General features: G+C 43.4%; 1 protein-coding gene and 1 pseudogene across 1 annotated transcript; one reads left to right on the top strand and one right to left on the bottom strand.

Moving 5' to 3' along the window:
- Positions 1-6,263: 6,263 nt before the first annotated feature.
- Anxa5 (annexin A5) lies at positions 6,264-37,749 on the top strand. Its single transcript, XM_034500267.1, has 13 exons — positions 6,264-6,632; positions 6,750-6,780; positions 20,754-20,838; positions 22,042-22,136; positions 24,101-24,214; positions 25,687-25,777; positions 28,628-28,707; positions 29,117-29,173; positions 32,849-32,942; positions 34,130-34,225; positions 35,953-36,011; positions 36,214-36,336; positions 37,253-37,749. The coding sequence occupies exons 2-13, from the start codon at positions 6,778-6,780 to the stop codon at positions 37,313-37,315; spliced, it is 960 nt and encodes a 319-aa protein (XP_034356158.1). The 5' UTR covers positions 6,264-6,632; positions 6,750-6,777; the 3' UTR covers positions 37,316-37,749.
- Positions 37,750-46,109: 8,360 nt separating this feature from the next.
- On the bottom strand, positions 46,110-46,898 carry LOC117707746 (ribosome biogenesis protein NSA2 homolog pseudogene; annotated as a pseudogene).
- Positions 46,899-57,548: the final 10,650 nt, after the last annotated feature.

The following is a 57,548-nucleotide window of genomic DNA, read 5'->3' as shown; positions in this document are numbered from 1 at the left end:
ATCCACAAACCTCCCATCACTTCAAAAACTGTTCTCTCTTGTGCTTTTAGTCAACTAAAAAGTCCTCCCCTAAAACAAGCCAAGGAGCAGCCCTCTGACTTATTACTAGAACACAGGCCCCTAAACTTCATCTAGATGGAAACAGAATAGATTCGTCCTTCCTAAGTCTCATTCCTTCATTCAACAGTCTTTTCCTTTCTTTCTTCCTTCTTTCCTTTCTTCCTTCCCTCCTTCCTTCCTCTCTCCCTCCCTCCCTCCTCCCTCCCTTCCTTCCTTCCTTCCTTCTCTCCCTACTGAGTAAGAATCAGCTACATAGTATTCACCCACTCACCCTACCTTCTTCCAGTGCAGAAGATCAAAACCAGTGCCTGACAGCTTATAAAAATGTGACTCAGATTTCTTGAATCGTTTCCTAGGGACTCTGACAGGATGCACATGGGTGTATTCTAGAAGGGGGGGGGGGGGGCTCAGGCGAAGAGACTGTCTGTTTCCCTCCCAGAGTTCTTTAAAGCCATGTAAGTGGTGAAAGAAATTTGGAACTGTTCTTTGCATATCATCCTATTAGACACTGATGAGACAACCCACTCAAGCTGTTCCTCAGATAACCCACTCAGTCTATCCCCAGATACCCAACTCCAGCTATCCCCAGATAACCCACTGTAGCTGTCCCCAGATAACCACTCTAGCTATTCCCCAGATAGCTCATTGAAGGTGTTCCCCAGATAACCCACGCAAGCTGTTCCCATATAGCCCATTCAAGCTACCCCCAGATAACCCCCTGTTTCCTAGATAGCTCCTCAGGTAAGCCATTGGAACTCTTCTTCAGCATAATATTTTTAAACCATGTCTGAAAGTGAAGAAGTGGGAAAATAAAAGTAGGTCACAGATATCATTCAAAATCCACAAAGAATGGATGCGATGACCTTGGCAGGTGGCCCTGGAATTTCAGTCTCACTGACCTCCAACACAGACTGTTTGAACATTAACTATCCCTTCGTAATAGCTTACCCTCAAGGCCAGAGAATCTCACCATGTCTGTAGGTCAGGAATCCAGAGCAGGCTTAATAGGTTGTGTGACACTTAGGGCTTGTCATGTGGTGCAGTCAAAGCGCTGAGATAGGATTGCCCTGCTGAGGGGGCTCCTTGAGGTGATGGTGAGTCCTTCTCCATGGGAGCCAGGTGTCCTGCTTGAGGTACCAGGAACAGCAGGGAGAGGTTAAGCCTTTAACTGCTCACCCAAAGTGCAGGTTCTAAAGGCCCCCCTTTCAGGGGATGGCCCAACACACACATCTTGCTCATACATGTACAGTATGTTTCTATAGTGGAAAGAAACATCAGAATGGTTGCCCCTGCAGCCACACTCCCTGTTATAGGTTGCCAGAACACAAAGTAGGGTGGAGCTGAGGTCTCAGTGCCTGCCCCATATCCCCTTTCATCTGTATCTTTTGTAATAGCTTTTATAATGAATTAATAAGTAGATGTAAATCTCTTACTGAGTCTTGTGACTCATTATTCAGTTCTATATGAAACCTAAGGAAGAGGCTGTGGGAAACCCGATATATAGACATTGTTCAAAAATGTGCATGAGGGGGTTGGAAATTTGGCTCAGCACTCGCTGCTTTTGCAGATGATCTGGTTTGATTCCCAGTACCCATAGAGTGACTCACGATTGTAACTAGCTCCCAGGGGACCTGACATCCTCTTCTGACCTCCTTTGGCACCCAACATGCACATGACATACATATGATACATAAAATAGACATACTTATGTCCATAAAGTAAATCTATTTTTTTCTTTTTAAATCTATTTTTTTTCTTTTTCAACCCAGGAATCACAATGGGTGTCTGAAATGAAGGTGGTATTGTGAGACTATATCAGGTAGAGTAAAAATTCAATTGGAGTTTATACAGTTATCTGAGGAGTTGGAGAATTGCTTACTGTGAATGGAACCCCCCACAAATTAACTAGTATCAGAAGTGTTCCCCCTTTTGAATTACTTTGAAAAATAAGACCAATGAAATACATATGTCACAGACATACACCAAGAGACTGATAAGAAATTGTTCATGTGCACAAAGAAGCTGCGTTCCAGAGATAGCCAAGGTTGTACCTCGTGCTGCAGCTGGATAATGTGTGAGGATCATCCCAGTGGCACTGGTTTTGAAGCTGAGGCTTGGCACTGTGAGAGGCCAGGAAAGGTGACACTGGTGAAGGTACAGCCTCAGTGGCCACGGAAAGCCCAAAACTAAATGGGTCATGCAAAGAAGTTGAGGCTTGGCACCAGGAAGAGAGCCTCCTCCTGGCTGCCTGCAGATCAAGAACTCTCAGCTCCTCCAGCACCATGTCTGCCTGCATGCTGCCATGTTTTCCGCTGTGATAATAGACTGAACCTCTGAACCTATCCAGCTTGCTGATTGGCTGGTGAAAAATAATCCCAACAAATCTAAACTTTGTCATTTCCCAGTAACAGAAGAGCCTTCGTCTACTCCTTAGAGCGAGTGCCAAGTTACCTTACTGTAAGAAGCTGTGCACCAAGTTCTTTACATTAAGAACCATATATATATATATATATATATATATATATATCAAAAAAAGAAAAGAAATTGCTCATGTGATTGGAAAAACAAAGAGTTATGTCATCTGCCATGTGTACACAGGAGACCGAGAGGCTGGTGGGAGAGCACAAAAGAGAATTATGGGTAGGACGTAATTCCAGTCTGAAGGCCTGAACCTGAAGCACAATGGGAGGAAGACCATCATCCCAGCTGTTGGGCAGAAGTGGATCAGGTCCTCCTGGTCTTTTGTTCTATCCCAGCCTTTAACAAAGGGGTTAGGCCTACCATAGAGGAGTCTGCTTTACAGAGTTTACCAATCCACTGCTACTCTATTTCAGGAATGCCCTCATAGACATAGTGAGAGGCAACCTCTAACCAGACATCTGGGTACCCTGGAGCCCAGCTAAGTTGACACATAATCCTTCTTAATACCAATAGGAGCTTTCCCTGACTGACTCCCTTACTACCCAGCAGCTTACTTAACCTGTCAGGTTGAGTGCTAGTCAGACAGATTCTGTGGATCTTTCTTCCCACCCCTGTGCTCTCAGTGTCAACGGCAAGGCATAAATAAATTTATGAATGAATGAACAGTGAGAGGGAGATGCTAATGTTAGGACTGGAGTCTGAAATAAGTCTGAAATGGGGTGGGGGCATGTGGTAGCTGATAGCTAGGCTCACAGCTGTGGAGCTGTGAATGGTTTAGAGAGATGTATTTTCACTTCTGAGTGGGATGGGTAGGGACTGAATCATCGACATGAGAAATGAGGGTTCGGTTTGGTGGCAACAGTTTTTGGAAGGAGAAAGAGGCATGAGGAATTGAAATCAGTTGTTCTGTTATTTCAGGAATTGAACAAGGCAGCTCCTGTAATTCTAGCCAGCACCCCAAACAAGGAAAAATCAAATCACCATCCAAGGTCATATACTAATAAGATCACAAGACACAATTTTAATTGAATCAGGAATGGGTCTTCTCCAGAATTCAGAGTCTGTCTGAGAATACGTCTATTTGTCTAGGACAATTCTCTCAAGGTTTATTTTGATTTCTCTTAATAATTCTGAATACTAGGATTTTGTGGTAAGTGGTAGCATTTGTTGAAAAACAATAAACCCAAAGCCCATTTTATACTGCATTCGCCCACTGATGTACTCCTGTGATTTAAATATGAAATGTCTCCTGTAGGCTTCTGTGTTTAATAGTTCTCAGGTGGTGGTGCCATTTTTGGGAGATTACTGAAACTTGAGGAGATGGGGGCCTCACTGGGTGCATGCAACCTTGAAGACTACATCTGGTCTGCTTCCCCACTCTGCCCTGTCCATCATGAGGTGAAGAAGTTCCTTCACCACACACTCCTGCCGAGATGACAGTCTATCCAGGAGTGTGGTCCAAGCAACCATGAAACAGACCCCCTAAAGCTGTAAGCCAAGAGCAGTTGTCCTTTTGTTAAGTCACTTCTTACAGATAGTCAGTCACAGCCATGCTAGAGTGACCACCATAGATGCCTGGGCTGTGGGAGGGGCTCACGGCCCAGCAGAAATAAGACACAGGCTACCTGTCCTTTCCTGTGTATTTTGGAGAGCCTCTTACACATTTTCATTGCTTGCTTTTTGTTTGTTTATGGCAGCGCCATGGATCAACACCAGGAAAGCACTGTGCTACGGAGCTACACTCCCATTGTTAACTTTACTTTGGATCTTAAGACAGAATCCCACTCAATTCCCCAGGCTGGCTTTGAACTCCTGTAGACCAAACTGACTGAAAGTTTCATTTCTCTGCCTTAGATTCCTAAGCAGCTATGTCAACAGGCCTCCACCCTTAGGCCTGGCTAGCCCTTTAAAGACCAAAAACATTCTTTCTGAAAGAGTCCTATGACATATTGTAATTATTTATCTAAGATCCACAGTCTAGTCTCCTGTTGGGAAGCTGATTGATTTAAAAAAAAAAATAAATACAAATGTTTTGAATAAAACTAGTGGAAGGGCATCTAATTTTATGAATCTCCAGAGTCTCAGCTTTTAAGTTCTGGGACAACACATACACAGCTGTTAGTGCGGTGGCTCCAGACAACATTCTGAAGATGTCATCTGATGACTCGCTCCCAGATTGATATGTTGAAAACCCAGCTTCCAAGGTCATAGGATTACCTTTAAAAAGCATTAAATTATGGACATTTCACTTTGTGATTGAGATTAATGCTCTGATAAAGGAGGCTCCAGAGGGCCCATGAACATCCTGCGCCATGTGATGCTTTGAGGTTCTCTGAGGAAGCGGACCCTCACCACTCTGAATGTGCAGACCTTTGATCTTGAATTTTCCAGCTTCCAGAAAGCTAAGGAATAAAATTCTGTTGCCTGTAAGAAACCACGTTACAGCGTCTCATGCATTCTTTTACAGTGTGCCCTGTCCTCTGTGTTTGTATGTGTGCTATATTTAGAATATTAAGGTAGGCCTTTTTATGCATGTTTTCCTAGATGCTCAGCACACTCAATTGCGTTTAACCAGACTTTCTTCTAGTCGGAAAATCTTCTGAAAGCCTCCTTTGGGATAGTGATTCTTTGCCCTCTCATCCACGAGTCTGCCTTTCCACATAGACCTCAGATTGATACAGGAAGACAGCTTGCTCCTCCAGAATGATGGCTGGGGTCCAGGTGAATAAGCTAATTGTAATAGGATGTCAACAAAACCTTTGCTGGGGAAGATCAAGGGTCTGCGTCTAATAATTTATGTTACTACTGGGCTGCAGGGTGGATCACTACTCACTGCCAGCCAGCTGTAAGGCATGGTTTTTCTACAGCATTGTTAAACATACTTCTGCGATCCTAACTCCAGAGAAGGAGGAAACGGAGTTGAGTAGATGTGGGTGAGGAAAAAAAAAAAAAAAACAAAAAAACCTTAGGTCAGATTGAAGGAGATGCTATTAGAAAGAAAGTAGACAAGTATGAGCTACTGAGAGAGACGTGGGTCTTAAAGGAATGCGGGGAGGGGCCGGGAAATAGGTGCATCGAAGTGGGAACAGTACTTGAAGGGTCAAGTGGGAGGATCCCTTAGTGTAGGAAACAAAACAAAACAAAACAAAACAAAAACCAAAGTAGTCTAGGAAAAGGTAGGTGCTGGAATGTCTGAGGCTATGAGAGTGGCTAGGTCCCTGGAGAAGGGATTCCACAGAGCGCATGAGCAGGAAAAGTAATGGGGCAAGAGTACACTCTGGGAAAGTTGGCAGGCTTCCCTCAGAAAACCATCAATCTACCTAGTCACTGCCAGACTAAGCATGTGGCACGCCCCCCCTTCCCAACCCCCTCCCCCCCGCCCCCCCCTTGGCTTCTTCCGCTCAAAGACCTGATCCTGACACTGCCTTCTAGAACATCCGCACCCTTTTGCAAATTTAGTAAGCCTCGCGGGGGCCTCCACCTTAGTCACCTTGCACCTGGGCACCTGGGGTCTTTCAAGTTACAGGCTGAGTTTGGAAATCAAACTGTTTCCTTCCACTCTGAGGCTTTGACACAGCCAGGCACTCTACATAAAAGGGCTGTCCATCTGCTACACGGACATCCAGAAGCAAACTCTAGCACGAAACACTTGGAAAGCAATCTAGGTAAGATCCTTACTACCCCGTGTGACAATCCTCAGCTGCCCAGGCACACCCAGACCCCTTGGCCTGCAGCGCCTCCAGCACAGTGGAGAGTAGGCGTGGAACAGCCGCGCCCCACGCAGGCGCAGGAGTTTGGAGACTAGGACGTGGCAGGGCGTGCCCTGATCTGGTCTGGGCTGGGATTTAAGTTAGGGAGGTGACAGTAGTAGGGGCGTGGCCTTGTCTGAGGACCTAGTCCCGCCAGGAAAGTGTGGTAGTCAGGGTTGTAGCGGGCGTCTGAGACAAGGCGGGGCTTATAGTGCAGCGGCGTTGGGGGCGGGGCCCTGGTGGGTGTATGATCTTGGCAGGGGCGTGGCAGGGCGGGGCCAGGTCGCTCTAGGCTGGGTTGGCCAGGGCGTATCCGTTGCACGGAGCTGCAGAGAGTACTGCCCTGTCTCTCGGAGTGTGCATCTGTCCTGTTCTCACCCGCAGCCTGCGCTCTACGGTCTGGTGAGTGGCCCGTAGTCCCGGGAGCGACTCCTCTACGGAGGGCGCAGGGCCCTTTTGGGTCGGGGATCAGAGCTTCAGTGACCGTCTCTCTCTCTCTCTTTTTCCCTCTCCTTGCAGCCCCAGCCCACCCCTAACTGACGGCATCATGGTAAGTAAGCTGTGTGATCGGGACCCTCTCTGAAGGCAGCTGCCTTCGGAGTCTCTTGGTCTTCGATTTTCCATCTTTGTCCTGTTCTGTGTCCTCTCTGTGACCTCTTGGGTGTCCCACTCCGTGTGCGCTGTCCTGTTTCCTCCCTCGCCCCGGAGTGTCTGGAACCAGCCGGTGTTTCTCCCCGGTGCATGTGAATCGGGCCGCCCCAAATCAGAGTTGCCAAAATTAGATCCGGAGCAGGAACAGTTCTCTTGGTCATGTGAGGAGAACGCCCTTTCTGCTTCCCTTATTTTTTTTTATTTTTCCCGCAGTTTCCTGTGTTTGAATACTGGGTGTGCGTGGGCGATTTCCATGGTGCTTCAGGGGAGCTTTTTCCAGCGCAAGGCACAATTTATGTAAAAGGAACCGATTGTCGTTTTTCTTTCTTTCTTTTTTCTGTTAAAGGCACTGAACCAAAAAGCTGGGTTTCCAAAGTAATGAACTCGCAAAACGAGTTCTGAATTGAATTTTGCCTTGGGACTCTTTCATAAGTTGATTACCTAATAGGTTTTTGTTGTTGTTATTGTTTTAAAAGATCTAATATTTGTCAAGAGTGTAGCAAAGAAAAGTTAGTTTTTGTTTTGTTTTGTTTTCCAAGTCAGGGTTCCTCTGTGTTGCCTTGGTTGTCCTCGAACTCACAGAATGCCGAGTGCCAGCACTCTACTGAGTGCCGGAACTAAAGGTCTTTGCTACCACCGCCCAGCTTATGTAGTAAATTTTCAAAGTTGGTCATGTGAATAAGTTATCATACCTAAAATATTCCGCCCTGAGGCAGGGTGGTTATACCTGGAGTCCCACGTCTTGGGAGATAGACGCAGGAGGATCGGGAGTTAAAGGTCATCTTTGGTCCTCAAGGGCCTTGGCTTTAACAGACTGTCTCAACAACAAAACAACAAAGCTTTTCACCCCGAACGAAACTAATTTCACACATCTTGCCAATCTAACTGGCCTGTTGAGAGTCTGGACAATCTTTTAAATTAGTGTTTCAGCCTACTCAGTGTGCCTGAACACACACACACACACACACACACACACACACACACACACACACACAATCTCTCTCCCCCTCCCTCCTTCTTTTTTTTTCTCTCTCCCCTCCCTCTCTCTCCCTCTCTCTCCCTTTCTCCCTCCCTACTCCTCTCCCTCCTCCTCCCTCTCTCCCACTCCTCCCCATCCCCGTCCCCCTCCCCTCCTTCTCTCCCTCCCTCTCTCACCAGTTCACTAGCTAGGTTACTTTAGTACCATTGGATAAACTTTCATGGCTCTTCCCAAGAGTCCGTGGAGGGATTAAGATGATTTGGTAACTCTAGCTATTAAGTTTATAGTGTTACAGTGTTGCCATTCTTCTGGATTTGCACATAGGTAGTTCCCTCATATTACCTCAAGGGGACCTTGGGTTTAGGTTCTTCAGCAATACAGTGCATTTTTTTTGGTGGGATTAGCCCTACTCCTCTGAGGAGTATATATCTTCATATGTTGGTGTGGTAATAGACATGGTGATTAGCAAGCCTCACAGAACAATCCCCTCCATCCTTGCCCATTTGACTTACTCTCAAATATCTTGTAAATTTCCCAGGATATCTCCAGTGTTTTGGTTTTGACAAGGTCCTGATGTGTAGCCCAGGCTGGTTTGGAAGGGTAGGCTTCCTCTTTCTCTGAGATCCCCTTGCCTCAGCCTCCCAAGTACAGAGATGACAAATGTGTGCCACTGCAGCCAGCTTGCAGTTTCACAATCAGTTATTTCCCATTATATCCACTCTTTATCCAAGATAGTATTGGAAACACTGTAGCATGCTAAGCTTTTCTGCAGCTTTGTCAGTAATCTTTGGAAAGCACAAAAGTAAACCGTTTGGTTAAAATATCTCAGATTAGGATAGTGTTTTGTATCTTGCATTTGGTGATGCAGAATGTCCATCCCCATTTTATAAGTGCTGTCCCTCCCTCTCCCTAGTGGTTTTGGGGACCAGGTCTCAAAGAGCTCAGCCTGGCTTTGAACTCAATATGTAGCTGAGGATGACTTTGAACTTTGATCCTCTTGCCTCACCCTCCCAAGTGTTGGGATTACAGATGTGCACTCCCAAGTCTGGCTATAATGGCATTTTGCTGTCTAATGCCCCCTTTGGATTCAGGTGGCATCTAAAAAAACTGGAGCTTTGTTTAGGTTTCACAGAGTTTCTTTTGTTGACCCAAGGAAATAGGAACCAGAGACTTCCATTCCATGACATTTGGAGATGAATGGTATCAGATTTCTATCTCAGAGGTGTGTGCTTCAGTAATTAAAAATGCATTGTCTAAATACTAATGTCTCTTGCTTATTGAAATAGTTTCCCACTACAGCAATTCTTCATATTTATGAACTTTGATTAGGTATCTATATTAATAATTTACTTTACTTGTTGGAACTGCACCATTTATACAAGTACAAAAATACAGAGGCAGATGTTAGGCAGAACATGACTATGACTGTCTTGCTAAGAATTTAGCTAGAAATAATTGGTTGAGATAGGTGGTGGCACACTCCTTTATGTCCAGCACTCAGGAGACAGAGGCAGCAAGTTCCAGGACAGCCAGGGCTACACCACAGAGAAAACATGTCTTGAAAAAAACAAAAGACCTAGGTCAGTCCCATGGATGGTCTATGCTTTCTGTGTGGTTCAATCTCTGTGTACTCACATGGGCCCAGGTTAGCTGATTCTGTGGGTTTTCTCATAGTGTCCCTCACCTACAATCTTCCCTCCCTTTCTTCTGCAAGATTCCCCAAGTTGCACCTAGTTCCACAGGATTCCCCAGTTTGTCTGTGGGTTTCTACATCAGTTTCCATCAGTTGCTGGGTGAAGCCTCTCGGAGGACAGTCATGCTAGGCTCCTGTCTGCAAATATAGCAGACTATCATGAATAGTGTCAGGGGTTGGCTCTCTCTCATGGCATGGATTTCAAGCTGGGCCAGTTGGTTGGCCATTTCCTCAAAATTTCTGCTCCATCTTTACCCCTGCACATCTTGTAGGCAGGGCAAATTGTACGTTGAAGGTTTCGTGGCTGGATGGGTGTCCCAATCCCTCCAGTGGAAGTTTTGCCTGGTTACAGGAGATGGTTAGTTCAGGCCCCATATTCCCCACTGCTAGGAGTCTTAGCTAGGGTCACCCTCATAGATTCCTGGGAGTTCCCACAGATCTAGGTTTCTAGCCTGTCTCAGAGATCCCCCAAGCCATCTGCACATATATAACAGCTGTGTAACTTGGTCTTCATGTGGGACTCCCTAACAGTAGGAGCCTCTCTGACTCTTATAGCCTGCCTTTGGGATCCTTTTCCCTAACTGGGCTGACAGGTAATAGGAGAAGATGTGCCTAGTCTTACTGCAACTTGATATGCTGAGGCTGGTGGGTAACCATGGGAGGCCTGCCCTTTTCTAAAGAGAAAGGGAGGAGGAGCAGGTGGGCAGGAGGAGGAAGAGGGTAGGGAAACTGTGGTTGGGATGTTAAATAAATAAATAAGTAAATAACAAGAAAAGAAAAATACCCAACAAAAGAAAAAAGTAGATACCTTGGACCCTCAGATATATATATATATATATATATATATATATATATATATATATCTGACAAATACATGTTTTTCAGTTACATATTTCTATGATTAAATTTCTTTCATAATTTCATGAATGCATATAATACACTCTGATTACTCTTACTCCTTTTTTGTATCTCCCTCCCAGCCCTCCACCCTTGCCTCCTGGCTGCAGGTCCCTTCCCCACATTCATGTCTCTTTTTATCGTTTATGTGACCCATCAAGTTAAACTAGGGCTGCCTGTGTGGTCACAACTGTAACAGTCCATTGGAGCCTGGTGGACTCATCATGTGGTCATGACTGTAACAACTCAATGCAGCTTGGTTGGCTTACCAGTGTATTTTCTTTTTCAATAAAACTTTCCCTCAGTCCTGCCAGAGTAGGGAATAACACTGTGGCAAAGGATCATACCGAGAGCCATGTGACTTCATAGCATCACGTTTGCCAAAATATACAGAACCATAAGAATCCATAGACTAACACTGTGAGATCTGATCGTTTCTCAGTCCTAATCCTGGTCCGTTAGCATCGACAGATTGGCTGTGTGATAAAGAAAATATTTTAATGATAGCTTTCTCAAATAAAACATAGTGGTTAACTTTATTTTCTATGATATCTATAAACATACCTATAAACCGTTAGTAGGCAGTAGCTATTTTTAAATGTATGCTTGAAAATATTAATTTGAATGAATTATATGATTTTAAATCATAATGCCTCTGCTATTTTAGCATAACAAGGCAGCTGTGTAACAAATGACTATGATTATTGGATTAGTACATTTTCCATCATAGTGAATTTGAGTGCAAACTAATTCGACTTACTTTTTAAGCATTAACAAAGCTGTTAAAGACGCCTGGATTATCTCTATATAGTAAAACATGCACGAATCATTTTATATTTTTCTTTTTATATCCAATTCTTTTTTTCCTATATCCAACTTCTTATATAAATGTAATTTTTTTCTTTACATCTTAGTAAAGTTTCTTTAGTTAGACTTATCATATTTTGGGTTAGATTTTAAAAATTGAGTTCTGAAGCTTTTTTTTTAAAATTTCTTAGATGTTATGCAATTATCTTAGTTATGGTTACTATTGCTGTGATGAAATACCGTGACCAAAAGCCTCCTGGGGTGGGGTATTTCACTTACATTTTATATCATAGCTCATCATCAGAAGCAGTGAGGGCAGGAACTCACGCAGGGTAAGAACCTGAAGGCAGGAGCTGATCCAGAGGCCATGGAGGGGTGCCATGCACTGGCTTCCTCATTCCCCATGGCTTACTGGACTGGTTGGTTTTGTGTCAACTTGACACAAGCTGAAGTTATCACAGAGAAAGGAGCTTCAGTTGAGGAAATGCCTCCATGAGATCCAGCTGTAATTTTCTCAATTAGTGATCAAGGGGGAGGGCCCATTGTGGGTGGTGCCATCCCTGGGCTGGTAGTCCTGGGTTCTATAAGAAAGCAGGCTGAGCAAGCCAGGGGAAGCTGTCCAGTAAGCAGCACTCCTCCATGGCCTCTGCAGCAGCTCCTGCCTCCAGGTTCCTGACCTGTGTGAGTTCCAGTCCTGACTTCCTTTGGTGATGAGCAGCAATGTGGAAGTGTAAGCTGAATGAACCCTTTCCTCCCCAACTTGCTTCTTGGTCATGATGTTTGTGCAGGAATAGAAACCCTGACTAAAAAGACACTTACTGTGATTTCTTCTACTACCCAGGACCACCTGCCCAGGGATGATCTCACCCACAAAGGTCCAGGTCCTATCCATCAACACTAATTAAGAAAATGCCTTCCAGCCAGATCTTATGGAGGCATTTTATCAATTGCAGATAACTCTAGCATGTGTCAAATTGACATAAGATTAGCCAGCACAACTGACCCCTTGTCAGACTGACATACACACACACACACACACACACCACTGTTAAGCCACATTTCCTTTCTTGCTCTTCCGCAAGCTCACACATAATTATCAACATTATACGCATTACAAATTCTAAGAGTTTCATGGCCTTTAAAAATTCAAACAAAATTCATTCTCCTTAAACATACTCAGTCTCTATAAAAAGCCAGAGTCTGCAAAATTGTAAAATCTCTTTAAAAGTTAAAATTCTCTCAATTGTAGGACCCTGTAAAAATAAAAAAAAATAAGTTAAATACTTTCTTACTTCAAGAAGGAAGAACCAGGGCATAGTCACAATCTGAAAGAACCAAAACCAAATTCCAAAAGTGTAAGTAATTTGATGTCCAATGTCTGGGATCCACTCAGGATCTTCTAGACTCCTCCACAGGGCCTGGGTCCCTTCTCCAACTCTGCCCTCAGCACCACACGCAGCTTGTCTTCTAGGCTCTGGCTGGTTCCACTCCACTGCTGCTGCTGTTCTTGATGGTCTTCCCATTGTCCTGGCATCTCCAGAAATGCTGGGATCTTCTGCTGTTACTGGGCTATACTTCACCAGTCGCCTTTCCTGAGCTCCCTCGGGACTCCGGCCTGGCACAGTGCCAAGCCTTTAAAACCAGTACCACTTGGCTGAATTACATTACCACGTTCTGCTGCCAGCATACGATACAACCTTGGCCACCTCTGGAGCACAGCTTTTGTGTTCTAACCCTGGAAAAACACTTCCTAGAAGACTTGCCCTCAGTGATGCTGGTCTCTTCTTAATCACAACTGAGTGAGTCTTCGTCCCCAGTCTGTCAGAACCACAGATTCTTAACTCAGATGGACTGGTAGAGTCTTTGCTTCCCTGTGAAATTTGACAACCCCAGCCTTCATTGTCTGCACTGCATCCAACATTCTTATCTCCCAAGCTCCCCGAGAAGAGCTCACCAAGCTTTGCACACTCAGTGGGTGTTTATGTATGTGTATATTTATCTTATGTAGATGATTACACTGTCTTCGTGCCCTCCAGAAGAGGGCATCAGATCCCATTACAGATGGTTGTGGTTGCTGGGAGTTGAACTCAGGACTTCTGGAAAAGCAGCCAGTGCTCTTATCCGCTGAGCCATCTTTCCAGCCTCAGTGATTTTTTTTCCTAGCCCAAAGTTTTAAAATTCATCTGTAATCCTCCCCTCAAAACAACATGCTCAGGTCTGCCACAGCAGTACCCCACCATCCTGGTACCAACTTGTCCTAGTTAGGGTCACTACTGCTGTGATAAAACACCATGATAACAAAGCAACTTGGGAGGAAAGGGTTTATTTCACTCACAGCTCCATATAACAGCGTTGTTAGTTTTTCATTTCACTGTCTAGACACAGCCAAATTAATAGGTATTTCAATTTACTCTAAATACTTAAAAGCTCATGGGCTTTTGGTGGGGGGGGGGTTGGAAAAAAGTTGTCTGTATTTCGTAGACAAATGAACCATTTCATAAATTTTAATTCAGTTTAAAGGTAATCAAATTTTAAGAATTTAATTTTGAGCAATCTGAATTTAATTTTATTAGTTTTGCTGCTATTTTTTTCTTTTTTTGAGTTGGGGGGGGGATGCTTTTTGAGACTGTTTCTCTGTGTAGCCTTGGCTGTCCTGGAACTCACTCTGTAGACCAGGCTGGCCTCAACCTCACTGAGATCCACCTGCTTCTGCCTTCCAAGTTCTGGGATCAAAGGCATGCACCCAGCTGGTTTTGCTGTTCTTAAAGAGTTAATATATTCACTACAGTAGGAATATCATGAAGGCAAAAATTGGGCTGTATAAATGTTCAGTAAAAACTCCAAGAGTAGCAGTTACCTCTGTGATGTGTATTTAAACTGTTTAAGAGTTGGTTGGAAAATTTGGGAGTTGGTTTAGAATTACGGGCACTCATAACAGTAATTTACCAAGGTCCTTTGCAGAGCTGGCAGGATCAGAGTAAACAAGAACATTTTCTCTGAGCTCATTGCAGAGGAATCTCTGGACATTGACTTCCATCTCTGGGAGGTTGATTATCTCTGTTGCTCATTGTGGGATCCTGGGTCAAGGTTGCCTGTTACCCAGGGCCTCTGCTGCCCCCGCTCAGTATGGTACAAATCCTGATCCCTTTAACTCTGGCTTCATGTGGGTTCTGAGAAAGCAACTTGGCTGCTTTGCAAGCCACTGAACCCTTCACTGGCACCAGCAAGGCCTGGTTTCCTTATCGCTTACCCAGGCTCCTTGGAGGACCTCTTCTGGTGCTTAAGTGGTGACCTAGAGATGTGTGGACTGTGACTTTCTTCTTATGATGACTTCAGAGTTCAAAACAGAAAACATATTTCTAATTGTAGATCCATTTCTGAAACACACCTTAGTTGCATAACTGTCTACTATTCTACAATTGCACAAATGTATTAGTTGAGTTAGAATTAGTGTTTCTAAGGCCTTTGCTTCAAATGTTTTGGATCCATCCTTTCCTCCTGTTAGTGGCTCACACAGTATGCAAACATGCAAGCCATCGGTTGGAAGGAATGTGTACTGCAGTTGCCTTCATTTCTTGGGATGCTTGTTTCCATTGTCCTTACTTCCCATTTGTGTGTGAACACTGACTGTTTGGGTATTTGCTTTCCCGCTCCATCCTGGGTCTGTGAGACTGGAAACTATAATGGAGCCATGACTAAGAGTTGCTGCTAGAATGGATGCATTGCCAAGCCCTTCAGATGCATCGGCTAGTACTTGGGATACATTTTGGAAATAGGAGTTACTCTACTTTGAAGTGGCTTTGCTGGCACTCTTTGAGTAGGATAAAGGAGGGGAAGCATCGTAAACAAGTGCAAATGCTTAGGGCGAGGCTGAGAATCTGGCCAGATGAAACTGGAGGTAGTACTGCCAGAGTGACCATAGTAAGGGAGGTGAAAGTTTCCCTGACTAGGAAAGGGATACCAGGGAGATAGGCAGAGCCAAGTAATAGGAATTGTTTTCTAGGTGGTGGAGAGAACCCTTCTTGGGCCATTAAAGGTGAGTATGCCCAGACCAGGCTTGTGTTTAAAACAGAGTGTTCTGTTGCTAGCATGGTGGCTACATTTCTAGGGGTTGTAGAAGGGGGATAGCCTTGTTGGAGTTAGAAGGGAAACTGATCACTTGGGAACTTGTTCCAGTAATCCCAGGTAGTGCCCCACCACCAGAGAACTAAACTAGGCAGTGACAAAGACTTTATTTTTATTATTTTATTTTTTTTAGATAAGATCTCACTCAGGCACAGGCTTGCCTTGAGTTTACAACAATCCTCCTGTATCAGCCTCCAGAGTCCTAAGAATACAGGTATTAGTCACCATGTAGGGCACAGTTGGGCCTAGATAGGAGGGACCTATGGGAGAAGGGGTCCATTTTGATACGTGACTGAGGAGGCGGCTCATGAGGGGCTAGGTGCAGGCCAGGATGGAGTTTAGGTTTGGACAGATGAGACAACTGGATTTATTGAATTTTGGTTCTTATCAAATATTAAGGTTATTAGCACCCACATTAGGCAGGCAGTTCACAACTACCTGTCACTCTAATTCCAGGGAATCAAATGTCTAATTGTGGCCTCTGTGGGTTCCCATACTCTGGTGCACATAGGCTCACATAGGTCCACATGCATACACATAAATCAAAAACAAAAAAAGCTTTACTGGGGCCTGGAGAGATGGTTAAGGGTACTTGCTCTTGCTGAGGATCCAGGTTTACTTACCAGCATCCATAACTACTTATAACCATCTGTAGGTAGCCCTGAGTCAAAGGAATCTGATGCCCTGCTCTGGTGTCTGTGGGCACTAGGCACTTGTGTGGTGCACATGCGTACAAACGGTCAAACACCCACATACAGAATTTTTGAAGAGTGGCTAGGCTGCACTTCCCACTGGACAGCAAGGTACTCACACTCCCCAAGTCTTCCCACGTCTCAGCTGATATTATGTATCAGCTGATTATGTATCTCTCTTTGTAACTAAACAGCCTTGAAAAGTTTCTACCTTAGCATAGTTGAAGTCATAGTCATTAAATTTGTACTTCTGAAATATACGAGGAAATAAAGCCTCGAATCTGTTGACTCTTCTATAAACCTGGTTGGTTTCTGATCATCTTGCAAATGGATGGGTTGGCTGCTTTCCAAGTAGGGTTTACAGAATGGCCCTCAGGACAGTTCGGTGAAGCAGTGGGCGGTCCCCTACCTGGAGAGCTCCTGGGGGGTTGAAGCTCTTGTACACATCAGCAGTGGAGACACCTCCCTTAACTGGGGCAGCTTCTAAGAGTACACCGGGTGTCTTTCATTGACTGATGTTTGCCAATGGAAGACATTCTGCACCTGCAGGGAAGGTTAAAATCAAACCATACAACAGCAAAGAAATACATACCAAAGGTGTGTGTGGGGGTGTGTGGGAGACTGGCACTGGGGACAGAACTAGGCCTCACAGACAATAGTCAAATGCCCTGCTACTGAGCTGCATCAGCAGCCGTTTTCTTTGTAGTTTTTTGAGGCCTGGGCTGTCCTTGAAGTCACTCTGTTTCTTTGAACTGTTGTTCCTCCTGCTCAGACTCCTGAGTAGCTAGGATTATAGGCATGCCCCAAAAGCCCGACTAACAGAATTTAAGTCATTGTCTTAGGGTTTCTATTGCTGTGATGAAACACCATGACCAAACAGCAAGATGGGGAGAAAAGGGTTTATTTAGCTTACACTTCCAATCTGTTGATTATTGAGGGAAGTTAGGGCAGGAATGCAGACAGAGCAGCATTCTGGAGGCAGGAGCTGATGCAGAGGCCATTGAAGGCCATTGAAGGACAGTGCTTACTGGCTTGCTTCTGATGGCTTACTTTGCCTCCTTTTGTATAGAACTCTGGATGCCAGCCTAGGGATGGCACCACCCACCATGAGCTAGGCCCTCCCCCCTTGATCACTAATTGAGAAAGTGCCTTACAGCTGGATCTCATGGAGGCATTTCCTCAATGGAGGCTTCTTCCTCTCTGATTACTCTAGCTTGAACAGGGTCAGAGAAGGATTGGGGTCAGGGCTGACCTAGATGTGTGTGACCTAGATGTGTGTGACCTAGATGTGTCTGACCTAGATGTGTTGCACCTCTGGGTCCTGTTAAAGAGTCTAACCTTTTCCCTGTGTTTATTTCCTTTTGTGATGCTCAAATGTGTCAGGCTCACTTTGCCAGCTGTTCTTGACCATCCAATATCTTTTCCTTTTCTTCTCCTTTCCTCCCTCCCTCCTTACCTCCCTCCCTCCCTCCTTACCTCCCTCCCTCCCTCCCTCCCTCCCTCCCTTCCTCCCTCCCTCCCTCCCTTCCTCTCTCCCTCCCTCCCTTCCTCTCTTTTTATTTTTGCTGTTGTTTTATTTTCAAGACAGATTTTCTCTACATAGCCCTGGCTATCCTAGAACTACCTCACTCTGTAGACCAGGCTGGCCTCGGACTCACAGAGACTCACTGCTTGCCTTTGCCTCATCTTAATTCAGTGATAAGGATGTCTTGTTCCTCATCAGTTGGTTGCCTTATCACAGGAAGTATTAGTGGGCCTTTAGTTTGTTCATCCAGCCAGACCTTCCTGTTTCACTGGGAGGGGGTGCAGAACTCTGTTTTCCTGTCTCCCCACCTTTCCAGGCAACACAATTTTCAAGCTAAAGACTAGATAAGAGTTAAAAAGTGAATTTTATATTGTGAACAGATGTTGTGTATCCAAGTATCATAATTTTTTTTTTTTTTTTTTTTTTTTTTTTGGTGAGAGATGAAATTACATCTCTCAAAGAGGATAAGCTGAGACTATCTGAGGAACCAGAACCTGCTAAGCTGAGGCTGCTTGAGGGACCAGAACCTGCTATGGATGAGGCTTCTTTTGGTAGACTATGGGGATTTCAGGAAATGGGGGCCTCCCAATGAGTCACTCAGAATCAGATTGCATTTTGTGTTGGTAGCAAGGGGCAGGCAGAGCCCTGACTCGGGTTCTGTCCACATTACTCACACATATGACTCATGTCTGATCTAGTACTGCCACGTGGCCTCGCTAGCCCCGTACGGAATATAGCACAACTGTGTCTCAATCTCTAGAAAGTTCTTAAGTATGTGGCTGGAAGTTATTTCTTCTAGCTGAAACCTTTAAGGATGTTTTCTTTCCTTACACCTGTCAGTTTCCTTCAGTCCCTAGGATCAGATGTATGTTTTGAGACAAATGACTTCTGTTTTTTTGTTTAATCTTGCCCACATTTAGCTCTGTCTGCAGTTTCTTCCTAACTCACAGATCAGATCAATATTTCCTTTTAAAGTGCATTTACAATCTGTTGTTTGTGAGATGTGATTTCCCCGAGGAGGCAAACCATCTCAGTGTCTTGCAGCATAGTTTGTCTACCACAGGGACACATCTGCCGCACCCTCCTGTCCCATCTCTGGGCAGCCCTGTGTTCTGTCCCCTCCATCCCTCTCTTCTGTGTGCTGGATAGTTTTATGTCAACTTGCTACAAGGAAAGTCATCTGAGAGCAGGGAACCCCAGTTAAGAAAATGCCTCCATTAATATGGGCTGTGGGCAAGCTGGTAGGACATTTTCTTAACTAGTGATGGATGGGGAAGGAAGGGCCCAGCCCATTGTAGCTGGTCTCATCTCTGGGCTGGCGGTCCTGAGTTAAAGCAAACTGAGCAAGCCAGGGGAAGCAGTGGCTGGTGAGCAGCACCCCTCTATGGCTGCCTGCATCAGCTCCTACCTCCAGGTTCCCGCCCTGCTTGAGTTCCTGCCCCTCTTGCTTACGATGATAAACGGTTGTATGGAGCTGTGCGTGAACTAAACACTTTCCTTCCCAAGTTGCTTTGGTCATGGTGTTCCACCACAGCAGTAGTGACCCTAAGTAGGACATTCTGGGAGCCTCTTTCTCCCTGTCTTCTTCTGTGGCAGGCAGTTCATCGCCCCATGATTAAGGAGCCAGAGGTCCTTGGCTTGAGTCAAGTCTTAACTCCTACTTAGTTGCTCATGAAGGATTTGCTAAACTGTTAAGCTGGTGTCATTTGTCAAGTCTCACTGAGACACCCACAGGGCACCCACACAGCACCTGGGCCAGTGTTGCAGCAGGTAGCTGTTGTCATTCTGATCGTAATCACCCCTCTTTCCTTCCTTCCACCCACTTCTTCCCACCTTTTCAATGTGACTTGGTGTGCTGGCTCCCTCCAACAGCATTGCTGTCACCTGTATGACCTTGTCACTGCAGCCTGCCCCTTTCCCCAAGCGCCTGCTATGGACTGTCCAGGTCTAAATTCCAAACCAGCACCATCAGCTCCGACTCCCATTCCTGCTGGTTTCCGCTCTCAGAGAGCCTGTTCCTCTGTCCCACCACTGTCAGTCAGTGCTGAGCAGAGGCAACGCTGTTCCTGGCCCCACTGCCTGCATGATCAGACCTTTACTATTTATTCGTGTGGCATTTGTAGAATTTTCCTGTGTTGATTTGTCTATCCAATGTAATGCTTTTTTCGTTCCACTGCAGCACTTTGCCTGGAGTAATAGGTCATCTTAGGTTTGTGTGCTTTTATGTGTGCTGAGAGGTGACACGCTGCAACTCTGCAGTTGTCCATTTTATGATCTTGGCCACTTTACAGGCAACTTTTAAGTCTTGGGGTATCCTCCCCCCACCTCAGTTTCTTCTCTTCCCACTTCTGCGCTTTCCCTCTCAAGTGTATTTCATGTGTGTGTGTGTGTGTGTGTATGAGTGTGTGTGCGTGTGTGTGTGCATGTGTGAGTGTGTGTGTGTGTGAGTGTGTGTGTGTGTGTGTGTGTGTGTGTGTGCGTGTGCATGTGTGAGTGTGTGTGTGTGTGTGTGTGCGTGTGAGTGTGCATGTGTGAGTGTGTGAGTGTGTGTGTGTGTTGAGTATGTGTGTGTGTTCATATGTGCAGTCCTGATGAGTGTGTGCACCTGCCTGCTCTTCTGCACTCGGTTACTTATGTGCCTGTCACTTTCCTGCTGTAGGAATCATGGGAGCTTAGAGTATCTTTCAAGGTACTTGCCACACACATTACCAAATATTTTCAGAAACTGCTGAATCAGGACCACTAGATCCACAGGACCTGGACTCAGTATGAGGGCCGTGGAAATCAAGAGCTGGTTTTGCAACTGAGTGCTTAGGGTGGGGCTTCACATTTTAATACACGCTCGATGTGCTTCAAGATGGAATGGAGACAGACTTATCTTCATAAGTCAATGAAGCCTGCAGGCATGTCAGCTTTGGTTGGGTGGGATCACAGTGAGGAGGAGGGGGGAGCTGCCCCCTGACAATGTTACTGTCAGTGGGTCTTGGTGTCTTCTCTCCTTGGCTAGTCTTGTCACTTTTCCTGAAGCAGTTGCTTCCCCTTTCCGTGGGTCACAGATCTTATCAGATGGCAAATTTACATTGAGACCAAGCACAGCAGTGGGCAAGGTCAGATATTGGTCACGGGGTGAATAATATTGTCCTTCCTGTCTCAGGCTCTTAGAGGCACCGTGACTGACTTCCCTGGATTTGATGGCAGGGCTGATGCAGAAGTTCTTCGGAAGGCCATGAAAGGCTTGGGTAACATAAACCTTTTAATTCTAAAAAGCCAAATAATGGGATGGGGGGGGGGGGTCAGGGACAAATACATTCAGATAATGAAGGAATATCTTAGACCATCCTGAAGATTTATTCTCTAGAATTGATTTGCAAGTATCATCAGCTCTGTACTGTGGGGGTCACCTGTCCAGCCTGCACACAGCATGAGGCAAGCTGCTAGCTCTGTGGCTCTGCCCATCCAGTGTTCACTTCTGCTTAAGAAGCTCTTACAGACCACCTCCCCCTGCTCCCACTGGTGTCTTTCTAACCAGTTGCCAGCCTCTTGAGGGTTCTCCTGTGTAACTGTCTTATCTACTCTCAGACTCCCACACCTGAGCCTTGAAGGGGGTTGCCTACGGCATCCCCAGGCCCCCTTTTAACAGACTAATCTCACATTACTGTTTGGTATCCCTGATCTAACCAGGCCTGGGTGTCTGCTGTGCATGCAAGCTCTGTATTTCTCTATATGACTGCCTTTCAAGACACTGTTGGGTGTCTCCTTTCCCCAAATTCCTTTCTACCCTTGTTAACCGGAAGACCTTCCTTTGACCGTGTAACACTTGGATTTTCCCTAAGGCACTTGCGAGTCTGTTCTAATGTTTTCTATGTTAAATATCTATAACTTGAGGCCAGAGACTATGGTTTTTCTTTTCTTAATCTCCTGCAATAACCAGCATGTTATGCTTTGTGAATAGCCATTATTGGGGTAACTGTAACTATACGTGAAAGGCAGGCATGCCAAGGTTTTACAACTTCGGGAGTGTTTGTCCACTTACTTTAAGTCCAATTGAGAATAGAAGGTGTGTGTGTGTGTGTGTGTGTGTGTGTGTGTGTGTATTATATATAATCTATCATATATTCTATATAATACTTTGTAATATATTGTACAAAGTATTACATATACATGTTTTACATATATAGGTTTGTATATATATGTTTTACATATATGGGTTATATATATGTTTATATATAGTTATATGTTTTTTCATGTATGTATCTTTTCATATGTATATGAAATATAATAGTTTATATATTCTTAATTTTATATTTCATTTTGTATATGCTGTGCTATGTATTTTCATAGAGGGTATTAGGAGCACAGAGTAACTTCTGGGATAATTAGAAAGATTGTTTAGAAAATAGGCGTGTGGGAGGCAAGCTTTCATTGCTAACCATCCATTTCAGGCACCGATGAGGACAGCATCCTGACCCTGTTGACATCTCGGAGCAATGCTCAGCGCCAGGAAATTGCTCAGGAGTTTAAGACTCTGTTTGGCAGGGTAAGAGCTCATCCGAGAGGGAGCGAGTCCAGCTATGAGTTCTAAAAGAGTTTGAGAAATAAAACAGGCCCTGAGTATGTGCAGGAATGTTTTGGGACCCTTCCTCTCTACCTCAAGGATACTGCGCTCCTCAGATGTCCTCAAGAATAGCACGGTGCTCTCATTCAAGTTGCTCACCTGTCTCCAACCACTTTAAACCATCCCTGGACTATTAAACAGTCAGCAATTGCAATAAAAGTACATGCGCTGTACCAAAAAAAAAAGTCAAACCACATCATTTAGAAGATAATGAAAAACTTAGCCGCACACAGTTGTTTTTCCTTGCATGATGCTTTTGGGGGTTGGTGTCAAGGTGTCAGTGGTCCCATGTTGATAACTGCTCCTCGTCTTTCCTGTCTGCCTCCATTAGCTATTTTTTTTAGGTATATAGCTATACTGCAATTATTTAAATTATTTGATTTCTTGATTAATAATTTATAGTAAAGATTGCAATCTTACTGAGAGCATATGTGACACACCATAATGTAGTCTTGTTATTCTGACAGTTTACATTTGTTATTTTACTGAGAAACAAATGCGGTATGAGAGCAGAAAGTGTCCCCTAGTGTTGCTGGGGCTAGACCTCACGACCAGGTGCTCTCCGCAGAGTGCAGTGCAGCCCATTGGAAGATATCCAATCCCAATCCTGCCGCCTGGCATGCTGGGGAAGGAAACACTGTTCCTTTTCATAAATTTTCAAACATTACCACGTTAAAGGTGCCACTTAGCCAGTCAAAAGCATAACAGTGATTGTCAACTATTATTAGAATGTTAATATTATATATGAGAATTGGATAGTAAAAGAGAAGAGATTAAGAGATTATTTAGATATTATAAAATAAATCTTGCTCTTAAAAATATATTTGTGAGTTTTGAGAAAATTTCTCTCTTTCTTTTTTATCTTTTTTCATTTTGGTGGTGGGGGTTTGACCAAAAGCCCTGTAAACTGTGACACAGTGCTCTGCCAGTGAGATACAACCAAGCCTTTGGGGGGGGGGGGACTTTTATAAGGATACTTCTGCAAGGATGCTGGGAAAAATATATGTGCTGAATATATGCTTTACGTGGCCCAGGTGCTCTGCCACAGAGAGACATTTCTAGTTAAACTTTGTGGGGAGGTGGGTGGATGAGTGGGGCTTGGGATTTTGAGGTAGAATCTTACTATATAAAGTTGAACATAGTGTTGCAGGCCTGTAATTTTAGATATTTCAGAGGTTGAGATGAGACCACATGTTCAGATCCTACCCAGAGGCCAGGTGTGGTAGGTCATGCTTTTAATTCCAGTATTCAGGAGGCAGAGAGGCACGTGGGTCTCTGTGAGTTTAAGGTCAGCTTGATTTACATAGTGAGTTCCAGGACAGCCAGAGGTACATAATACAGAGACCCCATCTCAAAAAAAAAAAAAAAAAAAAAAGAGGAAGAAGAAGGAGGAAGGAGGGATGGAAGGAGGGTAGAAGAAGAGGGGAAAGAAGAGGAAGAAGGAGAAGGGGAGGAAGAGGAATAAATCCTATCTGGGGTACAGAGTGAGTTTAAGGTTAGCCTGGACAGCTGCCTGAACATTTATAAAGGGCTGAGAATGTAGGTCTTTTCCTGGCATGAGGAGACCCTGGGTTTTATCCTGTCACATGTTACCAAGCTGGCCTCCTTCTGCAGTCTTTCATATACTGGAATTGCAGGCATATGTTACCACACCTAATAGCCTGCCTTGTAAAGATTTTGGTGCGCAAAGCTAATGGGAACATCTTTAAATACCTTGGTAGATAGATATCAGTGTTTGAGGTTTAGGGCACATTCCTTAGGGCTTTGTTTAGCACAGATATCTTCTCTAATACTCAGAGAAGCAACATACAGAATTGACTAGAGCAAAGGGTATTCATTTCTGTTTGGGAAGACTGTGGTCACTAAGTTTATGTCTTCTGAGGTAGGATCTTCTGGATGACCTGAAGTCTGAACTGACTGGAAAGTTTGAGAAGTTAATTGTGGCTATGATGAAGCCCTCAAGGCTCTACGATGCCTACGAGCTGAAGCATGCTCTTAAGGTAAAGGGATGTGACAAGGGGATAAAGGAGTTTCTGTCCTAAATCATGCTGCTTTATTTTGGTAATTGTCCCGTGTCTCTTCCCCCCCCCATCCCCCCATGAGTCTCGCTGAGAGTCACAGGGGAGCGGGATTTGAACTCGGAAAGTCGGGCACAGTCCGCCCTTTGGCGGCAGTGGGCGCCAAAGCCGTGCGCCACTGCGTGCTCGCTTTGTCCCTGTGTTTTATTTGACTCATTTTGGCGAAGGCTGCTCAGACAAAACAGTGGAGTCAGTAGGAAGGAAAGTGGGATCAAGCTTACTCTTTCTCTGTAGTCAAAAATACTGTCTGTAAAATTTTAGTGCGCTGGATTTTTATATCTTTATTTTATATCTCTAGGCCTTGAAAATGTTACAGATGAAATGGTTTAGTTTTTGAGATAGAAAAGGTGGAAGTTGACTGTGTTGAAACATTTGCTGGAACAGTGACATGGAATGGCTTGTCCTTAGTAGGTTGGTTCTGAACGGGCAGACGAAATAAGCAGCTCAGGAGTTGTGATCACACCACGGAAAAATGGGAATCACCCAGTCAAGAGTCTGCACTTGCTGAGTCTCTATGCTGTTCTGCAACTGCAGTTTGTAGTAAATGGGATTTTGGACCCTGAGGAAACGGCCTTTTAACAGAATACATCTCAAGAACTATTAGCGGCAGAGATCTTCCCATAGGGATGGACTTAGGTGTTTTAGTGCTTGAGTTTTTGCAAAGAAGCAGAAATAGAACCTACGCTATCTTAGCCAGACCACACTAAGTTTTAGCCATATTTCTAGTTATATGTTGTGATGTAGCAGTGTAGACATGACTTTTACAAGCACAGAAAGGAACCAGCTACAATTATTTTTCAGAAACACAGAAAAAGTGTTCTAGCAAGTGGTCTCTGTTTGTTAGCCATGTTTCTATGCTGGTACCCGTCTTTGATGATCTCTTTAAGCATAAAGGTTTATTTGGCTCATGCTCATAAATAACTGGCCCCAAGGCTTTGGAGCCTGTAGCTAGACAGGAAGCCGGGCACAGAGAAGAGTCAGTGGTGGGCCACCACCTTCTTTAAAGACATCCCCCAAGGACCTAAAAGGTTTTGGTTAGCGCCCTCTAGTGCCACTCTGGACACAAAACTTCATGTTTGGGCTTTTAGGGGACAGAATTAAAGCCTCAATTATAATGGTATGTTTGATGGACTTAGAAAAGTCAACTACATTTTTCATTAGGCAAAATAAAAAAAGAAAGACAAATTAGAAAAGAAAACAGACAAAAGAAAGACAGAATTAGACTGCTGAATTTTTAAGCTCTCATAATAGAACAAGTATATGAAGAGATCTATGTTGTCTTGGATATTTTTATGATCATATAATTTGGATAACATCCAGGGAAGTAGCTTTCTTCTCTTTTCTTTTTTATCTTATTGACATGTTTTCTCTGTTAAAAACAAACCTTCTAACAGGGAGCTGGGACAGATGAGAAAGTGCTGACTGAAATCATTGCTTCAAGAACACCTGAAGAACTCAGCGCCATAAAACAAGTTTATGAAGAAGGTAAACAGTTGGAGTTTATGATCTGTCCTTTCTGTCATGTGGATGTGGTCTTGAGTAGGTACAGGGCCCAGGCAGTACATGATTGCTGGGTGGAAGAGCTGTAAGTCAGGCTGTTCTTCTTCAGTAAAAACCAAACAACAACATAATAACAAAGGAACAAACTCCCAACTTTTTAGTTGCAGCAGTTACAGTGACTGACAATGCTGAAGGGAAACGTAGGTTATTTTTGCACAGGATTTGCAGACACTATAAGAATAGCCTTTAATTTAAGTTTCTTTGAATAAATTCAGTTTTGTGGAAGATGTTAAGAACTAGGTAGAAGATATTTTGGGGAACAGGAAGAGAGACTAAAACCCTTTCTGGATTGGAGTTGATAAAACATTGATAAAGTATACTGTTCAGCTGGTGGGTGTACTTGGTTAAAGTGTTCTGTTTTCTGGTTGTTATTTTTAGTGTGACCGATTGTGTGTATGTGCATGTGTTCGTGTGCGTGTGTAAAAGCAAAGTCTGTGTTTCAGTCTAGTTCATATTTCAATGGTTTGAATGTATTCAAGTCCATGAAATGAGAGTGAAGGAAGACTTTTTGATCTGTCAGGTTTTTCTGTCATCAGACCCAACCTGGAATCTTAGCCAGAGATTGTGGCTCTCTCATAGGAATGATGTATAGAATTTAGATGTGATGCTTGTAGCCCACTGGATCAGAACAGTATGGAATTTATTGCAACTAAATAATTACCCAGGTCTCTTTCCAGCTTCTTTTTGTAATCAATATGGTTGCTACCACTGTGGCAGAGATGGTACACATATCTCATCGAGGCAATTTATTTGATGTGGTCTTTGGAGTGTTCCATCTTGGTATGCCAATACTGAGGACTGGGCATCTGTGCTACAGTAACTGTGTGTAAATGTGCATGCTGCATTCTGCTCAGTGTGTAACTGGGTATGGCTCTGTGTCCATTGCTGCCCTGGCTGTCATGAGGAGCATAAAAGACATGTGTACCACAACTCTTGTCTTCAATGATGTTATATTCAATAGTTAAAGGATGGTTAAAAATGTAAAAGTTGTGCATGAAAAGTATTGATTCAGAATGCAGACAGGAGAGAGAGGGCATCATGGCTTTTGGTCTTAGGGGAGGCTTCATGATACAAATTAGATAGTGGAATTTCAAGAGTAGGTGACTTACTAAGTATCCATTGGAAAATGCATGAGGAAAAAGAGTGGGGTTTATACATATGCACACACAATGCTACATCACTTAGCCTTAAACATGAAACTTGTGATATTTGCAATAGCACAGGTCAACAGAGAAGGTATTATGTTATGTGGAGTGAGCTGGGTGCAGAAAGACAAACACTGTGTTACCTTACTTTGGTAGAGTCCAAATGAATGATAAAACAACTATAACTGTTGATACTAACATGCTGTTTGCCAAGGCTGGACAAGAGGGGCGGTGAAGGGAGGAGATGGTGTCCACAGGACAGTGTGATAGGGTGGAGAAGTTGTGGTGATCTGGATTGTAGTATGGTGACTACTCATAGTACTCTATTGAGTAGCTGAAATTTTCTAAGAAACTAGATCTTAAGTGTTTCACCATTCACAGAAAGCTACATGGCGGAACCAGTTAGTTTGTGGTAACCATTTCACAGTGTATCAAGCACAATGTATGCCTTAAATAATGCTCCTTGTAACTTAGCAAACTGAAGAGGAAAAGACAATATGGGTTTCAGTAGGTAAAGGTGACTTAGATCATCGGTGGCTTGGACCCTGAAGACAGTAGGCAGAGAGATCTGACGGACCCTCGCTCTAGGGAAGGGCACGTGTGTGTCTGCATGGAGACACACCGCACTCAGTAGGTGGGCAGTTTAGGGATTTTGCATGCCTGGATGATGAACTCGGCTGCTGGAATGTTGAATGAACAGTTGAAAGAAGGAAGGAGATTGGAGTCTAGAGGTGTCTTAGGTGGACAGCCCTTTAGGGAGGCAACGAGGACGCTCTGTAGTAATTATGGCACCACTGAGGCTACTGGGAGGTGGGGAGCTCGGAGAGTACTAAGCAGGGGGGCAAATGTTTGGAGGGGTGGATTTGATAACCAGTTACAGGTATTGGAGCAGAGGAAGGAGTCAGAGATGCCTACAAGGTTTTGTATTTGGCTGACTGGTTCTAATGCACATAAAACAGAAGCTCCGGGCTTTAAAACTATCCCAGGCATATTCGAACAGTGATTAAACACTGTAATACCTTATAATAGCAAGAACACTTTAAGATGCAGTTTGAGAGTTAGTGAAAGGGTGTGGGTAGCTCTCAATTCTCTGCTTTCCTGTGACCTTGGGCTGTGGAGTTGGAAGCCAAGGTGAAGGGGTTATACTTCAAAATGACATTGCTGTCTGCCAGAGGTGACTTAACTGGTGCAAAGGAACACTGCACCAGTAATTACGGGGAGATACCACCATGCGAAGGCAAAAATTCATAGGATGAAAAACATCTGGCCAAAAAAATCATATAACACATTTGCACGAAGCATAGTTTCAGTTTAGGACTATCATGCTTTTGTGCTTTACACTGCTATCCTGTGTCTTCATATTACTAACTACATACGGGGAGAGCATTTTGGAGTGGCTGCCATAATTTAGGCTCGAGTGAATGCTTTTGGCAGATGTTGGCAGAGCCTATTTTCACCTGGCACTCATTGTGGAATTTGCCATTCATCTCTGGAATACTGAGAGATGGGGCGGAGAAAGGATTTTTACTAATCAAATATGTCCTCCTTTGTGCCTCACTCACCTGATTAATGGGGCAGGGCTTTCTGATTCAGAGATGCTATGAACAACTATGAAGTCATTGTTTTTCAGAATATGGTTCCAACCTAGAAGATGATGTGGTCGGGGATACCTCAGGGTACTACCAGAGGATGTTGGTGGTCCTCCTTCAGGTACTGGTAGAGACTTAACATAATTTGACTAAGGAATTATTGGAATGACCTGCCTGTATTAAGTTAAGGCCACTTAAAAGTCGTTCAATGACTTCTGGTTTTTGCAGATTCCCACTGTAATGGCTACATGCTCTCAGAATATCTGATTCAGACTGCAAATAGCCAACTTGTTCATTCATCCCAGGCAGCTGTATGCATCCCATTCATCCATAGTACTTAGAATCAGCAGGGCTGGACTGGTTTGGACACTGCTGTGTGGTGGTGGTATACCATGCTGTAGGGTTGCTGTGATTTTAGCACAAGAGTAGTTTCTCTGGGACAGACAGTGCCTTATGCATAGGCATCAGGTGCATCTTTCCATCAGAATGCAGAGGCTCTAAAATCCAGGCTGTGATGTTGTTTCTTACAGGCAAATAGAGACCCTGATTCTGCAATTGACGATGCTCAAGTTGAACTGGACGCTCAGGTGGGTGAATATTCTATGACAACTTTGTTATGACTTAGAAGTTAAAAAGAATTTATAGTAGTGAAAATGTGTGTTTTCAGAACCTTTAAAAGATGGATTTAACAGCTCCCTACAAAACATATGACCTATGTAGGTAGGTACATTTTCCTTATTATGATCTGGCCAACAAAATCGTGTCATCCTAAAGCTGAGGTAAAAATATACAAATTTTATTGCAAGTTACATCTAGATATGTTCTTTTTTTTTTTTTATCATTCACAAAATGGAGAACTAAAAAAAATAAAAAGCCTTACTTTGCCATTCCAGTGCCAAGATGGAATAGATTTTCTTAGTAGGATAGAATAAGGAAAAATAACGTGTTTATGGTTTAAGTGGAATTTTATTATAAAAGAAATGACAAGCTGGTTTGTTTTAGGAAGTTCTCTGTGTTTCCTGTGACAGCGTTCTAAACAGGCTGGTCAACTCCCAAATGAACATTTTCACTTCAGGGACTTCTGAATCCCAGTGCAATTTCAGCGTGGTTTATAAACAGTCAAACATAAGAAATAAACATTAGGAAATATGAATCAGGACAATTGAAACCTGGGAATTGGCCCTAGAGTACTTGGGTTCCTAGAATCACCTGCAGTAGCCCCATCCCTGGTCATGTTTTAGTTAATGTGCCACTGAAAATGAGAGATCTGGTCGACTACTCTATGCAGTTGCTGGCAATATGTCATCTGACTTTGCTATTTTGGGTGGTTGATCACTTAACTGCTTTAATCATTGTGGTCCCTGCCTCACTGGAGGAAAACAACAGAAACATTTACTGAGGGCTCACTGTACAGGATTTCACGTGTGTTCTGCCTCACATATGTCAGCTTATTGTGTCCCATTCCTGTCTACTTAGTGTTTCACTGTTCTCAAGATAAAGTCCAAGCCCCTGAATGTGGTTCTTAAACCTCCTCATAATCCATGTCGTAGGATTCAAAGGTCAGTTCCACCTTAGATGCTTTCTATTTGGCCCTTTCAGACCTTCAGGACATGAGTCAGGTGGCCCTCATGCAAAACAGTAGCATCCCAGGCTTACTGCTCCTGTCTCCCTGCTTCCCACTGAAGCTGCCTGCCTGGCTGCCTGCCTTTCCAGGGCACAGTGTCAGGTTAGTTCCACCCTCTCATCTGCAATAGTGCTTGCTGCCAGTCAGTCAGTAAGTGATGCATGAGGAGGTGCTGCACTCAGCTCCAGGAGGCCTCCTCCAACTGTGAATAAGGCAGCAGGCCCAGGGCCTCTGAGCGATTGTGGAGCTCCATCCCCAGCCTGGCTCTGTGACTCCAGCACCCTTCCACTACAAAAGCTTCATATTCAGTGTTAGCTCCCCATTTTGATTTTCTATAGCCTATGAAGTGCTTACTAAATATAGGTTAAAAGCACGTCAGATCCAACATAACTCTGCTTTCTTATAGACAAAGGGGAAGAACAGACCTCTCAAGTCTTGCCCCCTGGGGGGCGGCTTTGCTTAGTTGCAGAAGACAGCCTTGCTTTTTAGCCTTTGATTCCTCTGGGCTTTCATGCGAGACAATACAGTTCTCATGTTCCTGCTCTCAGAACTAGGAGCTCTGGAAGCTTTTCAGTGCTTACAGCATGGGAAGCCAACTCTAGTCCCTGGTGACAGTGCTGAGACCTACATTAGAGTCCTGTGGGCAGACTTCCCAGCACAGCTGATGTAATCAGCACCGTGCTACGTGAGAAGCTTCTGGAAAGCAGGTCCCTTGAGCCTTCTCACTGATTTTTCTCCCTACCATTTGTTGCACAATTTGTTGCCTCTCACGTTCATGGGCCTGTGGGTCACCTGCAGATCCTGGGCTTCAGCTCCAGTCCTACAGGCCTGGTTCTCATACCATCCCACCCACTCATTATCTGGGGACTGTGTTGATTACCTAGGTTGTGAGCATGTCATCTACCTGTCACACAGCAGATATTCAGAACACTTTTATTTTTAATAAATATTTATTTATTTAGATATTTAGAATACTTTTTTTTTAGCAGACTATTTAGAACACTTTGTATGTGTGAGTACTATTATGGGGGGACTTCTTTAAAATCTCCTGATGGAACTCCGGCTCTCTGCCCTTTGTCATGGCCAGGAGCAGCAGAGAACAAGCCACATGAGCCATGTGCTCATGACTGTTCTTATCAGCAGGTCAGCCTCTTGCAGACTGCTTCTCTAGGGTCTGGGAGGAACCATGCCCTTTGTACCTTGTAGCAAGGCCCCGAGGTTGTCTTCACCAGGAGGGATCTGTGATTTGATATAATGTAAGCCAAGATGGTGGAAGGGCTTCTGCATAAACGTCTGAGGTGTTCACTACTGACACTTGGCACTGAGGAAGGCCTGTTATACCAGGAATCTGATAAGCCACAGTAGGTCACTCACTTGGGAACTGAACATATGCACAGTATACTTTACTTGTTTTTAATTTTAAGTTTGTTAAATCAATTTGCACTTTTTAAAATGTATTAAACTGACAATATTTTAAGAGTGTTAAAACTGATATTTATCAGGCTGGAGAGATGGCTCAGCGGTTAAGAGCACTGACTGCTCTTCCAGAGGTCCTGAGTTCAATTCCTAGCAACCACATGGTGGCTCACAACCATCTGTAGTGGGATCTGGTGCCCTTTTCTGGTGTGTCTGAAGAAAGCAATGGTGTACTCATATACATAAAATAAATAAATAAATATTAAAAAAACCTGATATTTATCATCTTCCTTGCCAAATGCTTTCTCTAGACAGAGGATTGAACTCTTACAGAAAGGAGAGAGAAGAAAAATGGAATCTGTTTATTTGGTGCAAAGATATAGGAAAGGGTCTTTTAATTCTCTGGAGATAAAACAAAAAAAAAAAAATAGTTCTAGACCACTATAATGCACTTGCATGTGCCTACCAAGATCAAAAGTCTTATATCCACAGGCAAGCCACTGTCATGTCTTATCTACATTTGGAGTGTCCCTATGGGCAGAAGGCCATCACCAGGTGAATTGTATCCCTTTTGGCCCAACAGGGATCTGTCTGTTAATGAAAAACAGTAACTAAACAGGTATAACTGTATGTCGTTGTGAAGACTGGCCACATGTCCAGTGACCTCAGATCTCAGAATGCTTACTTAGAAGTTTCGTAAGCTTGTGCATAAACTTAGGTGAGCATTTATATTTTTTCATGTCACAAGTGAGTATGGTACTCAAGTGGTCTCAAGAGTATTTATCAAGTTCTCTGTAGATGCCGATTCCCGAAACGTTTTAGCTTATTGTGGTGTGTGCAGCTGGGTACAAGGTCTTCTACAACGGAGTTTGCTTAAATCACAGATGTAAAGAGGAAATATGGAGCTTACTTTTATGTCATGGGCAACAAACATGACAGCAGCTGTAGGATGAGCAAAGCCAAACACAAGACAATTTCTCACTGAGTTAGTTTCCAGTCTGTAAATCAGTCTTAGACCGTGAGATGACGGGAACTTTCCCAGCACACAGCATCTCCCCGGGAAGATGGGATATCCCAGTCAACATTTGGAAAGATGAACTCCTGTGACATTTCTGCGCTTTGTATGTAACCCATTAACCTGGTCCACAGGCAGGCAGATCCACTGTTCAGGAAGGGGCAGGGTGCTGAAAGCTAAGTGATTCATCAGGGTGGTTTGTTGCAGGCATTGTTCCAGGCCGGAGAGCTGAAGTGGGGGACAGATGAAGAAAAGTTCATCACCATCTTTGGAACACGCAGTGTGTCTCATTTAAGAAAAGGTAAGTAAAACTGTTTGAGGCAAATGCTTTGGGAGATCTGGAAAGTGCACGGGCAAGTCTGACTAGATGCCTGCCTCGGAGAAAAAGCAGTTTTCACAGTTGAATCTGGAGAAATCTCAGACATCCTTGACATTGCTACTGTAGTTTTTTTTGCAAAACTAGATGTCCTTAGCAATCCATTCACTGTCAGGGGTAGTGAGGGGGCATCAGGTGCGATCAGACTCCAAGGAGTGTCTCACTGTAAGAATTACCCTCAGGAGACTAAGAAGTCTCCGAAGACTTCCTTTGCGTCTGTCCAGTTCATATAGATGAACCCTGTCAGTTTAGAATACGTTCGGTAGCAATCGACAACCCACATCGTGGCTTTAAGAGTTGTGCCTCATTTCCGTGGCTGCAGTGTGGTCGCTTTGGCAGGACCACATGTCTTTCTGCCTCCCTGCCAACTGCTCTGTGCCCTCCTGTTCCTTCTTGGCTTGTTACCTCATCTTCACAAAATGGTTCACGGCAAGAAGAGGAAAGCAAGTTAAATTAGTCACATTTGTAGGTCACTTATTAGAAGGAAGGAGAAGGGCTTTTCAGAATCTCTCACGGCAGACTTACCTGTTGGTCTTATTGATTGCAACTAGCTAGGGGCCAGGAAATCAGCATTGATGAGATACCGTTTAGAAGCCATGGTTGCTTATGCAAGAGTATTGTCTCTTTGCTTATGCCCATCAAGGTCCACAGGCAAGCCACTGTCAGTGTCTTCTTATTTGGAGTGTCCTTGTGGGTGGAAGGCCATCCTAGGCAAATTGTATATCTCTTGGCCTATCTGGGATCTGACTGTTAACTCAAGACAGTAGCCAAACAGGTACAACAGTATGACATCGTAAAGACCGAGCTTTGGGGAAGCAGAGATAGGAAGACCAAATTTGAGGTCCGTCTGTAGGAGATCACAAAGTCGTGTCACAACATTCATAGCTAAACCGAATTTTAAAACGTCCTAATTAATGATGATGTTACAACAGAAGTAAATCATTGCTTAGAGCTTAACTCATTGAGGCTCTGAGCACAGAGCTCTGACAGCAAGGAGGATGGGGTTGGGGCCTCTGCTTGGACAGATAACACCTGGTGAAAGTTAAAGCTTCTTTTCAGAGGGAGTTATCTCTTCAGTAAGAAAGCACATTCTGTTCTATTTTTTTTTCTAGTGTTTGACAAGTACATGACAATATCAGGATTTCAGATTGAGGAAACCATTGACCGAGAGACCTCGGGGAACTTGGAACGATTGCTCCTGGCTGTCGGTAGGTGAATTCACATGTGCAATATTTATTCTTACATGAATTATTTTCATCCACTTGAGGCTAAACCAGAAAACTAACATGTTTCTTCATGGAATGTAGGGGAATAACATAGCATTGGATGAAGCAAACTCCCAAGTTTTCCTTTGGGAAGTCTGTGTTAGTGTTCTGAATACATGGCTCTCTGGTTATTTACTTGATTATATGGAAGCCCTAAGGGCATTAGTAGGAATTGTCTTAAAGCCACATTAAAAATAGTACTACAGCCTTTTGATGTCTTGGACACCATCGCAGAGGCATGCAAACATGGCTTGTCCTTGATACCCACAGGGTTTTAGAATGCTTTGAGTACTCTCCACACTGAGAAGTTATCATCTGGATGGAGATAAATCCGGGTCTTTGATGTGACAGAATATGGGAAGGTGTTTTTGTTTGTTTGGTTTTTTTTCAGGTTAAATAATTTGGAGTTTTAATTAAGTGCTCAGAACGACTGGAGAAGTGAATTTGCAGGTGGCTGTGGTTTTTAGATGCTCTTCAGATCCTGCAGGCCCAGGTTCTGGGCTCACATGGCCTGAAGGCAGCCTTTGTCTATTCTGAGCATTTGTGTAAGAACCAACTTTTAAAAGTAGCCTTTCTTCTGAGCACATGGCCAGTGAGTTAAGAACTTGGCTCTTTCATGATGAAGACACACCAGAAAGACAAAGTTGTTATAAGTACTTAATTAAAACTCCAAACTATTTAACCTGAAAACAACCACCTTCTATCACATCAAACACACACACTCTTTTCTAGCCAGATGATAATTTCTCAATCTGCCTGAGAAGCTGCTTTTTGGGTTGGAGAGATGGCTCAGTGGTTAAGAGTAACGACTGCTCTTCCAGAGGTCATGAGTTCAATTCCCAGCAACCACATGGTGGCTCACAACCATCTGTAATGGGGTCTGGTGCCCTCTTCTGGTGTGTCTGAAGAGAGCAACAGTGTACTCATATACATAAAATAAGTAAATAAAAAGATTTAAAAAAGAGAGAGAGAAGCTGCTTTTCTTAATCTTTGAAAAGGAAGAATTGAGATGTTTCAGAGCTGAAGGATTGTTGTTTTTGTAGCCTGTAGAGGTTTTGTGTGCTAGGTGTCCTTTGCTGAGTGACTCCTGTCTGCACACCCTTAACTTATGTCAGCTGTGATGCGGTGGGGTGAGCTGCCTCTTTGGCAGCCTGGCCCAGTGTCTGAACTGCAGTGGATATATCCAGGTTGCTTGTGTGAATTGTGAGATTTAGCTCGGAGAATTTGGAGAGAGTACAGAAAGTCAGTCCAAGTTTTTCCAGATATTAGAGTAGTATTCTTGTATCATTTGATCTGATATTTTGGAACAGAAACTTCCAAGACACTTATATAACTAATCGGTGATGAAGGCTGTGGCATTATAACCACCCAGGTGCCAACAAAGACCACAGAGAACAAAGGGGCACAGAGAGAGACTCTTTTCCTGCACAGACCTCTGCAGAGAGCAGAGCTAGAGAGTAAGAAGGCAGCTGAGGCGGGAACCCCAGCAGCTTGCAGATGTCCCTCTGCTGCTGAGGAGGGAACCCCAGCAGCTCACAGATGCCCTCTGCAGGGCACCTCACTTTTACACTTAGAAGCAGAGCCAAAAACAGGAGACAGTGTTTGCATTTTGATTATGTCATTTTCCATGTCCAAATAGCTTTTGACAGTTGTATTATGTGTTTCCTTAGTGAAGTCTATTCGGAGCATACCTGCCTACCTTGCAGAGACCCTCTACTATGCTATGAAGGTGAGTAGACACCCTGCATCTAATAAATGCAGTCTTCTCCAGCTCTGGTTATGCTTCAGATGACAGCCTGGAAATGCAGGTCTCCTTCAGACTGTAGCCTGTTTCTCCTACACTCTGAGATTCCAATGGTTTACCTCAAACCAGGGGCATTTGGTGCTGTATGTGAAGACTTTTAACACCTACCCTCTTTTCTCCTTTAAAGGGTGCTGGGACGGACGATCACACCCTCATCAGAATCGTGGTGTCCAGGAGTGAGATTGACCTGTTTAACATCAGGAAGGAGTTTAGGAAGAACTTTGCCACCTCCCTGTATTCTATGATCAAGGTAGAACTTTGGCGTACGTTAGAAACGCAGAGCCAGACTGGGCAGCATGAAGGAAATAGATGAAAGAATCCAGTTCCTATGCTGAGTGAAAGATTTTAGTCATAGGATTAGAGCAAGGGGTTCTAAAGAAGGACAAAGGGGGAGTTGAGTTACGGCCCTGGCCAAGGCTCAACAGACCCAAGCCTTTGGCCATTTTTTAGAATGTGTGCTTGTATATCCATCAGTACCAGCTGTCTTTGTTAGCTCCTCCCTCTCGTCAGCGTTCTTTGTTGTCTGCCTTTCCTGTGCCTGGTGTCAGGTCACAGCTGCAGTAAGGGGCTGAGGCAACACGGCTGTCACCCTCAAAGAGAAGCACCCTGTGACCTTGAAGTGTGGCTGCGGGTGTCTTGACATCTTTCCTTGTAGACCATGTATGAAGTGGAGTATTAGTTGAGCAAAAAGCTTTGGATTTAATGAGTGTGGAGCTTGGTCGCCAGCGAGTCTGTGCACTTAAGACACTAGTATTTCACACAGAAGTGTTATGAGGCAAGCCTGAGGAAAGCATGTGCTGTGCCCGTGTCCAAGGCAAAGCCAGGGTACCCGGGAGGCCCTGCATGCCTTTGTTAGCCTGAGAGAAACTGGGCGTCTGTTGGGAAAGTGTGATGATTTAACACACTTGGAAAGGTTTCCTTGCCCTCTCTGCTTTCGACCGAGGAACATACTCCACTCCCTTGAGGGGTAAAATTAGAAAGTTAAACTGAATGGCATTGGTAGGGATTTCCCCGTGTAACATTCCTGTCGTGAGAGTCACGCAGAGAAGTTGCCCAGTCGGGAGAACAGTCAGAGGAACACAGTCACGCTCAGCTATTTCCTGATCTTTTATTTCCTGGGGCTTTTGTGAGTCATGGAGTTGACAGTGTGTGTGTTTGGCTTCCAGGGTGACACATCTGGAGACTATAAGAAGGCCCTGCTGCTGCTCTGCGGAGGGGAGGATGACTGAGGAGCTCCCTGGAGGGCCCTGTGCCTGCTGCCCTCCATCAGCCTCCTTCAGCACCCTGCCCGCTTGCACTCCGTGCCGCCCGCCCGCCACACCGCCTTACTCATGCTAGTATGCTAATGACCAAAGGTGTCTTAAATGAAATCAGGGTCCTGCCCTTCTGATGTTCTGTCTGATCTAGGTAATGACCTTCCCTTGTCTCTCAGTCTAATGTCTGAGTTATTAATCTTGTCTACAAATTGCTTTTTATATCCTTTTTAAAAGCTTCATTTATATTAAGTTAATAAACCCTATTGCCTTGATTGGAACCTTAGCCATGAAATTGTGAACTCTTGGAAATGCTGTCAATCAAGCTCACTGCTCTAGCGGACCTGCAAAATTATGATGGTTGTATCCAAAACATTGACGACAAATAAAAACATTCCCTTCCCTCCGAACCCTGTGTAGGTTTGTGTTTAGAAAGCTTATTTAACCGTGATATCCCTTTGAAAGCAGGCACTTGACAGTAGTATTAGTAAAAGCTACAACTATCATTGGTCTTCAGGTACTAAAAATGTAGTACCACAGACCAAATTTCCTAATGCAGTGAGATGAATGAAGGATGGTGAGAGAGTGGGGGATGGGCTGCACGTGTTCCTCTGTGGGTGTGTGTAAGAGTTTCCTGATGGGATGAAGGGGGGTCTCCTGAGGGGGGGGGGAGGGTGCCCTGGGAGAGAGGGGGAGGGTCTCCTGGGAGAGAGGGGGAGGGTCCCCTGGGAGAGAGGGGGAGGGTCTCCTGGGAGAGAGGGGGAGGGTCCCCTGGGAGAGAGGGGGAGGGTCCCCTGGTGGCATGAGGGAAGGTGGAGAGGTTTACTTCTTCATCAGCTAAGGCAACACTATGGAGCTTCTAGTAGCAGAAAAAGTAGTCTTTTCACAACGTAAAATTTCAGAGTGTTTGCCTTCGCCTTCTCCCCCTTGAGATAATTGTAAAATTAGTGCTGCTTCTTCCTCCCAGCCCCATGCTCCCAGAACTAAGACCCAGACTCCATATATGCTTACAAATACCTTGGCCGTATATCTAGGCTCCTCTCTGACTAGAGCATAACTTAAAATAACTCATTTGTTCTGATCTGCATTCTGCCACGTGGCTGGTTACCTGTGCTCAGGTATCAAGCATCTGTCTCGTTACAGATAACACAGATGGTATTTTTCAGAAAGTCATTTCTTCTAAAAAACAAAACAAAAAAAAAAGAAAGGAAGGAAGGAAGGAAGAAAGAAAGAAAGAAAGAAAGAAAGAAAGCCATTTCTTCAGCCTTGTCTTCCTGTTTCCTGCTATTGGGTGCCTCACGGTGGAGTTACTTTGCCATTTGTACATAAGCTATATACTCATGGTTACTTTTTTCCTAGGTAAAACGTTAATTTCCCTTTTAAATAATAACAGTGATATTTTCACAGACCTTCCTGTTCTACAAAACAACCAAGGAAACTGTAAAAATTTTGTGTGTGATAATGTGAAGTTGAACACACACACACATGCACACGCACACACACACGCACACGCACACTCCTGCCCAAGTTCCGTACATGCAGAACTGAGGTTTGTCACATAAGCTGTGCAACTAAAGCTTGCTGGTTCATGAGCTCTGAGCTTGGTGTGGTGGCTCACACTTGTAATCAACACTGAGAAGGCTGAGGCAAGATGATTTCTGGGAGTTCGAGGCTAGCCTGGGCTACAACAGGAAACACTATCAGAAAAAGAAAAACACTTTACCATGTGCTGTATTTTCCCAGTTTGTAGCCTCCTCTGGATCATGCTGTGAACCTGCTGTGACAACAGTAGTTCTTTTCAGAAACTAGATCACATTGAAAGAGACTCATGAGTTAATCTAAATGAGAGCAGTGAAGGTATAGAGTTCTTTGGAGAGACAGGCTCATACCATGTAGTCTAAGCAAACCTTCATCTCCAGATACCATTCTTTGTATGTCTATACGTCTCTCCCTCCCTCCCTCCCTCCCTCCCTCCCTCCCTCCTTTCCTTCCTTCTTTCCTTCCTTCCTTCCTTCCTTCCTTCCTTTCTTCTTTCTTTTCTTTTTTTCTCCCTTCCTTCCTTTTTGGGGAGGGGGAGGTGGGTCTGGAAATTGCCCCTAGCAGATCACGAGATCTACCACGGAGCTACACCCATGCCAGAGTCATTAAAACTATGCAGAATTAGTGCCTTCATAGGAGTGAGTAAAAAACAAGCTGAGATATTGAAACCAATATGGATGGACACGTAGGTTCTTTCCAATCTTTTGCTTAAAATGGTCTCACAATTAAGAGCCTTGTCTTTCATAAAGTAGGTAGGTCTTAATTTGCTGTACAGCAATACAGTTCCTTTGACAAATAACTTGTGTGAAGATAACTGGGCAGTCACTGAGGGGGAAGAGAAGATTAGTGCTGAACCCCCTCTGTTCAGTTAAGTCTCAGAATGATAGACTTAGTCTTTGCATCATGATTAAGACGTTTCCTCCTGTTGTCTGTTAAGGGTCTCTGGAAGTAGGTGCTGGGATCGAGTTAGGGATGCAGAGGCAGGAAGCAAAGCTGGTCAGTTATACTGCTTTTCAGACCTCACAAGTGCCTGCTGCCTGGAGTGTAGCCAGAGGCACCTTCCCAGGGAGAGAGGTCTGTGGTAGAAGTGTCCCCCAGTCTGGACCTTCCTGCCTAGGACTCTGCTGCTAAGGAATGGCTTGACCCAGAAGCTGAAGATGCTGAAGGAGACATTGGGATTTGTCAGCAGCTGCTTCAGAGTGTAGGCCTGGAGCTTTCCTCAAAACACAGGGTAGTCCCAACAAAGAGCTTACTGTGCGGGGGGCATAGAAAGCCAACTGGTAAAGCCAAGAAAGGTGGCGAACACTTGTAAGCTCAGCTCTTGGGGCGCTGAGGAAGAACTGCTATGAATTCAGAGGTCAGACTGGGCTACAGAGCAGGCCCCTGCCTCAGAAAAAAGCCACCACAGTAGGAACTCTCACATGACGGAATGGATGTGAGCCAACACAACACACACTGGCAGCACTTAGCAAAGCCATGAGAGCATTTACCGTCTACTCTCCAACAGCACCCTGGGCACTTGTCCGCTACCCAGTTATGCATGATGCACACACAAGGCTCTTATCATGATAGTCTGTTTTAACAAAAGATTGGAGATAACCTATACATCCATTCATATAGCAGACTACTCAAAGTAGTGCGTGGAACTTATAATAGTTTCCTATGGATGGTTTGGCAGAGTCTCCGATAGCCTTACTGGGGAATCAGGGTTGAGAAGAGTGTCTGTAACTTTTCCTAACTCATGTCTGAACAGTAGGAGGTAAGGACAGAACTAAAAATATACATTAGCTTATATCTGTATGAAGAGATGCTAAAAAGGTACTTGAGGCATTAAATTGTTTGGCTATAGACAATGAGAGCATTAATCTTATTTGAACAGATGGACTCTGTTCATGTCCATGGTCCTAAGTAGTTGTAAGCAGCGCCACCTAACACTCATCAAGGTTTTGATGAACACTGTGTGGAGTGGATCTGGAGGAAGTGGTATCAGTCACATGGTGACATGTCTTAATATGTTCAATTATTAAACTGATGTGTGAATACAGCTTGCACCAATAGGCATGCTTAAAAGAAAACCACCTATAAAATAGTTATAACTCAAAGGTATAATGATTTCATATATTATATATAATATATATATATAATTAAGGCATATTATATATGTACAGATTACATATGTATATATATATTTAAAAAGCAGTTCTTTTTAAAAAAATAACTTGTGTTAAGATAATTAGGCAAACCATTGACACCCCTCCCCGACCCTGTGACCATTAACTGCTGATCTATAACCCTTTCATATTGAAAGCAAAATGACTCCTTAGAAAGAAAGGGCAAGGACATGAAAAAAATCACTCATGACAGCAATGTAAAATAAAATTATGGTGAGTGCAGTTTTTCACTTAACTAAGCAAAGATGAGGCAGGTGTGGATAAAGGCCTGGCATGCCACACCCTGCACAGCTCCAGGACGTGACAGGTGGTGAGGGAACAAAGAGAAGACAGACACACAGATACACAGAAAACTGGGATCAAATGGGCCTGGGCTCTCTAATGCAGACACTGTGCCACCCCAGAGACTCAGTTTATTACACAGAGTTGAACAGACAGGTGGGCCGTTACAGACATATAAACTAGGAGGCAGGGTTTATGACATACAGCTGTATCAAAAAGACATGTTTGGCTAATCTCCATCCCTGTAGGGGACTAGTCTTCAGGCCATAATATCCCAGAGGAAAAAAGCTTGGTGGACATTTTCTGCACACACACACTGTCAACACCCACACACCAACCAGAGGAAGGCTTTGCGTTACTGTGACAGGTAACCAAGACAACCAGTTCTTAAAGATTTTGTGTTTATTCAGAGCTTTAATTCCACAGTCAATTGGCACTTGCTCTCGGACCCACGGAACCCAGTACATTATGGTGAGTGTGAGTGACAGAAAAAGCTGGTCACATTATTGCCACCAGGAGCAAGAATGGAGAGGGGAGGGGCCAGAGTCCCATATCCATCTTAAGAGCACACCCCCAGTGACCTAAGTTCCATTAAGCCCCCCTTCACAGAGGTTCCCTCATCTACAAATAGCACACCCTGGTGTCTCTAGCGTGTGACCTCCACCAGCCCCTGCCCAAGCTCACGGAACGATGACTCTGAGACTAATCATTTTTGAATAACCACTTAGCCACTAGGTTTGTTCCCCAACTAGCTCATAACTTAATTATCTTGTTATCTGTTCTATGAGTTTCACTCGACTTGTTATGTGGTCCTCAGACTCATGCATCTGTCTCCATCAGTGTTCTGGGGAAAACCTCCCTATACCTCTCTCTCAGAATCCTCCACCCATCTCTCTTTCTCTCTCGTATGTCCCACCTTCTATTTTCTGCCTAAACTCATAGGCCAACAGCATTTTTATTGACAGGTTAAGCTTCCATACAGTACACAAGAGACTCTCTCTACATAGGCGCCTTGAGGGAGCATTTCAGACCCAACTATAGGAAGCAAGAGAGTTCCCACACCTACTAATGTGTGGAATAGTCTACTATTTGTGTGTGTGTGTGTGTGTGTGTGTGTGTGTGTGTGTGTGTGTGTGTAGCAGTTTTTCCTAACAGTTGAGTCCAATACATGTCTCCAGGAGAAAGCATTCTTTGTAAAATCTCTTTGATATAAGCAGACCACACAGATATCAGCAGGTGCCCAGGTCACAGCAACCTGATTTTCATAAAGCAAAGAGAGGAATTCGCTTTTACTAATCTCTCTCTCTCTCTCTCTCTCTCTCTCTCTCTCTCTCTCTCTCTCTCTCAACAACTTCATACACATTACATTTTTGTTATATTCACCCCCATCAAACTTTATAATGCCCACCTGAACCCCCTTTATCAACAAGTACCCCTCCTCCTTCATGGCTTTTTTTAAACAATTAGATTAATTAGATCCAATGCTCTAACGGGAGTTTGATTAGAGCTGTTTGAATGAGTGAGGGTAGGATTCATTTCCTGGAACATGAACAACGTAGCAGTGAGCGCACACCGGAAGAAATATGACCCCACCCCATGTCCTGTCCCCTCTCCGCACATCCCCACAGCCATTAACTGCCAAGAGCTCCTTACCGGGGTCAGGGCTCTGCTCCTTTACATCAAATGCAGTCACTACTGTTTTCCTTTTGTACCAGACAGGGACCGAACCGTGACCTTTATTTTGAATCTCGGTGTTTTCATTCAACAAGATCCCTCTGTGTTCTGCACTGCCTCCGTTTTTCCTAAAATGGTAGAACCATTTTACCCCCTATAGCCCCATGTGTGTATAAATATCAAAGATATATCTACCTAATATATTACCAAATATATAATACCAAAGATATATCTACCTACTAATTTGGCAGTTTAAAATGACACAAATGATTTTCTTGCACTTTTGTAGGTCAAAAGCCCAGAATCCACTCCCCTTGGCTAAAGTTCTGGCGCTGGCAGGGCTGTGTGCCAGTCTGAGGCTGCCAGGGGATCCAGTGTCCCCAGCCCTTGCCTTTCACCAACCCCTGCACTGCCACCCCTGCTCCACCGTAAAAGTATCTGGCCTTGCCACTGAGTCTTATTTCTGTTATCCAGTCTGTCCCTTTCTGATTCTCCTGCCCTCATTTCCTTTTTAAAGACCTTTGTGATTATATCTGAGCCCACTGGATAATTCATGAACACTCTCCATCTCAAGATCACATTTGCAGAAGTCTTTTTGTCTGAAGTCTCCAGTCCACCACAGGCTTCACAATAATTAAGCAAGGGCTGAATTATTATCTGAGGATAGGCAGATCTTGTCCTGACTCAGCCACGAATTGCAAACACCTTCATTTTGTTTTAGGAACATCATTCTCTGTTACTGTAAAAGTGACTCTGACAACTTTTGCATCCTAGGCTGAAGTGGAGCCTCCAAACCACATGGCTTTGGTTATTAACTGAGCTGATGTAACCAGGAGGACCACTTTGTTATGATTTGCAAATTGTATCTAGTTTTAATTTTCAAAAGCCTCTGAAAAAAGTATTCTATTTCTTTGCTGTCTCCTTGTATTTATCTCTCTGTGTGTGGTGTGTCAGTGTGTGTTTCTGTGAATGTGTGCAATATCTCTCTTTCCCCACTCTGTGTGTGTGTGTGTGTGTGTGTGTGTGTGTGTGTGTGTGAGAGAGAGAGAGAGAGAGAGAGAGAGAGAGAGAGAGAGCTGTCTGTGTGGTGTGTGTCAGTGTGTGTGGTGTGTCAGCGTGTGTTTCTGTGAACGTGTGTGGTGTGTCTATTTGTCTGTGTAAGACACAGAGAGAAACTGAGAGGTGTGTGTGTGTCTGTGTGGCTTGTCAGTATTTCTGTGAATATGTGTGGTATATCTGTGGTAAGCCTGTGGTGTGTGTGTGGGGGGGGGGGGGAGGTGTTTCCTAATATCTTATCTGTGCAGTATATTTTGTGTCCAGTAGGTGGTGATGTTGCCATGGATTTACCTCTACCACCTTCAAACTGCTCTTCCGGTTGGAACTTTTGGAAATTTGACAGCTGTTGAAGGCTATTCTTACAAAACACCAACAGCAGATATACCCTGATCTAATCTTTAATGCCACTGTGGTGGTTTGGAGATGTGCTATTTTGTCAGTTGGGATATTCAGTTTTGTCCTGGAGAGTTCTGGATGCCTCTGTTTCTCCCACTATTCTGTATTTGGATCACAGAAATTGCTTGCTTATTGTTGTTTTGAGGTTGTTTGGGTTTTCGATTGCTTGTTTGTTTGAGACAGCCTCTTTGTGTTCTAGGCTGACCTTGAACTCTTGATCCTTCTGCTTCCACCTCTTAGTGGTGGAATTAGAGGCATGTGTACCTATACCAAGCTTATAACTACCCCCGCCTCTGTGTGAGTGAGTGTGTGTGTGTGTGTGTGTGTGTGTGTGTGTGTGTGTGTGTACACTCATGCATATGTAGAGGACAGAGAACAACCTCAGCTCTCTGTCAGTCCTCAAGGGTTGTCTACTTTGAAGCTTTTACTGTTGTTTTAATACAACAACAGGGGTCTCTCACTGGCCTGGAACTCATCAAGTAGGCCAGGCTGGCCAGCTGTTAACACTGGAGGTGAAATTTTAGCAATCTGTGTGTAGCTAAGCCTAGTGTGTGATTTCCCTTCTTGCACCCTCATCCCCATCCTCACGACAGCCATCTTAATTATTTCTTGAGTGTTTGTAATTGCCACACTCACGGGAAGTCTGTGGCTCCTCTATAATTTCCTTCTAAGGTTTTTTCCCTGGAGGTTTTATACTCTGGTTGGATTGATTTATCTTGCCGGATGCTGTAAACCTGTCATGCTGGGACCTCAGGATGCCAACATTTGGTGGCTGCAAAATGAGTGTCCTGGTTCTCCAGAGGTAGACTAACCTTTTAGAAATGGCACCTTCTCTCACTTGGTTTGCCTCTCTCTCTCTCTCTCTCTCTCTCTCTCTCTCTCTCTCTCTCTCTCTCTCTTTCTCTCTGCCTGTATTACGAAAGTAGATTTACAAAAAAATAAACAATTTAAAGCAATATGGTGATTACAGAATTAATATCATATACACTCTTAAGAATGTGGATTAAGTTACAACCCCAAATCATGACCTTCAATTTAAATTAGCTGCCACATCTCAAGTCACTGGTACATGGTCAAGAATTATCTAAGCCAATTCTCAATAAGTGCACTCCCTAGTTTTAGAATATAGCAAGTGGTGGAAGTGCATTTGAGTTCACTGAAAGTGCCACATAAAGCATTAATTACAAGTGACAACCTGAGTTGTGAAAGTTTTTCATCCAATTTACCTTCTCTCAGACTTCTAATGTAATATTTTATGAATTTAAACACTACCATGTGTTTAAAATGTTCCGAGTTTCAGGATTAATGGCATCAAGATAAGAAATACTTGACCTTTACAGGAACTTTCAGCTACACTGGTGGCTTTTCACGTAATAAACCTGTATTGCTGCATACCTAGTGCTTAGTATGCTTTTGTATACTTGCTACTCAGTCACTAAATTTTATCAACATGTAAGTCATTAGGCCCCCAGACTGAAGACCAACTGGAAAATAGGGCAGTGTTTTATTTTCCTTTACACCTTAATAGATACTTCTTGATGACTGCACATGGGGTAAGGCTGCATGGTCGTCCAGAAAGGTCACAGCGGTGGTGTTTTCCTGACAGCATGTAGTCTTCTGTAGTGAGTGGAATGACTTGTACGATGTCACTGTCAAACCAGCAAGACTGCATTTATGCATCCATTGTTTTCAGGATTGTTGGTAACTTGGGCATACTTTCCCCAAATAACCTTGCCTCCTTGTGTCACAAGGCCCAACTGGATCACATTCACTTCAATAACTGCACCTTTGGTGATCACACCCAGGGTTGTATATAATGGGGATGGTGGATTCTTTTTCACACTGAGTATAGGCAGGCAAAAAGTCGCTTTCAGCTCAGGCTGTGTGACGTGGGCTTGTTTGAAATGCAGACCCATTGGCCTAATGAACCTGTCATATTTAGGTGGTTTTCTTGTAAAACCATCACCAACAAAGCAGACTTTAGCAACCATTCTCTTCCATGCCTTCTTTTTTCTTTTTCTTGTTCAAATAACTTTCAATACTTCTGTTTCTCCTTGGGCACGAACTTTGGGTAGAGGGACCTCCCATTTTCCCACCTTTTCTTTTCCTTTCTGCTTAATCGTGTTGAAAAGTACTTTTGCTCTGGACTGCCCCTCTCTGTCCAGCAGACAGGCAGGCACTGCTCCCTGTGGAGTCTTCTCATCATCCTTCTGCCTGGTGTTTCTCTTTTCATGCATCTTAATAGTCTTTTTCATTTGTATTTTCTCTGCATGGCACTGTTTATGGTAGAGCTTAGCCTTCAGGCCAATCTTTTTTTTTTTTTTTGCCTTCTTTGAACATTCCTGGGCCACCTGACCTTCTTTCTTTCTCTTTTTCTCATGGTAGTCCAAACGATATCCATATCGTTTGCGGTGCAATTTAATATGTTCATTTTGTGGCATGATGACAGCCACAGAGCAGCCGACCGCGACCTCCCGTGTTTCAAAAACCTCTTAATTTCTGGGTGTCACTGGCCCATGAGCCTGGTTCGCTCAACCTGGAACGGGAAGAAGGCAGTTTGTCTCTCTTATCCCTCCGTCCCTCTTCCTTCTTTTTTCCTCTGGGTAAGGGTAGAACCAGCAGAAGAGATGTTCTGAGCTCCTGGCTCACGTCTGTGTGCTCACTGTGTAATATCCACGTTTTAAATTGGTTCTTCTGTCTCGAGCCTCATTTAGTATCCTCACCATTGTGCTGTTGGAAGTCTGTGAGTGACAGCTGTCTGCCTCTGCCTCCTCTCGGTGTGTTTTGGCCTTCCATGACCAATACAACACCTTTCTCCTTCAGCTTTGCTTTCTCAGAAATTCGATGACTGTCTCTGTACTGATGGTTTCTCCACCACCATCTTTAATGTAAGAATCTGTCTGAACTCTCATTTTAGTGGATGAGGGTTGCTGCTTAAACCACTGCCTTCTTCCGCCCCCCTTCCCCCACCCCCCACCCCGACAACGCTCATAAAGGAAAACATCTCACTGGGGCTGGCTTAAGATTTAGAGGTTTAGTCCATTATCACTGTGGCAGGAAACATGGCCGCATACAGGCAGACATGGTGCTGGAGAAGTAGCGGAGAGTTCTACATCTTTTTTTTTTTTTATGTGAAAATCTTTATTGGATATTTTATTTACATTTCAGATGCCATCTCCTTTCCCCATTTTCCCTTCCTAGAAAACCCCTATCCCATCCCCGCTTCTCCCTTTTGCTTTTATACTATTTTTTAATGTTAATCAAAGGCTTTATAAGTTTGGTAATGCTCAATAACAAGATGCCCATACAATTAGAAGTGTAACCCAATACCCAACCTAGATATATCAACTATCTTTGACTAGCAGAGACACTTGAACATCTGCCTCCATGTCACCCCCTCTTGTCACCTAGCTCCTCCTCTCCTCCTCCTCTCCTTACTCCTCCTCTTCTTCTCCTTATGCCTCCCACCTTAGCTCCTCCTACATATCACCCTTCCTGTTAAAATAAAACTTTTCTCTTAAAATACAATTAGAACATAACTATACCAATTTGGGTCAGTAAGGTACAAGATAGACCTAATACCCAGTCCATCATTTTGTTGACTAAACAGAACCTCTGTTATACCTCCTAACTAAAAGACTTAGTTCTGAAACTGGCTTTTGTTTTTCTTGGCTTTAGAATGAATGTCAGCTGAAAACCATTCTCTCAAACCATTTCTCTCAAAGTAAATGGCCAGGATTGGCTATGAGACTATAAGTCTTCAATCCTGTCAGAAATCCAGAATGACTGAGTTAACTGAAATTATGGGAAGCACAAAGCATAGCTTCTAAAACTTAGCCAAATTATAGAGACCGCTGAACACCTGGACAGTCCCTATACTACAGAATGTTGGAGCATCTGATCTTCAGCCTTCTGGCCCAGGATCATCTGACAGACCTAGTGATGCAGAATTATTAAGGGCTGATTACTCTGTCTTGGCAGATATAATCAGTCAACTATTCCGCAAGTGTGTCCTTTTCTAGACGGTGGTTTGTCCGTAGATGAAAAAAGGCAATTCTTGCCTAGTGGCTGTCTCACCACAACTGGAATAACTCCAAAGATGCTCAATTTCTTCTTAGAATCTAAGAGAGGAAGCTGTCAGGAGCAGACAGGTCTCTAATCAAAATGAACATTATTACAGAAATGTTTGTAACATCAATTCTGTGGACTTCTGATGTTTTGAAAACCAACTATCCATGTAGGGCAATCTGGACTGTTGTCTGTTAACTCCTCTCAGCTATTTCTAAAGTATAGAAAACACCCTAACAATAAACTCAGAGCAATGAATTTGCTAAAGGCTCTTAACTCACAGGCTAACCATCTCAAATCAGTTCAAAAAGTTAAAGAAGGACTGGGTCTAAGCCTTGTATTCCTAAATGTGTTATATAGGCATAATGCCTATGAGAGTAACAATATTAATCTCACTTTTATATCAATAAGAAGCTCATACCAATTAAATTTGAAATCAAAGTAAATTTTGTACCATTTAAGAAATTATAACTTCATCTTAATAACAATTATAAATATTTCTATGAATAGGTTATGGCTATGCAATAAATCCTAGCTAATCCTCCCTGGTCCAACAAAACCACTACTTTTTCTTAGAAAGACAGCCCAATATTAACCACCTCAGTCCCCAAGCCCAGGGAATAGAGGCGCCAACTCTTCATTAACTTCTTCAAGCTGATTATGGGCATTGAAATATTAGAAGAGGGGCAGGGGGAAGAGTAAATTGATAAGCCTCTGATGTCTGTGTCTTTACTGTATCCAGCTGAAATTCCAGGACATCACAGGTTTGAGCAGGTCTGCTCAGCTTACTTGATGAGTAGATACACCGAGGCGGTGTATTGTGCAATATATAATTCTCAAAACAAATTTTAGTATCAAGATAATTTTTTGTTTGAATTCTGGAATCTAGTCTTCTGGCAGCCTGGAATCTAGTCTTCTGGCAGCCTGCCTCTGTCATGTCTAATCCATATAATTCTGGGAGTTTCTATGAGGGTGTGCTCTCACCATCCTCCGATTTTCCCCTCCCTGCTCTCAAATTTCCCAACACTAGGGAATCCAAACTTTCAGGCACCAAGGCCATCCACTTCCACTGATGCCTAGCAAGGCCACCCTCAACTACCTATACAGGTGGAGCCATGAGTCCCTCCCTTTGTGTTCTCAGGCTGGAGGTTTTAGAGTGGCTACTCCAGTTTTTTTCTTAGGGCCATTTGCTTGAAAAATTGTTTTCCAGCCTTTTACTCTAAGGTGAACAAAGTCTGTCTTTGTCGCTGAGGTGGGTTTCCTGTATGCAGCAAAATGCTTGGTCCTGTTTATGTATCCAGTCCATTAGCCTGTGTCTTTTAATTGGGGAATTCAGTCCATTGGTGTTAAGAGATATTAAGGAACAGTGATTGTTGTCTCCTGTTATTTTTGTTATTAGAGGTGAAATTATCTTTGAGTGGCTATCTTCTTTTGGATTTGTTGGAAGAGGATTACTTTCTTGCTCTTTCTAGGGTATAATTTCCTTCCTTGTATCGGGGCTTTCCTGCTATTATCCTTTGTAATGCTGGATTTGTGGAAAGATATTGTGTAAATTTGGTTTTGTCATGAAATATCTTGGTTTCTCCATCTATGGTAATTGAGAGTTTTGCTGGGTATAGTAGCCTGGGCTGGCATTTGTGTTCTCTTAGTGTCTGGATGACATCTGTCCAGCATCTTCTAGCTTTTATAGTATCTGGTGAGAAGTCTGGTGTAATTCTGATAGATCTGCCTTTATATGTTACTTGGCGTTTTTCCCTTACTGCATTTAATATTCTTTCTTTGTTTTGTGCACTTGGTGTTTTGATTATTATGTGACGGGAGGTATTTCTTTTCTGGTCTAGTCTATTTGGCATTCTATAGGCTTCTTGTATGTTTATGGGCAACTCATTCTTTAGATTAGGGAAGTTTTCTTCTATAATTTTGTTGAAGATATTTGTTGGCCCTTTAAGTTGGGAATCTTCACTCTCATCTATACCTATTATTCTTAGGTTTGGTCTCTTCATTGTGTCCTGGATTTCCTGGATATTTTGTGTTAAGGACTTTTTGCATTTTGCATTTTCTTTGACAGTTGTGTTGATATTTTCTATGGTATCTTCTGCCCTGAGATTCTCTCTTCTATCTCTTGTATTCTGTTGGTGATGCTTGTGTCTATGACTCCTGATTTCTTTCCTAGGTTTTCTATCTCCAGGGTAGTCTCCCTTTGTGATTTCTTTATTGTTTCTACTTCCATTTTTATGTCCTGGATGGTTTTGTTCAATTCCTTCATTTGTTTGGTTGTGTTCTCTTGTAATTCTTTAAGGGATTTTTGTGTTTCCTCTTTAAGGGCTTCTACCTGTTTACCTGTGTTCTCCTCAAAATCTTCGAGAGTGTTATTTATGTCCGTCTTAAAGTCCTCTATCATCATCATTAGAAGTGACTTTAAATCTGAATCTTGCTTTCCTAGTAATATAGAGTGTTCAGGACTTTCTTGCGTGGGAGAACTAGGTTCTAATTATGCCGAGTACCCTGTGTTGCTGATGCTTATGTTCTTGTGCTTGCCTTTTGCCATCTGGATGTCCTTAGTGTTACCTGCCCTGTCCCTGCCTGGAGCCTGTCTTTCCTATTATCTTGGTTGTATCAGAACTGTGTGGGGTGGGTGTTACTACTGGGGTAAGAGCTGGGGCCCCAAATCTGCTCAGTGCTCAGGCACAGACTGGAAGGACGAGAGTTCTACTTCTTGATCCGAAAGTAGCAGAAGGAGACTGTGTGCCACACTAGGTGTAGCTTGAGCACAGAAGACCTCAAAGGCTGCCCCGACAGTGATACACTTCCTCTTACAGGGCCATGTCTCCTACCAGAGCCACTCCCTATGGGCAGAGCATTCAAACCTATGAGTCTATGGGGGCCATTCCTATTCAAAACCACTATAACCACTATCTTGAATAGAACATTGTAGGAGCTGATGTGGCAATTGCCCTAATAAATGAATCAGTTTTCTGAAGCTGTTCCTGGTTGGGCTCACTGCCCTCACACTCACTGCCGACAGAGATCCTGCACTGCACAGTTGCACCTGGCTGAGCTTCCCTTCCTCCAGCTTTCCTACCTCCTGCCTAGGTATGCAATGGGCACAGCTACCCGGAGGGAAGAGCAGACATGGGGTGGCACCTCCACAACCTTTACCCCATGAAAATTCATTCAGTTTTCAAGATCTATTTCAGCCTCAGTCCTGTGTCTAAAGTTTCCACCAGTTGAATGAGAGCCCTGTGTTTCTGAGTGTCCTACCTGTACCCTGCAGGCAATAGAAATTTGTGACTCCATGGTCTTTATGATCTTTTGGGTCTTTCCCCCGGCAGAATGTAAGTCCTTGAAGCTGTTTCTGAACCTCATACCCTTCTCTTCCCAGAACAGTCTGTGCAACTGTAGAACCCAAACATTTTATAATTGATTTAATTATTTTCAATTCTGATTGAAACACCGAGGATAAAACCATATATGAGAGAGACACATTGTCATTCTGATTATGATAATGAGTACATTTCTAATCAAGCATACTTAGTACTTTGAAGACAAAAACTGTACGTAGCAGGTCATGATAGCCTCATTATTTTTTTTGTTGTTGAAAAATAAAAATAATCATCCAAGCCCGGAAAGGATTATTTAATCACCAAAGCGCTTGCTTTGAGAGCATGGATACCTGTGTGTGAGCCCCAGAACTCATGTTAAAACAGAAAAGGCCTGGTGTAGAGATGCACACTTGCAGTCTCAGTGCTGGGGGTAGAGACAGGTAAATTCCTAAGGCTCCTGCCCAGCCAGCATCTACTAGGTGAGCCTCAGGCCAGTGACACACCATGTCCCAAAAACATGGTAGATGATGCTCAAGGAGGACCAGCTCCTGTGATTGCTTGTTGCTTCCTACATGCATGCACGAATACGTTGACACGCAACTCTACAAAGTGTACACACACACACACACACACCCCTACATACACGTAAACATGCATGTGCATGTTCTGAGAGTGAAATGAAAGTTGTTGGGAAGATCTAGAGATTTTAGACACCATAAGAACATCAAAGTTTCAAATGATAGCAGTGAGACTTTTCTCAGTGAGAGAAATAATCTTGGTTTATGAGGGACTTTCTGTCCACTGGAGAGGCTGCTAGCTGTACACCTGCTCTCAAAATCTTACCAAGATCCATCTTTGGGGCTGGGCTGGATTGCTCATGAACACAAAGCAGGCTAGCAGAGAGGAGAGAGGAGAGATGGACAACAAACTTTTGTAGGGGTTTTCTTCTTCAATATGGTTTTGTAGCATTAAAGATACAGATAAATTTTCAACACACATTGGATATGGATGCCCACCAAAGGTTTTCCTTGTGTATGGTATTATCTTTATCTCAGATCAGGGGTAGTGTTTGACTTCCCATGCAGGTGACTTTAAATTCATCACCATCACCTGTCAAATCAGAACGAGCATGGCAGACACACTGAAATGAAGCCAGAGTCTACGAAGCTCTTCATTGTTCTCACTCCAGTTGCCTAAATTATCAGGTCAAGGATAAACCATTTTTGTTCCAATAAATTGGTGTCACTGTAACAGTCCTTATCTGACCTGGATCGAAGATGACAGTCCTGGTTGGATTCCGGATGTGTCTACTGTATGTGGGCTTTATGGAAAAGGAAGGTCCTAACAGCAGGAGAGGCTGTTATGTGGGTTCAAACTGTGAAAACAGACACACAACACACATCAGTAGGGTTGAGTGGAAACGTGTCTCTGGAGTCAGACAGTTTGTGATGGTCTCCTGTATCAGTTACTAATTATGAAACGGAGCCACTCACTCAATTTCTCTGTTTCCTCAGTTGCCAAATGAAGAGGGTGTGAATTCTGTAAGGATTCCAAGCTAATTATCAAGAAGATATACCTGAACTGCCTGGGGTTGCCGTGTCCCTGCCTCCAGCTATAACTGGCTGGTGGGGAATATGGCCAGCCTATGATGAATAGCATGCTCCTGAGAGACCATTCTGGAGTAGTCAGTGGAGGATGATGTAAGAGTATCTCACTGTCTCTTTTTTACTAAAAGACAATCTTAAGAAAATTGTCCATTTTAGTTTATTAGAGTCTATGCTGGACTCTATTTCTGTATTTATAATTATTCCTTCTTTTTTGCCATTGCTGAAGGAACAAAGATACCATTTCCCCCATTTCCATCCAGAAAGGAAAGGCTGGCTTTGTGTTTTCAAGGTCAAGCTGAGTAAAGCACCTGAGAGTTTGGGGCAGCAGAGGCAGGGAAGGGACTCCATGGGATCTACCCTCCGGGAAGACAGGCTGGGGACAGAGAAGAGAAGGTCCCAGCAGGGAGGGGACAGAGGACCCTCCTTGAAGCACTGACTTTTACTTCAGTCCTTTCCTGGTGGCCCTGCAAGGTGGCAGAGCCTTTGATGACACGAGGCAGAAACAGCTGACATGAGGCAGGAGAATGTCCTGAAACTGCCCCTTCAAAGGACACATCTGTCCTGGAGTGGTAGTGAATGTAATCCTGGCCTTCTGAGGACAGAGCCAGGAGGATAGCAAATTGAGGCTAGCCTGGTCTAGCAGGCCCACCATAGATAATTTGATATATCATATCATATAAGTATAATATCATATAAATGACAAGACTGTCTCAAAAACAAAGAAAAACAAACTAAACAAAAATACCTAAAGGAACCGCTGATCTTAATCTTCGGAGAGAAGGGATGGCCATAGAAACCTAAAACCTTGGGAATCAGTTTGCAAGGCTTCTTGTGTAGTTTTAAGGGTGGAGGTGCAATTTAAAAAGCACTTTAAAGCTTAGAATCCTTATTAAAATGAAAAATGAGCCAAAATTCAGACATCATGTGACCCAAAGAAAAAGAGATATATGTAGTATGGTATGAACTTTTTGTGTTTCATTGTTATGAAACAATATGAAGTATTTATAGGATCCATGAAGCCCAGCTGCTGAGTTCCCAAACCAGATAGCAAAAGAGTTTAAAACATCTACTTTTGATGGTGATCAGCATATGCCAGGTCTGTGGCTGTCAGACACAGTAGGTGTTCTCTTCCCGGGACATGGATTCATTCATGGCAGGAAGACACAGGAAGCAGAGATTCCTGGTTTGTGCACCTGCTGTAAGGACCTTGAGGGCAATTCATTTGAAGGGGTTGTTCCAGATCACGCCCCAGCAGCCCAGGCCTTGTGCTCCTGCTGAAGCAAAGGCCTTGCCACATTTAGAGACCTCAGGGTAGCCGCATGTACTGCCTCTTTATGAAGGTGTGGTTTATCTAGGTATTTCTTGTATACAACAAATCTGTTTTTTTTCTAATACTTTTTGATCAAGTAAAGGTCAAATTTCACATCAAAATTATTAAAGAGAGAGGAGAGACAGAAAGAGAAAGAGAGAGATACACAGACAGACTGACTGAGTCTAACAATTCTGGCAAGACTGAAGCAAAAATAATTTTATCTATTCACAAGAGAAGAATGCATTACATTACTATCATTTTCTGTACAGAATTTGATGAAAGTATTTATTCTATTTGACATGATAATTCTATTTTCTTAGAAATAACCTAAGGAAATACTTTGAAATACAGTGAAAACTCCCGATCTATAAAATGTGCATTATAATTTTATTTATAGTACTTGGAAAGAATCTGAACAAAATTATTTGGGGCATGGTTGGACAAATGATGATATATATGTATAATAAAATGTCACATAGTAATTAGATGAAATATTTTGAAATAAGTTTTTATACCATGAAAAATACACTAAAATGTTAGGTGATAAAGCAGATATGCTATTTTAGAGAGACTGTAATTTTATACAGAAAGCATATGATAAAAATAGTAGACCCAGCCCATATGCCTACCTAGAGTAACATTAGATTAACACGTATCTGTCTCACAGTAGAATATTACACAGCAATAAAAACAAACTCTTGTCCCATCAAATAATGTGAAGTAACCTTTCTTCCTTTTCCTTTTTAAAAATCTATTCTTCTCTTTATACAATACTTCCTGATCAGTTTCCCATCTCTCAATACCTCCCACGCTTCAGAACCACTTCTCTGTTTTCCTTCAGAAAAGAGCAAGTCTCCCAGGGACCTCCACCAGACAAGGTATAACAAGCTACAATAAGACTAGATACAAACCATCATATCAGGGCTGAGTGAGGCAACCCAGTAGGAGGGAAAGGGTCCCAAAAGCAGGCAAAGAGTCAGGGACAGCCCCACCCCATCCCTGGTTCACAGTTAGAAGTCCTAGAAGAACACCAAGCTACATAACCATAACATATAATCAGAGTCACATGCATATAGGCTTCTTGAGTGTGGGTTCAGTCTCTGTGAGGTCCTATGACCCCTGGTTACCTGATTCTGTGGGCTCTGTTCTTCTGGTGTTTTTGACCCACCCCCTTTGGCTCCTACCATCCTTCCTCCTTCTCTTTGACAGGATCGCCAGAGCTCAGAATTAATCTTTAAAAATATATTTTTAATAACACATACGTAGGTAATGAGAAGCCAAGGTGACAGCTGAAAGGAAGGTAAAGTAGGTAATTACATAGTGAAGAGGAAAACTACAAGTGGGGAGAGACAGATGGAGGATGTGGGTAGCTTTAGGTGTCTTGACCTGGAGAACAGATAGATACACAGGGACTTGTTTGTATAGCTATTAAATTCTGTGCATATGTTATATGCAGTTATAAATGGCACTTACAACAAAATACTGGAAACAGCAGAAAGAAAATAAAAATATCTTGTAAAAGAAATGCTGATGGTCAAATTATAGTTGAATTTTGTTCTTTTCTCTTTTTGATCTATTCCCCAAATTTCTTTAACGTATCTTCTTTTAATTATCAGATAACCAGTCAAAAATAAATAAAAGCTATTAAAATTGCCATTGTGGATGTTGGATCTATTATCTATCATCTATCTATCTATCTATCTATCTATCTATCTATCTATCTATACTGGCTGGTTTTATGTGTCAACTTAATATATGCTAGAATCATCAGAGAGGAAGGAGTTCAGTTGAGGAAATGTCTCCAAGTGATCTAGCTATAAGACATTTTCTCAATTAATGATCAATGGAGAAGGGCTATTGTATGTGGTACCATCCCTGGGCTGGTGGTCCTGGGTTCTATAAGAAAGCAGGTTGCCAAGCCATAATGAATAAGCCAGTAAGCTGTACTTCTCCATGGCCTCTGCATCAGCTTCTGCTTCCGGGTTCCCAACCCCTTGAGTTTCTGTTCTGACTTCCTTTGGTGATAGAAGTGGAAGCTGAATAAACACTTTCCTCCCTAACTTGCTTATTGATCATAGTGTTTCATTGCAACACTCTAAACCCTAATGATCTATCAACCATCTATCCACTATCTATCATCTGTCAATCGTCCATCTGTCTATCTGTCTGTCTATCTATCTATCATCTATCTTTTGTCATCTGTCTGTCTGTCTGTCTGTCTGTCTGTCTGTCAGTCTGTCATCTATCTCACCTATGAATAAGAGAGAAGGGGCTCTGGCTTCGGGGATGTTAGGGACATTTATTCCCTCTGATACTCAACCATAATGATTCAATTGTCTAATGATACATTATTATCATAAAACATGGTCTCTTATAAAGGTTTCAATTTATTTGAAAGCTCAAAAAAGGTTACTTTAAAGAGAGAATTTTATTAGCCTTGACATCAGAGCTCCAACAAATGCTAAGTAAACAACTTAGTCAAGTGTTTGTGTTGGAAAATTGAATCGTAGAGGTCAACCAATTGTCAAGAATGCATTTCAGCAAATGGTTTCCCCTGAAGAGAGGTTAAAACGGGATTCAAAGCCTGCTGGGGTTGGTATGCAGACTTTAAAATCTGCTTCATTTTCAAAGATGCATGGCCTACTGGAAAGGGGGTAAAATCATGTTTTGCATGATTATTTTGGAATGGATTTGCTGTTACCATGTATACTATGCATTTGTACATGATACAATTTCTATTTATCCATCTGGAGCAACTATAGCCTTTATAATATGGAGATA

The sequence above is a fragment of the Arvicanthis niloticus genome, chromosome 4, assembly GCF_011762505.2.
Source record: "Arvicanthis niloticus isolate mArvNil1 chromosome 4, mArvNil1.pat.X, whole genome shotgun sequence".
NCBI classification, from domain to species: domain Eukaryota; kingdom Metazoa; phylum Chordata; class Mammalia; order Rodentia; family Muridae; genus Arvicanthis; species Arvicanthis niloticus.
The sequence above is the reverse complement of the archived record's forward strand: the minus strand, read 5'-3'. Positions and strand labels throughout refer to the sequence as shown.

Excerpts from the sequence above, each read along its gene's own strand:
- Anxa5 (XM_034500267.1), top strand. Across the intron at positions 24,215-25,686 it reads AGCTGAAGCATGCTCTTAAG|GGAGCTGGGACAGATGAGAA; the intron begins GTAAAGGGATGT and ends ACCTTCTAACAG. Across the intron at positions 25,778-28,627 it reads AAAACAAGTTTATGAAGAAG|AATATGGTTCCAACCTAGAA; the intron begins GTAAACAGTTGG and ends ATTGTTTTTCAG.